General features: G+C 45.5%; 3 protein-coding genes, 1 non-coding gene and 1 pseudogene across 4 annotated transcripts; 1 reads left to right on the top strand and 4 right to left on the bottom strand.

Moving 5' to 3' along the window:
- The first annotated feature begins 16,290 nt into the window (after positions 1–16,290).
- LOC106568855 (divergent protein kinase domain 1B) lies at positions 16,291–34,537 on the top strand. Its single transcript, XM_014139593.3, has 7 exons — positions 16,291–17,015; positions 20,737–20,871; positions 24,317–24,424; positions 24,519–24,695; positions 32,475–32,701; positions 32,932–33,073; positions 33,703–34,537. Exons 1-7 carry the CDS (start codon positions 16,947–16,949, stop codon positions 34,144–34,146), a joined length of 1,302 nt encoding a protein of 433 aa, XP_013995068.1. The 5' UTR covers positions 16,291–16,946; the 3' UTR covers positions 34,147–34,537.
- An 8,709-nt stretch (positions 34,538–43,246) lies between these two features.
- Positions 43,247–43,378, bottom strand: LOC123726829 (small nucleolar RNA SNORA17). The gene has a single exon (XR_006758984.1). It is a non-coding gene; the product is annotated as a small nucleolar RNA SNORA17 (small nucleolar RNA).
- A 7,745-nt stretch (positions 43,379–51,123) lies between these two features.
- LOC106568849 (28S ribosomal protein S2, mitochondrial-like) lies at positions 51,124–53,848 on the bottom strand. Its single transcript, XM_014139580.3, has 4 exons — positions 53,711–53,848; positions 53,302–53,415; positions 53,033–53,162; positions 51,124–52,557 (listed from the first exon to the last, which is right to left on the bottom strand). The coding sequence occupies exons 1-4, from the start codon at positions 53,733–53,735 to the stop codon at positions 52,005–52,007; spliced, it is 822 nt and encodes a 273-aa protein (XP_013995055.1). The 5' UTR covers positions 53,736–53,848; the 3' UTR covers positions 51,124–52,004.
- LOC123726790 (uncharacterized) lies at positions 51,724–51,896 on the bottom strand (annotated as a pseudogene).
- Positions 53,849–54,001: 153 nt separating the features above from the next.
- Positions 54,002–63,283, bottom strand: LOC106568827 (uncharacterized). Its single transcript, XM_014139532.3, has 5 exons — positions 63,084–63,283; positions 57,858–61,628; positions 55,507–55,627; positions 54,662–54,717; positions 54,002–54,446 (listed from the first exon to the last, which is right to left on the bottom strand). Exons 2-5 carry the CDS (start codon positions 61,586–61,588, stop codon positions 54,422–54,424), a joined length of 3,933 nt encoding a protein of 1,310 aa, XP_013995007.3. The 5' UTR covers positions 61,589–61,628; positions 63,084–63,283; the 3' UTR covers positions 54,002–54,421.
- Positions 63,284–63,288: the final 5 nt, after the last annotated feature.

The raw sequence follows: 63,288 nt of genomic DNA, 5'->3' as shown, positions 1-63,288 counted from the left end.
GTCCTGCAGCGGACCAGCTACCACCAGCCTGAGGAGAGACACATGAAACGAGGGGTTAATACGATAATAAGAGGGGAGCTGTAACCTGTAACACACCTCGTTTATTCTCCTCAGGACTTTAAATGGCCCCACAAACCGCGGACCCAGTTTCCGGCAGGGCAGGCGGAGGGGCAGGTTCCGGGTTGAGAGCCAGACTCTCTCCCCCGGGGTAAACACGGGGGTCTCACTGCGGCGACGGTCTGCGCTCTCCTTCTGTCGTCCCCTGGCCCGTTCAAGGGATTCCTGAACGGCGTTCCAGGTCTCCCTAGAGCGCTGGACCCAGTCCTCTACTGCAGGGGCCTCCGTCTGGCTCTGATGCCAGGGCACCAGGACCGGCTGGTAACCCAACACACACTGAAAAGGCAATAGGTTGACAGAGGAGTGGCGGAGAGAGTTCTGGGCCATCTCGGCCCATGGCACGAACCTTGCCCACTCCACTGGCCGGTCCCGGCAGTAGGACCGCAGAAACCTGCCCACATCCTGATTAATCCTCTCTACCTGCCCATTACTCTCGGGGTGAAAACCTGAGGTCAAACTGACCGAAACCCCCAGTCGCTCCATAAACGCCCGCCACACCCGGGACGTGAACTGGGGACCTCTATCAGAGACGATGTCCTAAGGCACCCAGTAGTGCCGGAAGACGTGGGTGAATAGAGCCTCCGCGGTCTGCAGGGCCGTAGGAAGACCGGGTAAAGGGAGCAGACGGCAGGACTTAGAGAACCGATCCACAACGACCAGGATCGTGGTGTTCCCCTGAGACAGCGGGAGGTCGGTGAGGAAATCCACCGACAGGTGGGACCATGGTCACTGTGGAACGGGGAGGGGCTGTAATTTCCCTCTAGGCAGGTGCCTAGGAGCCTTACACTGGGCGCACACCGAACAAGAGGAGACATAGCGCCTCACATCCTTCACCAAGGTGGGCCACCAGTATTTCCCACTAAGACCCGCACCGTCCGCTCAATCCCTGGGTGACCCGAGGAGGGTAGCGTGTGCACCCACCGGATCAACCAATCGCGGACACAGAGCGGGATGTACTTACGACCCACGGGACCTTGAGGGGGAGTAGGTTCCGCCTGTAACGCCCGCTCAATGTCCGCATCCACCTCCCAGACCACCGGTGCCACCAGGCAGGAGGCTGGAAGTATGGGTGTGGGATCGGTGGACCGTTCCTCAGTGTCATGGAGACGAGACAGTGCATCAGCCTTAGTGTTCCGGGAACCTGGGATGTACAAGATCGTAAACTGAAATCTCGTAAAGAACATCGCCCAGCTTTCTTGACGAGGATTCAGTCTCCTCGCCGCCCGGATGTACTCCAGATTACGGTGGTCGGTCCAGATGAGAAAAGGGTGTCGCGCCTCCTCAAGCCAATGTCTCCACACCTTCAGGGCTCTTACCACAGCCAGCAACTCCCTGTCCCCCACATCATAGTTACGCTCCGCCGGACTCAGCTTCTTAGAGAAGAAAGCACAGGGGCGAAGCTTCGGGGGCGCGCCCGAGCGCTGTGATAGCACGGCTCCCACCCCAGCCTCGGACGCGTCCACCTCCACTATGAATGGCAAAGAGGGATCCGGATGCGCCAGCACTGGAGCATCGGTAAACAGAGCCTTCAGCTGACTAAAAGCCCCATCCGCCTCCGCCGACCACCGCAACCGCACCGGGCCCCCCTTCATCAGTGAGGTAATGGGAGCCGCCACCTGCCCAAAGCCCCGGATAAACCTCCCCGGATAAACCTAGTAATTGGCAAACCCCAAGAACTGCTGCACCTCCTTCACCGTGGTGGGAGTTGGCCAATTACGCACGGCCGAAATGCGGTCACATTCCATCACCACCCCGGATGTGGAAATGCGATACCCTAGGAAAGAGACGGCTTGTTTGGAGAATTCGCATTTCTCAGCCTTGACGTATAGGTCATGCTCCAACAGTCGCCCAAGCACTTTACGCACCAGAGAAACATGCGCGGCGCGTGTGGTGGAGTAGATCAGAATGTCGTCGATGTACACCACGACACCCTGACCTAGCAGGTCCCAGAGAATCTCGTCCACAAAGGATTGGAAGACGGCGGGAGCATTTTCTAACCCATACGGCATGACGAGGTACTCATAATGGCCAGATGTGGTACTAAATGCATTTTTCCACTCGTCCCCCTCTCGGATACGCACCAAATTGTACGCGCTCCTGAGATCCAGTTTCGTGAAGAAGCGCGCCCCATGAAATGACTCCACCGCCGGGGCGATGAGAGGTAGCGGGTAACTGAACCCCACCGTGATGGAATTTAGACCTCTATAGTCAATGCACGGGCACAACCCCCCCCCCCCACCTTCTTCTTCACAAAAAAGAAGCTCGAGGAGACGGGTGATTTGGATGGCTGAATGTATCCCTGCCTCAAGGACTCAGTGACGTATGTCTCCATAGCCACTGTCTCCTCCTAAGACAGGGGATACACGTGACTCCGGGGAAGTGCAGCATTCACCTGGAGGTTTATCGCACAGTCTCCTCGTCGATGAGGTGGTAATTGAGTCGCCTTCGTTTTACTGAAGGCGATAGCCAAATCGGCATACTCTGAGGGAATGTGCATGGTAGAGACTTGGTCTGGACTCTCCACTGTAGTCGCACTGATGGAAACCCCTATGCATCTGCCCGAGCACTCCTTCGACCACTCCTTAAGAGCCCTCTGTCTCCACGAAATCTTAGGGTTGTGAGTGGCTAGCCAGGGGATCCCTAGCACCACCGGAAATGCCGAGGAATCAATGAGAAAGAGACGGATACTCTCCTCATGACCCCCCCGCATTACCATGACCAGTGGCACAGTGACCTCCCTGACCAGCCCTGATCCTAGTGGTCGACTGTCTAAGGCGTGCACGGGGAAGGGTTGGTCTAACTGAACCAGGGGAATCCCTAACTTACTGGCGACCCCATGGTCCATAAAACTCCCCGCCGCGCCTGAATCGACTAGCTCCTTAAGCCGGGAGTGAGGGGAAAATTCAGGGAAGGAAACTAACACATACATATGACTGACAGGGGGCTCTGGGTGAGGCTGGTGCTGACTCACCTGAGATGTCGAAGGAGTGCTCTGCCTGCCCTCTGGACTCCCGGGCGAGCTCCTCCAGCACCGGTCGGCAGTGTGCCCTCTGCAACCACAGTGGGTGCAGGAGAGGGCTCCCCCTCCAGTCTTCCTGGCTGCAGACGCCCCTATCTCCATAGGCGTGGGAGCAGGAGCGCTGGGAGGTGGAATGAACAGGGCCTGGTTCGGACGCCCGCGGGCGGCCAGCAGGTTGTCCAGTTGGATGGACAGATCAATCAGCTGGTCCAGGGTGATGGTGGTGTCCCGACAAGCTAACTCCCGGCGGACGTACTCCCTCAGACTACAACGGTAGTGATCTATCAGGGCCCTCTCATTCCACCCCGCTCCAGCCACCAAGGTCCGGAACTCTAAGGCAAAGTCCTGCGCGCTCCTCGTCTACTGTCACAAGTGAAACAATCGCTCACCCGTAGCTTTACCCTCCGGGGGATGGTCGAACACTGCACGGAAACGGCGGGTGAACTCCGGGGAGTGGTCCCTGGCTGAGTCCGGACTGTCCCAAACGGCGTTGGCCCATGCCAGGGCTCTACCCGTGAGACACGAGACGAGGACGCTGACACTCTCCTCTCCCAAGGGAGGGGGACGGACGGTCGCCAGGTATACCGTGCGGACCTCTGAGACTATCACAGAGCAGGTGCATTTATACGGAGACTTGATTACACACAGGTGGATTCTATTTATCATCATTAGTCATTTAGGTCAACATTGGATCATTCAGAGATCCTCACTAAACTTCTGGAGAGAGTTTGCTGCACTGAAAGTAAAGGGGCTGAATAATTTTGCACGCCCAATTTTTCAGTTTTTTATTTGTTAAAAAAGTTTGAAATATCCAATACATTTCGTTCCACTTCATGATTGTGTCCCACTTGTTGTTGATTCTTCACAAAAAATTACAGTTTTATATCTTTATGTTTGAAGCCTGAAATGTGGCAAAAGGTCGAAAAGTTCAAGGGGGCCGAATACTTTCGCAAGGCACTGTAACTCCAGCTGGAGTAGGAAGCCCTTACACCCAGCGGCCGTCCCATCGTACTCCCTCGGTGGCGCGAATTTAACCGCACTGGTACTGGGTGCTGTCGGCGCTGGTGGAGGTGCAGGCTGTTGAGCAGCCACGTTAGATGGGGTGGGAGCGCTTCTGTCCAAGCTCTCCTGGCGCGCCAACACCTAGTCCATGGCGTTGCCCAGACGATGGAGGATGGCGGAGTGTTGGGCAACCCTCTCCTCCATGGACGGAGTTGGCGCTGAGGCTCCTGCTGACTCCATCAGTTGGTGCGTGATTCTGTCAGTATGCTCAAGGAAGCAGGAGGGTTGAAGTCAGGCGCAGGAGACACAAGTCCGTGAACACATTTTTAATAAATAATCCACACTTGCCAAAAACAGGTAGGGTAGGGCAGGGCAAAGTAAAACAAATACCCATAAACAGCCCGAACACAGCGTAGGGACGCAGCCCAAAACACGCTGCCACAAAACCCACAGGCAGAGGGAAAAAACACCTGTTCCCCAGATGTACAGCCTGACGAAAATAATCACGCACAAAAACAAATCTACACAGAAAGACTAAATAACCCCCCCCCACTAATGAACTAATACTAAACAGGTGCAAACCTAAACTAGACCTGACCAACAGAAAATAAACAGAGGATCGGTGGCAGCTAGTAGGCCAGCGACGACGACCGCCGAGCGCCACCCGGGCGAGGAGGGGCGCCACCTTCCTTCGATGTTGTGACAAATGCCTGACATTTACATGACAGAGACTATAGTGAAAGAGAAGGAAAGGGGATACCTAGCCAGTTGTAGAACTGAATGCATTCAACTAAAATGTGTCTTCCGCATTTAACCCAAACCCTCTGAATCAGAGAGATGTGGGGGGCTGCTTTAATCAACATTCACGTGCAGGGGTCTGCCTTAATCAACATCTTCGTCAGCTCAGGGATTTGATCAAGTAACCTTTCGGTTACTATACCAACGCACCTAGCCGCCAGGCTACCTGAGAAATGGGCAGTATCTAGTAGCCTCTCAGGTATTACCATGTGTCACCCTAGAGATCCTTAGTCATACAACTATAGTAGCTAAGGGAACAATGTAACTACACTGCATTGTCACTTAAAATGTACTGTATCTGTGATCTAAATTGATAGTTGGGTCATTTTTTATTTAGCCTTTATTTAACTAGGCAAGTCAGTTAAGAACAAATTCTTATTTACAATGACGGCCTACCCCGGCCAAACCCGGACAAATTGTGCGCCACCCTATGGGACTCCCAATCACGGCTGGATGTGACACAGCCTGGATTCAAACCAGGGAATGTAGTGACACCTCTTGCACTGAGATGCAGTGCCTTAGACCGCTGCGCCACTCAGGAGCCTCGGGAGTCATGGGGTGGGGGCTTTCCGATGAATTGCATCTGGGGTTGTCGGACCGAATCGGTCTTATTTAAAAGGACCTTATCACTGTCTCTCTCACAGTACACAACCATGCACTGACTCGCACAACAATCCTTTTAAAAGACACAATTTTACCATTCACCCTGTTTCCACAAGTTACAGTTGTAATATTTCCTGTCAGTGACAAGGCAAGTAAACGTACATAACTAAAACCACTTGAGTGAGTGAGTGAGTGGTGTTGTATTGTGCTTCTGTGTGTTTGACTTACAGGAGCCCTCGGACTAACAAGCCATCCTTCACCGATGTGACTCAGGTGTTTGGGCCTGTCAGAAAGAATGATGACTCGACCCTAGTTTGAAAATGATTTATTCACCAATCCTGCATCCTCTAGAATAGTAGTAGAAGTTAATTTACTTGCTTACATGCCTTCAGAATGAGGTTCTTATTCTCAACAGCCCCTTTACCCCACTTTGCCTTCTCATTATCGAAACAGATAAATAGCAAAAATTTGAAAAAAGTCTGATTGAATTTTATGATTTTATAATTTAATTTTAAATATTTTTACTTTCAGTTTTGTTTAACTCAGTCCTTTTCATTGAGGGAGCAAAGTAAAAAAAATGATACATTTATTTGTTCATTACTTTTTGGGAAATTGTGGTAAAATGCATAATATCTGATCAAAAAACATAAAAATAATGATGAAACAGATAATTGAAGATCCTAATCTCAGTGATCCAAGAGGATATTTTGTGAAAAATGACAGTTGAAAAATGTTTGGTTAAATGAGAATGACCCATATCTTCTTTCACTGCCAGCCGTCATAGGGTATAAAAGCCCACAACTGTCTGGCCCTAGTGTTTATTTACAGCGAGTGCATCAGGCTGTGGTGGTGCGTGCAGTTAGACACACAATGGAGCATTAGGACATATCTCAATTATACATGAAGACAGTGGGCCATTAGGACACATCTCAATTATACATGAAGACAGTGGGTGATTAGGACACATCTCAATTATACATGAAGACAGTGTGCCATTATCACATCTCAATTATACATGAAGACAGTGGGCCATTGGCCATTAGGACACATTTCAATTATAAACGAAGACAGTGGACCATTGGCCATTTGGACACATCTCAATTTTACATGAAGACAGTGGGCCATTGGCCATTAGGACACATTTAAATTATAAACGAAGACAGTGGACCATTGGCCATTTGGACACATCTCAATTTTACATGAAGACAGTCGACCATGGGTTATTAGGACACATCTCAATCAACCTGTCTGGGCTAGGGGGCAGTATTTTCACGGCCGGATGAAAAACGTACCCAATTTAAACAGGTTACTACTCTGGCCCAGAAACTAGAATATGCATATTATTAGTATATTTGGATAGAAAACACTCTGAAGTTCCTAAAACTGTTTGAATGGTGTCTGTGAGTATAACAGAACTCATATGGCAGGCAAAAACCTAAGAAAAATCCAAGCAGGAAGTGAAAAGTCTGAGAATAGTAGTTCTTCTTTTGATTCTCTATCGAAGCTACAGTGTCTGTGGGGTGACGTTGCACTTCCTAAGGCTTCCATTGGCTGTCTAAAGCCTTCAGAAATACCATGCTAATACACTACCAAGCAATGCAAAAAGATGTGGAATTAACCCCATAACAGGTGTGTGTCTTTTTGGATGAAGAATTGATCAAGAATAACAATAGGCTTGATCAAATCCTCTTCCCTATTACGGCATCATATAATGCACAGTCATATGCAAATCCATAAAACTCCGTCAATAAAAACATTGAAAACCTTAACATGACTTCTTGCAATGTCATTATTTTCCTCACCATCCATCAATGGTTGAATTGTGTTCTTTTTCTTTGTACATGCACCGAGCTTCCAATTGGCTGGAGCCAAGCAACAGGCTAAATTAAAAAAATTAAAAACAACATTATTCTTAATGACAAATATAATCTAATAAACAAATGTTTGCATAATGAAAGACAAGAAAACTGTCTCCAATAATGTATTTAGCTATGTATAAAACTTTGATATTGTCAGTAAGGTCATTGAGACTAACAATAGACAATAGTTATTGTGGGAGGTTTAGGGATAAATATAGTGAAGGATCATGAATGTTAAAGATTTGTTCACAGTGGGTATTGTCTGTGTTGTGCAAAGTATTTTTATTCTCAGTCCACAGAATGGAAAACCTATCATTGAACCATGATAACGTGAGTTACCAATGATATACACTATTAGTTTCTGGGAAATACATCCTTGTTTCTATCGCTACTTGCATATTTATTTTGACCCCATTCCTGAAAGCTCACCCTTCCAGGAACACATATGTTTGTTCCCCCACAATATACTGTATGTATCCATATTGCCCATTAGTTTCTAGGGGATAGACCATATGTTCTCAAGAGAAAATAGGCAAAATAATGAAAAATAATCGAATCCACAATTACATAATATGCAATGAACTACTGACTTTTTCATTTGTAAATCATTATTATAACCCAAATGAAACCTTTGGTTTATATAGCCCTGGGGTGAATGAAAAAAGTTGTATATGTATTAGGTTGTTAAAATCTTAGATTACATGTAAAAAACTACTTATCGCTGAACTAAATCAAAATATGTATTTGTATTATAACCTCTGAAGAACGTGTCTAGAACTCACAAGTATTATTAAAAATGTGTAAGAAATTACCCTCAACAATATGGAAATACTCTTGAATTACAACCCTATTCATAAACGTGTACAAATCTCAGGGGATGCTGATGGGGGTATAAAGACCAGCGGTAATTTAGCCTACATGTTGGGGATGAGTTCCAATAAATGGACGTATGTGAGTGATAAATTATTCCCATTCCCTGCGGATATACATGCAGGGTTTTACAACATATTTGTGTATACCGACATCATATCCTATCAAAGGGTAGGAGACAGTTATGTGCCCCTCCTGAGAACAGTTCATATAGAGGGAAGGACGGTTATGTACTCACTGTTAACTATGACAAGCCTCACTATGTACCTGTAAGCAAGAAATATATTGAAAACATTCTGGTTGAGCTTAAAACGGATCAGAACAAAAATATCGAATTTACTTATGGTAAAACGATTGTAAAACTGCACTTTAGACCCACCAAAACCTCTCTACATATCTAATATATTATTAGTATTATGTATATATTTTTTATAAACATAATACAAATAAATTACAATGGTTATGGAACACAACCAACATCTCGACCCTAACTGATATGTCTCATACTATGTTGATCAAGTGGGTAATGGGTTACCCGGCTATCACGGATCCCCGACTATGTACGGTTCGGGGATAGGAGGTATATTTCGTAACCTCTTTAGGATGATTTTACCGTTTATGAAGAGAGGCCTCAGCATAGCCAAACCACATTTAAAATCCGCTGCAAAAAATATTGTAAGTGAGGTTGTAGCCAATGCAATGACCAGGTAGGACTTCATCAGATGCCGAGCATCAAGAAGGGTCGGGGCTTATGCTGTTGTCTCGAAGGACTATATGTGTAAAAGCTCGGGCAATTTCAGGATGTTCGCTACCGGCAAATAGCATATCGTCCAAAACCAGCAGATTGTTTTTATGAGGAGGTAAAAGTTCATCATCAGACAGGGATGCGGGTATTCCTTCAACAAACTTGATTTTTATTTTCTTCAACAGCTCATCTGTCACAATCTTCTTAATCAGATGATAAAGAAAAATCATTGTCGGACCAAAACGCAGCGGGGTTATGTGCACTCATCTTCTTTTATTAAATTGGCAAAGAAGGAAAACCAAAATAAACACGTCCACAAAACACAATGACGAATAACAGGCCGGTAAGGCATTAAGGCTATACCTAGCACAATCTCCCACAAACTACCAACACAAACACATACCTATATATAGGACTCTCAATCAGAGGCAACTAGGAAACACCTGCCTCCAATTGAGAGTCAAACACCCAATGACCTAAACAAAGAAATACTAATACTAGAATGAACATAGAAATACAAAACATAACATAGCCCAAAAACCCGGAAATAATAAATCAAACACCCTTCTAAACAACCAACCACCCCGAACCACATAAAACAAATACCCCCTGCCAAGTCCTGACCAAACAACAATACAAATAACCCAAGATGTTACAACATCTTGGTGCCATGATGGATCGCGTTGTCCAGACCATGGAGCGCTGGGAGAGACAGGAAGTCTCTCCAGTGCCTCGACCAGCACAACCGGGGTTATCTCCATCCGTTCCATCCGGAGAGAGTTCCAGTGGGATGCGCCTCTCCCTTCCCAGGGAGTATGATGGAAGGGCAGCACAGTGCCAGGGATTCTTGTTACAACTGGAGCTCTACCTGGCCACTGTGCACCCAGCTCCCTCAGGATGGGAGAGAGTGGCCACCCTCGTCTCCTGTCTCACAGGAAGAGCGCTGGAGTGGGCAAACGCCGTGTGGAGAGAAGAAGACACGGCCCCAGACCACTTCGAGGAGTTCACCCGTCGCTTCAGGGCCGTCTTCGACCATCCACCTGAGGGCAGAGCGGCGGGGGAGAGGCTCTTCCATTTGAGACAGGGGACGAGGAGCGCCCAGGACTTCGCCCTAGAATTCCGGACCTTGGCCTCCGGAGCAGGCTGGAACGACAGGGCCCTCATCGACCACTATCGATGCAGCCTACGAGAGGACGTCCGGCGTGAGCTGGCCTGCAGGGATGCCACCATTTCCTTCGACCAACTGGTGGATTTGTCCATCCAGTTGGATAACCTGCTGGTCACCCGTGGACGTCCAGAGGGGGCTCTGTCGGTTCCATCGTCCAGCACCCCACTCCGGGGCCCATGGAGTTAGGAGGGGCTGCTCATAGGGAGACTGGAGGAGGAGCCATCACGTGCACTATCTGTGGCCACAGAGAACACACTGCCGGTCGGTGCCGTGTTGGTTCCTCTAGGAGTCGAGGCAACAGGCAGGGCACTCTGGTGTCACCCCAGGTGAGTTTGCACCACACTCATCCAGAGTCCTATGTTGATCAACTGTTTGTGCCTGTTTGTTTCCCTGAGTTTTCCCCACATTCCCAGCATAAGGCGCTCGTCGATTCAGGCGCAGCTGGGAATTTTATCGACAGAGCATTAGCCATTAGGTTAGGGATCCCTATTTTTCCTATAGTTAGACCCGGTACACGCTCTAGATAGTCGACCATTAGGGCCGGGCTAATCAAGGAGGCCACCATCTCCTTGGCCATGGTTATGCAGAGGAATCATGAGGAGAGTATCAGTCCCTTTCTCATTGACTCTCCTGCGTTTCCTGTGATACTAGGCCTTCCTTGGTTGGCTCTGCATAACCCCACTATTTCCTGGAAACAGAGGGCTCTCACAGGGTAGTCACGAGAGTGCTCAGGGAGGTGTTTAGGGGTTTCCGTTGGTGCTACCACGTGGAAAGTCCAGACCAGGTCTCCACCATGCACATCCCCCCAGAATATGCCGATTTGGCTCTCGCCTTCTGTAAAAAGAAGGCGACTACATTACCACCTCATCGACGGGGGGATTGTGCGATAAATCTCCTGGCAGACGCTGCGCTTCCCAGGAGTCACGTGTATCCCCTGTCGCAAGCGGAGATGGTGGCTATGGATACATATGTCTCTGAATCCCTACGTCAGGGGTACATTTGGCCCTCTACTTCACCCGCCTCCTCGAGTTTATTTTTTGTAAAGAAGAAGGATGGAGGTTTACACCCGTGCATTGACTATAGAGGTCTCAATCAAATCACGGTGAGGTACAGTTACCCGCTACCTCTTATCGCCATGGCGATTGAGTCAATGCATGGGGCGCGCTTCTTCACGAAACTGGATCTCAGGAGTACGTATAACCTGGTGCGTATCCGGGAGGGAGACGAGTGGAAGACAGCGTTCAGTACCATCACAGGGCATTATGAGTACCTCGTCATGCCGTACGGGTTGATGAATGCTCCATCAGTTTTCCAATCCTTGGTAGACGAGATTTTCAGGGACCTGCACTGGCAGGGTGTAGTGGTGTATATCGATGACATTCTGATTTACTCCGCTACACGCTCCGAGCATGTGTCCTTGGTGCGTAAGGTGCTTGGACGACTGTTGGAGCATGACCAGTATGTCAAGGCTGAGAAATGCCTGTTCTTTCAGCAGGCTGTCTCCTTCCTAGGGAATTGCATTTCCACATCAGGGGTGGAGATGGAGAGTGACCACATTGCAGCCGTGCGCAATTGGCCGACTCCCACCACGGTAAAGGAGGTGCAGCGATTTTTAGGGTTTGCCAATTACTACCGGAGATTTATCCGGGGTTTTGGCCAGGTTGCTGCACCCATTACCTCGCTGCTGAAGGGGGGTCCTGTAAGGTTGCGGTGGCCGGCTGAAGCGGACAGGGCTTTTGGGCAACTAAGAGCTCTGTTTACTTCGGCTCCAGTGCTGGCCCACCCGGATCCCCCTTTGGCATTCATAGTGGAGGTGGACGCGTCCGAGGCTGGGATAGGAGCCGTGCTCTCACAGCGCTCGGGCACGCCACCGAAACTCCGCCCCTGTGCTTTCTTCTCTAAGATGCTCAGCCCAGTGGAGCGTAACTATGATGTGGGGGACCGGGAGTTGTTGGCTGTGGTTAAAGCCTTGAAAGCGTGGAGACATTGGCTTGAGGGGGCTAAACAAACTTTTCTCATCTGGACTGACCACCGCAACCTGGAGTACATCCGGGAAGCGAGGAGACTGAATCCTCGTCAGGCAAGGTGGGCCATGTTCTTTACCCATTTTATGTTTACCCTATCCTACAGACCAGGTTCCCAGAATAAGAAGGCAGACGCACTGTCCCAGCTGTATGACACAGAGGAGCGGCTCATGGATCAGACTCCCATACTCTCGGCCTCCTGCCTGGTAGCGCCGGTTGTGTGGGATCTGGATGCGGACATTGAGCAGGCGTTGCGTACAGAACCTGCTCCCCTCCAGTGTCCCGTTGGGCGTGTGTACGTTCCGTCTGCTGTCCATGACCAGTTGATCTCTTCGGCCCACACGTCTCCCTCCTCTGGTCATCCGGGGATTGGTTGGACGGTGCGCTGTCTGATGGGGAAGTACTGGTGGCCCACTTTGGCTAAGGATGTGAGGGTTTATGTCTCCTCCTGCTCGGTGTGTGGCCAGTGTAAGGCTCTGAGACACCTGCCCAGAGGGAAGTTACATCCCTTACCTGTTCCACAACGACCTTGGTCACATCTGTCAGTGGATTTCCTAACGGATCTTCCTCCCTCACAGGGAAATACTACGATCCTGGTCGTTGTGGATCGTTTTTCTAAGTCCTGTCTTCTCCTCCCTCTGCCTGGTCTCCCTACGGCCCTACAGACTGCGGAGGCCCTGTTTACACACCTCTTCCGGCACTACGGGGTGCCTGAGGATATTGTGTCAGATCGGGGTCCACAGTTCACGTCAAGAGTTTGGAAGGCGTTCATGGAACGTCTGGGGGTCTCGATTAGCCTTACCTCAGGTTTTCACCCCGAGATTAACGGGCAGGTAGAGAGAGTTAACCAGGATGTGGGCAGGTTTCTGTGGTCCTATTGCCAGGACCGGCTGGGGGAGTGGGCAGCGTTTGTGCCCTGGGCCGAAATGGCACAGAACTCGCTTCGCCACTCCTCCACTAACCTCTCCCCCTTTCAGTGCGTATTGGGGTACCAGCCGGTTCTGGCACCATGGCATCAGGCTCAGACCGAGACTCCTGCCGTGGACGACTGGTTTAGGCGCGCGGAGGAGACATGGGAGGCCACCCGTGTCCATCTCCAGCGAGGACCGTCACCGCAGTGAGACCCCAGTGTTCACACCGGGGGACCGGGTCTGGCTCTCGACCCATAACCTGCCCCTCCGCCTGCCCTGCCGGAAGCTGGGTCTGCGGTTTGTGGGGCCATTAAAGTCCTGAGGAGGGTGAACGAGGTATGTTATAGATTACAGCTTCCCTCTGATTATCGTATTAACCCCTCGTTCCATGTGTCTCTCCTTAGGCCGGTGGTGGCTGGTCCGCTCCAGGAATCTGAGGTGCGGGAGGTCACTCCGCCCCCTTTGGACGTCGAGGGGGCCCCGGCATACATTGTTCTGTGCCTCGTCCTCCGGGTCGTCCTCGAGGCCGGTGTCGGCGCGCTGCTGCACCAGAACAAGCAGTATGGCTGGTGTCATTGTCATACTGGAGGGTCATGTCAGGATGAGCCTGCAGGAAGGGTACTTCGTTCATTCCATCCTGGATTCGAGGCGTCGGGTGGGGGGCCTTCAGTACCTCGTGGAGTGGGAGGGGTACGGGCCGGAGGAGAGGTGCTGGGTTCCGGTTGCAGATGTTTTGGATCCTGAACTGCTGCAGGAGTTTCACCGTCGCCGGCCGGATCGCCCAGCCTATTTTGGTGGTTCACAATATCGGCCGCACGGATGTGGAACATGAGTGTAGGAAGCCTGCCATGCCCAACCAGGTGCAGTCAGTGGAGGACCTGTACCCGGCCGAAGACTACATACAACCTTCTGTCCCAAGAGCCCACAGAGGAGGATCTTCAGTGGCTAAGGGCCAGCGATTATGGAGCAGGGGTTAGGGCCAAGCGTTTTACTATGTCACTGCTAAAAAAGGGTCCTCAGATCACAGGGGTTGTTGTCTGTAAATTGGGGCACAGATAGCAAAGCGAAGGGCATCAAGGCATTCAAAATGGCTACAAGGATGGATGTGCAGGAGTCAGGGCTTTGAGTCACGGGGTCTGGGATCCTTGGTGCCTCACCAGATGGTTTTGTGGGCACCACAGCAGTGGTGGAGGTCAAGTGTCCTTATGGGGCAAGGGACCTTACCATTGAAGAGGCAATGACGACCTCTGAGACTCGACCTCTGAGGCTCCTCCTATCAGTACATGTTTTCAGGGAAGCCAATGGTCCAAAGATATTCCACATAGTTCATACACACACACTGGGCTCCCAGAATAGGTTATATTACATACAAGTTTTGCTCATATCAGACAACTAAAGTAATGTAGTTAAATTTATCATGGGCACAGTGGCAATTTATATCTGTGATGTTCAAATTACTTCTTACCCCCTGTCTTTTACTTGCTGAAGGTCCCAGTCATCCCGGCCTGTACCTGACATTGTTAAAAAACAAGTGAGCAATGAATAAAGATAATACACAAACAATAGGCTCGTAGAATAGGTTATGACATTCACGTTTTGGTCAAAGCAGCCAACTAAAGTAATGTAATTAACGTAAGTTCAATCACAAAGGCTGGTCTGAGTGCATATCTTCACAGTTTCATTCAGCAGTACAACACAAATCAAAGCAAATTGTATTTGTCACATGCGCCAAATACAACCTTACAGTGAAATGCTGGCTTACAAGCTCTTAACCAACAATGCTTTAAGAAGTTAAGACCTTTTTTTTTTAAGTGTTCGGTAATTTAAAAAAAATAAAAGTAACAAATAATTAAACAGCAGCAGTAAATAACAAGTCAGGCTATATACAGGGGGTACCAGTACAGAGTCAGTGTGCGGGGGCACCAGTTAGTCGAGGTAATATGTCCATGTAGGTAGAGTTGAAGTGACTATGCATAGATTATAAACAAAGAGTAGCAGCAGCGTAAAAGAGGGGTCTGGGTAGCCCTTTGATTAGCTGTTCAGGAGTCTTATGGCTTGGGGGTAGAAGCTGTTAAGAAGCCTTTTGGACCTCGACTTGGCGTTCCGGTACCTCTTGCCGTGCGGTAGCAGAGAGAACAGTCTATGACCACGGTGGCTGGAGTCTGACAATTTTTAGGGCCTTCCTCTGAAACCGCTTGATATAGAGGTCCTGGATGGCAGGAAGCTTGGCCCAAGTGATGTATCAGTGATGTTTCCAATGTATAGTCTATTACAGTGTATTGCATTGGGGGCTATGGAGGGTGGAGAATGAAGGGGGTGGAGTTTTGGAGGGGGTGGAGAATGAAGTGCTGCTGGATATGTACTACACAGTCCACCTCCAAAACTACAAATATTAGGTTAGTAGAGACCCTACTGAGTATTTTCCACACCACTTTAGCTGAGACAGGTAGAACAAGTTTCTAAAAACATATGTATTTTTTCTCTTAAATTACTTATTGCCTTTTCTTGTTGGCACAATACAAGTGGCAATTGATAAAAATGCAATATCTTTTGAATGAGTTATCCACATTTCAATGTTTTGAAATACGGGCTTTTATTTTAAAGGTTTCCTTATTACTATACGAACATGACATTGTCATTTGTCCTGCTGGCAGAATACTGGTGGCTTGAGACCTGCAACTTGCCCTTTTAAAATAGCACTCTCATGAGTCACTGCAAAACTGGCTGTTAAAGGCGCTACATGGTCAATCAGGAGTCTGCATTGGCCGTGTTGGTGCTGACATCTTCAGGACAGGAATACCGGTTTACTTAACGGAGGAATAAACACACATGTTCATCATTGGTGTTTCAACCAGAACGGGGAAAATGCACTTTATTTATTTTCGCACATGCGCAGTCATACATCTCTCATAGGGCATGACTGTACCAGTGTAAGAACACAATTCAACAACATATTAGTCCACATGCCAACAGGCCGTGAAGCATTTGTGGTGATATGGCCTCCGCAGAGGTCAGGTCAGGGCAGCGCTGAGCAGCGCTGTTGTGAAGGAAGTTGTCAAGGAAGTGAGTTTCTGTTTATACAGGACCTCCCGCCCTCACCTACCGTCAACCAATCATGTCAATGCGGAGCAAATACGGAGTCCTCCCCATTGTTACAACATTTGAGAGGCGTACGGCGATGTGGTACAGAGCTCAATTTGGCATCTGCGTTCCTCCTCCGGATGCTCCGTGATTGCGTCACACCATCCATTTAGTGGCTCCGACAAAAAAATTTGGTCAGGCATAAATTGGCTCTTGCTGTTACGAGAGTTCGTTCGTAGAGTTAGAAGGGGTAGAATAGTAGCGTAATCAATAATGTATTTTTTTAAACGGAGGAGTCGGACAGGATTTTTCAGTCAACATTAATAGCCTAACCGATGGCGCCTAGGCAACTGAAAACGTGCTCAGAATGTCAGTGTGCATGTTGTAAAGGGATTATAGCTACACTTTGTATTTTTCCCCAAGGACGGCTGAAAGCTTAGGATAGGCTATGATTCTCTGCAAAACGAATGCCGTTGTTTGTGTTTAAAATTGGATTATGAAACGATGCCCACTTTCTCGCTGACCTGGACTGTTTAGATTTTGTCTTTTATTTTCATAAAGGATCTTTGCTCCACATGCAAATCTCGAACGATAAATGCGCACAATACTGAATGCCATAAGGGTGAACAGGTGACGTCAGTTTAGTGTGCTCAGACTGGAGATGCTGGTCCCATGGATGTGACTCGACGGGAATACGGTTCAGTGATTTGCCGTTCCAGCCCGAGCGCGTTCTACTAACGGAATCGCTTATGATGCCCAGAGGTTTACGGAGGCTCGTGCACCTGGTGCTGTTTTGCCCTATGTCGAAGGGGCTGCAGGTGGGACCACTAGCTGAGATTTGGCTGCGTTTTTGTGCCCTATATGCCATCAGATCGTTACAAATAAGAGTATTCTCTCTCTCTATTTGTCAATAAATTGCTAAACCATAGACCTCTAATTAGGTAATAACACAATAAACCATTGTATTGATTTTATTTTGTCTGCACAAAGTTGACACCAGGCTATTTGCCTTGTGGACACTGGGGTGCTATTGAATATCAATGTTAGAAAGATCTGAGTGATATACATCCGTGGTATTCATTTCTTGAAAACACAAGCCTTTCAGTTTTGGCTGTAGTGAAGGCCCTGAAACTGAATAATGGCTTGGCAAGTTGCATGAAATCGAGACAATATATTACCCCCAGAGTATGGGTTCTGCACGTACTTATGTATTAAAAGGGATTATTCATATTCATTTGCAACCTGGTCTCAGAGCATTGCATATTATTCTATACGTACACTGAACAAAATATAAACATGTAAAGTGTTGGTCCCATGTTTCATAAGCTGAAATGAAAGATCCCAGAAATGTTCCATATGCACAAAAAGCTTATTTTTCTCAACGTTTGTGCACAAATGTGTTTACATCCCTGTTAGTGAGCATTTCTCCTTTGCCAAGAGCATCCATCCACCTGACAGGTGTGGCATATCAAGAAGCTGATTAAACAGCATGACCGTTACACCTTGTGCTGGGAAAAATGTGCAGTTTTGTCACACAACACAATGCCACAGGTGTCTCAAGTTTTGAGGTAGCGTGCAATTGGCATGCTGACTGCAGGAATGTCGACCAGAGCTGTTGCCAGAGAATTGCATGTTCATTTCTATACCATAGTCCGCCTTCAACATCATTTTAGAAAATTTGGCAGAACGTTCAACCGGCCTCACAACCGCAGACCGTGTGTATGGCATTGTGTGGGTTAGCAGTTTGCTGACGTCAATGTTGTGTACAGAGTTCCCCATGGTGGCGGTGGGGTTATGGTATAGGTAGGCATAAGCTACAGACAACGAACACAATTGCATTTTATTGATGGCAATTTGAATGCACAGAGATACCATGACAAGATCCTGAGGCCCATTGTCTTGCCATTCATCGGCTGCCATCACCTCATGTTTCAGTATAATAATGCACGGCCCAATGTTGCAAGGATCTGTATGTACACTCTTCTTGGAAGCTGAAAATGTCCCAGTTCTTCCATGGCCTGCATACTCACAAGACATGTCACCCATTCAGCAGGTTTGGCATGCTCTGGATCGACATGTATGACAGACAGCGTGTTCTATTTCCTGCCAATATCTAGCAACTTCGCACAGTCATTGAAGAGGAGTAGGACAACATTCCACAGGCCAGAATCAACAGACTGATCAACTCTATGCGAAGGAGGTGTGTCGCGCTGCATGAGGCAAATGGTGATCACACCAGATACTGACTGGTATTCTGATCCATGCCCATACTGTTTTTTAAAGCTATCTGTGAACAACAGATGCATATCTGGGCCTAATTAATTAATTTAAATTGACTGATTTCCTTATATGAACTGTAACTCAGTAAAATCTTTTAAATTGTTGCATGTTGCGTTTGTATTTTTGTTCAGTATAAATCCTAGACGCTCCATTTAGTATGATATATTATGTTTGGTATGGTTACATAAGACAGATGGTTACTTAACCCTTTTATCTTACCCTTCCCCTAACCTTAACCCTTTTATCTAACTCCTAAACTTAACCCTAACCCCTGGGTAACGTTAGCCACCTAGCTAGAATTTGTAACATATCTTACATTTTGCAAATTTGTAACAAATTGTACATTTTTCAAATTCATAAAATATTGTACGTTTTTCAAATTCGTAACATATAATACAAATTGTAATTCGTAATATATCATATGAAATGGGTGATGGACATCCACAAATTAATACATGCCATACGAAACTTAACATAACATACTAAATTGAGTTTCTCAGGTTTGCGTAGAGCATAATACAAAATGCTCTGAGACCAGGTTGCCATTTTGTGACAACCAAACCTTATACTCGATGAACGTTTGAGGAGTAAAAGAAAGGTGCCAGGAATGGCAAGACTGCATATTTCTTTGCACATTAGACAGTTCAACAAGAGGGCATCTGTTAAAAATTTTACTTTGTAGATGCCCCTCTCTGATATGGCACAACAGCCAACAGTAAAGTGTCAAACCTGCTCTCACTCCCCCTCGCTGGCACTGGAGGGCGCCAGGCTGCCGATCATTACGCACACCTGTCACCATTGTTACGCACATCTGCGCTTCTCTGGACTCACCTGGACTCCATTACTTTGTTGATTGCCCCTCCTATATCTGTCTGTTCCTCGGTTTGATCCCTGTGTCAGCATTATTGTTGTTATGTTTCCCCTGTTCAGACGCTGTACTTGTTTGTTTCATGTCAGATATTTATTAAATATCCACTCCCTGTACTTGCTTCTCGTCTCCCAGCGTCTGTCTTTACAGAATGCTGACACCCATATTGGAAGCATCAGGGAGTTTCTTTTTTGTTTTTTTTGTTTTGATTGGTGACCTCGGGTCCGAGTGCCGTTGCCGACGGAACCGGGGATGCCTTAGCTGGCTCATCAGACTTCCAGGCCTTAGATGGCTCGAGAGGTTTTCTTGCCTCGGTTGGCTCGGCAGGCTCCTGCCTCAGCTGACTCGTCAGGCTCCTGCCCCACGCCTCAGCCGACTCGTCAGGCTCCTGCCCCTCAGCTGGCTCATCCGGCTCCCGCCCCTCAGCCGGCTCGTCAGGCTCCCGCCCCTCAGCCGGCTTGTCAGGCTCCCGCCCTTCACCTGTCTCGTCAGGCTCCCACGTCTCAGCAGGATCATCAGGCTTTCATGCACGCCTCAGCCGGCTCGTCCGGCTCCCACGGACGAGCCGTCAGGGTCCCACACACGCCTCAGCCGGCTCGTCAGGCTCCCAAGCACGCCTCAGCCGGCTCGTCAGGATCCCACGCCTCAGCAGGATCGTCAGGCTCCCACGCCTCATCCGGCTCGTCAGGCTCCCCCGCCTCAGCCAACTCGTCAGGCTTCCATGCCTCAGCCGGCTCCCATGTCTTGGCCGGCCCGTCAGACTCACCCAGGTGGGATGCTGGGTGGCGCCCCTAGAGGGGGTGGGGTACTGTCACACCTGCTCCCGCTCCTCCTGCCTGGCGCTTGAGGGCGCCAGGCTGCCCATCATTACGCACACCTGTCACCATCGTTACGCGCACCTGCGCTTCTTTGGACTCACCTGGAATCCATTACTTTGTTGATTTTTCCCTCCTATATCTGTCTGTTCCTCGGTTTGATCTCCATGTCAGCATTATTGTTGTTGTTTCCCCTGTTCAGACGCTGTCCTTGTTTGTTTCATGTTAGTTATTTATTAAATGTTCACTCCCTGTACTTGCTTCTCATCTTCCAGCGTCTGTCCTTACATAAATAGAGGTTCCAATGGGTCATTGAGTTAGAGCATGCTGCTGGCCAAATCAGGGTTGTGTGTTTCTTCCCCGCAATGGCCATGCTGATAGTTCTGTATTTCGCCTTGGATAAAAATGTCTTCTACAAGACCATATTATAATGATTGCTTAGATTTCTCAGTGTCTTTCTGGTCTAAAACCCCTCTCTTCCTCAGTATGTGTGTCTTGTTTGGGATAAAGCAGAAGACACATTTCTGTAGGACTGTGGACTTTGGTCAATGTGTAATCTTCTCCTGTCCTGTGTAGAGTCGTCTCCCGGCGTTAAAGGTGAAGTACCTGCTGCTGGCCTGGCTGGGGATCCTGGTAGCCAGCTGGGTCCTCTACATGCAGTATTCCTCCTACTCAGAGCTCTGCCGAGGACACGTCTGCCACATGGTCATCGTAAGTATGAAACCGTGTGAACACCCTGACACCTCCTACGAAGGAAGGAGAAAGAGAGAGCGTGGGAGTAAGGGATTGGAAGGAAATATAAAGGGACTGGGAGGGAGGGGGCAGGTGTGGGCAAGCTGTGGGTGGAAGATAGAACACTAAGGTCTGGAAATGGACAGATGGAAAGAGTGAATGAGAAAAAGGGTAATCTGTATTTTGTGTCAGTGACTGCTGAGTGCAGGATGGTTTCTCTTATAATACAGTAGCAAATTTGGACCAGGAAAAAGTAATTAACAGAATACCTGATAAGAGTAACACTGGATGAGAAATCAGTGATGTAACAGAGTTTCTGCATCCAAAATGGCATCTTATTTCCTCAGGCTCTGTCCAAAAGTTGTGCACTGAATAGGGAATAGGGTACCATTTAATGATAACCAGGCCACAGGAGAAGTGACTCTACTCTAGTTTCCTTAAGCATTGTGATAAACAGTGATGAGAAGTACAGTGGGGGAAAAAAGTATTTGATCCCCTGCTGATTTTGTACGTTTGCCCACTGATAAAGAAAGGATCAGTCTATAATTTTAATGGTAGGTTTATTTGAACAGTGAGAGACAGAATAACAACAAAAATATCCAGAAAAAAAGGCATGTCAAAAATCTTATAAATTGATTTGCATTTTAATGAGGCAAATAAGTATTTGACCCCCTCTCAATCAGAAAGATTTCTGGCTCCCAGGTGTCTTTTATACAGGTAACGAGCTGAGATTAGGAGCACACTCTTAAAGGGAGTGCTCCTAACCGCAGCTTGTTACCTGTAAAAAAGACACCTGTCCACAGAAGCAATCAATCAATCAGATTCCAAACTCTCCACCATGGCCAAGACCAAAGAGCTCTCCAAGGATGTCAGGGACAAGATTGTAGACCTACACAAGGCTGGAATGGGCTACAAGACCCTCGCCAAGCAGCTTGGTGAGAAGGTGACAACAGTTGGTGCGATTATTCGCAAATGGAAGAAACACAAAAGAACTGTCAATATCCCTCGGCCTGGGGCTCCATGCAAGATCTCACCTCGTGGAGTTGCAATGATCATGAGAACGGTGAGGAATCAGCCCAGAACTACACGGGAGGATCTTGTCAATGATCTCAAGGCAGCTAGGACCATAGTCACCAAGAAAACAATTGGTAACACACTACGCCGTGAAGGACTGAAATCCTGCAGCCCGCAAGGTCCCCCTGCTCAAGAATACATATACATGCCCGTCTGAAGTTTGCCAATGAACATCTGAATGATTCAGAGGACAACTGGTGAAAGTGTTGTGGTCAGATGAGACCAAAATGGAGCTCTTTGGCATCAACTCAACTCACCGTGTTTGTAGGAGGAGGAATGCTGCCTATGACCCCAAGAAAACCATCTCCACCGTCAAACATGGAGGTGGAAACATGCTTTGGGGGTGTTTTTCTGCTAAGGGGACAGGACAACTTCACCGCATCAAAGGGACGATGGACGGGGCCATGTACCGTCAAATCTTGGGTGAGAACATCCTTCCCTCAGCCAGGGCATTGAAAATGGGTCGTGGATGGGTATTCCAGCATGACAATGACCCAAAACACATGGCCAAGGCAAAAAAGGAGTGGCTCAAGAAGAAGCACATTAAGGTCCTGGAGTGGCCTAGCCAGTCTCCAGACCTTAATCCCATAGAAAATCTGTGGAGGGAGCTGAAGGTTCGAGTTGCCAAACGTCAGCCTCGAAACCTTAATGACTTGGGGAAGATCTGCAAAGAGGAGTGGTACAAAATCCCTCCTGAGATGTGTGCAAACCTGGTGGCCAACTACAAGAAACGTCTGACCTCTGTGATTGCCAACAAGGGTTTTGCCACCAAGTACTAAGTCATATTTTGCAGAGGGGTCAAATACTTATTTCCATCATTAAAATGCAAATCATTTTATAACATTTTTGACATGCGTTTTTCTGGATTTTTTTGTTGTTATTCTATCTCTCACTGTTCAAATAAACCTACCATTAAAATTATAGACTGATCATTTCTTTGTAAGTGGGCAAACGTACAAAATCAGCAGGCGATCAAATACTTTTTCCCCCACTGTAACCAATCATTCCCAGATCAACAACGTCAGCACAGTCATTTCCCTCGTCACATATTTTACATTTCAGGTTGAATATAAGCAGCAAGGGCGAGATCCCTGTGAAATATTACATATATACTCTGAAGTGGGAGTGTTTGTTGTTCAGCAGTCAGCACATACATATTCAGGAGTAAAGGATCAAGAGAGAGAGGGGAAGGGTAAAGATGAATGGCCAGACTGAGGTGGTCCTGTTTTGGTGTCTTTATCTATGTATAGTGAAATTGTGATGAATAAGGCAGTACTATCGTGCCCTACTCTTCCTTGTGCTGTGAGAGGGAGAGGCAGGCTGTCTGTCTCAGGACATACAAGACAGGGAAAACAGTGTCTGGAAAGGGGGAACATGGAGAGAGGAGATAGATGGACGGCGAGTGTGTGTGTGTGTGAGAGAGAGAGGGAGTGAGTGTAAAAGAGAGAAGGAAGGAATGAGCGAAGAGTGTTGTCATTGTTGTGTGTGTGTGTCCCCCTAGGCTAATTTGCACATTAGTACGACATTAAGGACGACTGGGCCTTTAATTGGTTGGCTCGCAACCAAAGTGGCCAAAATGAAGTCATATTACCATAGCAACTGTTATACTGTGGAGAAGGAGGTCACAGCCTATAGTCTTTATTTGTCAATTTTGTTTTGGAAGAGTGAAACTGTTTGGGTGGATCTCATCTTACTGTGGCACTAGCTACTGGAGCAGTGGATTTAGCTACAGGCTGGCGTGTTGCCTGGATGTTTTGCCTGTATGTTTTGCCTGGATGTTTTGCCTGGATGTTTTGCCTGGATGTTTCCTAAGCAAGATAATCTCACACCCACACATGCTAATTTATGCAATGACTTTACTTCTCCTTTCTGCTTCTGCAAACAGTCTTTTCCAGATATTTTTTGGGGTTGGGGTATATCGTTACACGGTGCCAACAATGGTGCCCAGCTCTGGGTGGACTAAATATAACCGATACATGTGTATGAACACGTAAGCCATCTCACAGGGGGTGAAAATAAGTTGACATCTGTGTGGAAACTGGAAAATCCTCACCGTTGTTATCTACAGTATAAAAAAAAGCTATGGTTTGCATGCAGGTGGGTATCTCCACCTGGGATTTAGACCATAGTACATATGAAGGAGAGATGGTAATGGCTAGAAGAGATACAATTATTCACCTTTGACAATTTGACAAAAACTGTATTTTTTTTAGCTAACCTGTTTCCTAACCTTTACCTATTTCACCTAATCTGCTTTGTAAGTTCTCATAACCTGCTATATTGTAGGATCCTTGGATCCTCTTCCTGTTGATAATGTGATGATGTATTTTCTGTTTCCTGTCTGTCTCAGTGTGACCACTACAGGAGAGGCATTATCTCAGGGTCGTCCTGCAAGGCCCTGTGTGAGGAGAGGAGCCTGACCCTGCAGCGATGCATGTCCACCTCCTCCACACACCAAGTAGGTAACACATACACACACATCAGGTAATACCCACGCACACACACTCTATTTACTCTGTCTCTATGTAATGTGTATTTACCTGTGGTTCTAGGTGTACAGTGGTCTGTGGAAGGACAGGCCTGTGGTGATAAAGTGTGGTCTGGAAGAGCCTCTGAAGGGGGACGGTGCTCCTGACTCTGTACTGAGACAGGAAATGACCCTGTTCGACAAGCCCACCCGCGGGACCTCCATGGATGAGTTCAGAGAGATGTTACTCAGCTTTCTCAAGGTCTGGTTGCCCATTTCACTTCCTGTCAGTCCTCACAGTTAGATTAGATAGAAGAGCTTTCCACAATAGACATGTTGGTTGTTTAGCAACACAACCCAGGCGTGCGTTACTATGGGGCAAAACAGACAGGGTTGGCTAAGATAGAAGCTATATTTAGTCTCCAATGTTTTTTGAAAACTTAAATACATTTGTACAATGAGCACTTGTCTTTCAATTAAATCGTTACAGTTGTTGGTTAGCTAGCTAGTGAATTTGAACCATATTAGCATTGACATGAAATCAGTCAAAACATAGTATCAATAACGAGCCACTTATGATTCCCCACATGGCAGTTTCTTGTCATTCTTGCTAGCAATCTGGCCATCCAGAATCACAACAGGATGACATCTGCCCCATGGAAGCGCACATCGTTTTCGTGACGTTGTCAGCTAACCATCTATAGGGAACTGGTGTTTTTTGGTGATATCAGGCAGTACAGGCACATTTGAAATGCAATTTAACTCAACCCCTCAATCAGAGAGGAGGGAGATAGAGATAGAGGATAGAGTGTGTGATGGAAGGAGGCGGTAGGGGGAGGGAGGGAGAGGCAGAGAGAGGTTAGGGGTTGAAGCCCCATGCCAAATATAACCCTACACGTCATTGTCAGTACAATGGCTACACTCTCAGCCGTATAGAGATGGGCTGAGAGTGGGGAAGGGAATAAGTTATATGGAAGAAATCTAGCACATTTCAATCATTCCACACAGTCTTGTTTTTATTATGGTGTGTACGACTAACTGAACTGAAAAGTGAACTGTTTCAGTTTGTCTATTTTTTTTCTTCTTTAAATAGCATTATATACACTCAGTGGCCAGTTTATTAGGTACACCACCCCATTCATGAAAATGGTTTGCTCCTCCAGACAGTAGCTATGTTTCCATTAACTTGTCCAGTGATTTTTCTTTTCTCGACCTGTAGAACATTTGAATAGAAAATAGATGTGACAGTTGCCTGTTAGGTTGCATTTCCATTGAACTATCTTGAGTCGATTTAAAAACAGCTGGATGTAATGAATTCACACCTAAACACTTTTTCAGAAAACCCAGTGTCTAATAAAAATGTAGTGGTTGAAGTGTTACCATTATCCATTCAGGCAAATTGCGCATTAATAAATTGCTGACATTTGTATGCCCTCCCATCTATCTGTTTCATGTCTCGGGTATTCTGCGAAAGCCAGCATGCAATAATTGACTAATATTTGCCACATTCTAATAATTCCTATGTTCCTAACATATCGGCTGCCTAGGCTAGTCTGTGCCATGGTGAAATTTGCACTCCTGTAGAGCTGAAATAATTGGATGGTGAAACTTGCCAGCCAACCAGGAAAGCAAGGTGAGCAGTGGAAATGTGTTCTCTGGAGTGATGAATCACGCTTCGCCATCTGGCAGTCCGACGGACAAATCTGGATTTGGTGGATGCCAGGAGAACGCTAACTGCCCCAATGCATAGTGCCAACTGTAAAGTTTGGTGGAGGTGGAATAATTTTCTGGGGCTGTTTTTCATGGTTCGGCCTAGGCCCCTTAGTTCCAGTGAAGGGAAATCTTAACACAACACCATACAATGGCATTCTAGAGGATTCTGTGCTTCCATCTTTGCGGCAAAAGTTTGGGGAAGGCCCTTTCCTGTTTCAGCATGACAATGCACTCATGCACAAAGTGAGGCCCATACAGAAATAGTTTGTCGAGGTCGGTGTGGAAGAACTTGACTAGCCTGCACAGAGCCCTGACCTCAACCCCATCGAACACCTTTGGGATGAATTGGAACGCCGACTGCGAGCCAGGCCTAATCGCCCAACATCAGTGCCCGACCTCACTAATTCTCATGTGGCTGAATGGAAGCAAGCCCCCGAATGGAAGCAAGCCCCCGTAGCAATGTTCCAACATCTAGTGGAAGGCCTTCCCAGAAGAGTGGAGGCTGTTATAGCAGCAAATGGGGGACAAACTCCATATTAATGCCCATGATTTTGGAATTAGATGTTCGACAAGCAGGTGTCCATATATTTTTGATCATGCAGCCATATCTAGAAAAACTAATTCCAAAGAGTGGACCTAAAATTGTGTATGAACAATAATTCCTATGTCGAAGATGTGAAAAATATTTGTTGGTCTAATGTGTCTAATGAGGAACATTCGGTTGCTGCATTTATGAAACTGCTTCTTCCGGTTACTGATAGGCATGCGCCCGTCAAGAAACTGACTGTTAGAACTGCGAAATCCCCATGGATAGATGATGAATTGAAAACCGTATGGCTGAGAGGGATGAGGCAAAGGGAAAAGTCTGACTAACAAAGCAGACTGGTAAACATACAGTAAATTGAGAAATCACATAACTAAACTAAACAAAAAGAAGAAACTATACTATGGAACAAAGATAGATAATAAAGTACTTTGAATGAAATTTTTTCCAAAAAAGCAAACCTATCCTTCATTGAGGCAGATGGCTTGTTCATGACAAAATCCTTTATTGCCAACCACTTTAATAACTTTTTTGTTGACAAGATTAGCAAACTTAGGTATGACATGCAAACAACAAGTATTTAATACTGAACCTTCATATTCATGCATAATGGACCAAATAATGAAAGACAAGCACTGTAGTTTTGAGTTACACCAAGGTAAATTGCTGAGGTTGGTAGCAGAGTACATTGTGACTCCTGTTTGCCACATCTTCAATTTAAGCCTGGAAGAAGGTGTGTGCCCTCAAACATGGAGGGAGGAAAAAGTCATTCCGCTACCCAAGAATAGCAGAGCACCCTTTAATGGTTCAAACAGCTGACCAATCAGCCTGTTACAAGTGCTTAGCAAACTTTGGGGAGAAATTGTGTTTTATCAAATACAAAGTTTATTTTACAGAAAACAAATGAAAAAGCATGAGCTGGCACACACCCAGAGAATATTATTTAGTGTAGAGGTGCTGATTAACGGTTAATAAACTGTAAGCTATAAAAACAAAGTGTCACACAACCTATATACTGTACAGTTGAAGTTGGAAGTTTACATGCACCTTAGCCAAATACATTTAAACTCAGTTTTTCACAATTCCTGACTTTTTTTCCTAGTAAAAATCCCCTGTCTTAGGTCAGTTAGGATCACCACTTTATTTTAAGTATGTGAAATGTCAGAATAATAGTAGATTGATTTATTTCAGCTTTTATTTATTTCATCACATTCCCAGTGGGTCAGAAGTTTACATACACTCATTAGTATTTGCTAGCATTGCCTTTAAATTGTTTAACTTGGGTCAAACGTTTCGGGTAGCCTCCCACAAGCTTCACACAATAAGTTGGGAGAATTTTGGCCCATTCTTCATGACAGAGCTGGTGTAACTGAGTCAGGTTTGTAGGCCTCCTTGATCGCACATGCTTTTTCAGTTCTGCCCACAAATTTTCTATAGGATTGAGGTCAGGGCTTTGTGATGGCCACTCCAATACCTTGACTTTGTTGTCCTTAAGCCATTTTGCCACAACTTTGGAAGTGTGCTTGGGGTCATTGTCCATTTGGAAGACCCATTTGCGACCAAGCTTTAACTTCCTGACTGATGTCTTGAGATGTTGCTTCAATATATCCACATAATTTTCCTCCTCATGATGTCATCTATTTTGTGAAGAGCACCAGTCCCTCCTGCAGCAAAGCACCCCCACAACATGATGCTGCCACTCCCGTGCTTCACGGTTGAGATGGTGTTCTTTGGCTCCCCTTTTTCCTCCAAACATAACAATGGTCATTATGGCCAAACAGTTCTATTTTTATTTCATCAGGCCAGAGGACATTTCTCCAAAAAGTACGATCTTTGTCCCCATGTGCAGTTGCAAACCGTAGTCTGGGCTTTTTATGGCGGTTTTGGAGCAGTGGCTTCTTCCTTGCAGAGAGCCCATTCAGGTTATGTCGATATAGGACTCGTTTTACTGTGGATATAGATACTTTTGTACCTGTTTCCTCCAGCATCATCACAAGGTCCTTTGCTGTTGTTCTGGGATTGATTTGCACATTTTGCACCAAAATACATTCATTTCTAGGACACAGAACACGTCTCCTTCCTGAGCGGTATGATGGCTGCGTGGTCCCATGGTGTTTATACTTGCGTACTATTGTTTGTACAGATGAACGTGGTACCTTCAGGTTGTTGGAAATTGCTCCCAAGGATGAACCAGACTTGTGGAGGTCTACAATTTTTTTTCTGAGGTCTTGGCGGATTTCTTTTGATTTTCCCATGATGTCAAGCAAGGAGGCACTGAGAAGGTAGTCCATGAAATACATCCACAGGTACACCTCCAATTGACTCAAATTATGTCAATTAGCCTATCAGAAGCTTCTGTAGCCATGACATAATTTTCTGGAATTTTCCAAGCTGTTTAAAGGCACGGTCAACTTAGGGTATGTAAACTTCTGACCCACTGGAATTGTGATACAGTGAATTATAAGTGAAATAATCTGTCTGTAAATAATTGTTGGAAAAATGACTTGTGTCATGCACAAAGCAGATGTCCTAACCGACTTGCCAAAACTATAGTTTGTTAACAAGAAATTTGTGGAGTGGTTGAAAAGTTTTAATGACTCCTACCTAAGTGTATGTAAACTACCGACTTCAACTACATATATATACACACACACACACACACACAGACACACACACACACACACACACACACACACACACACACACACACACACACACACACACACACACACACACACACACACACACACACACACACACACACACACACACACACACACACACGAGTGTGCGACTGTTTTTATAGCTTATAGAAAACAAATTCACGACAGACTTTCAGTGAGCTTATAGGGACGCTACAGTAGGGCAGCCGGCTAGGGCCATTATTGTTTTCTGTTTTTACAAATGACCTTCCACTGACCTTGAATAAAGCCTGTGTGTCAATGTACGCTGATGACTCAACAGTATACATGTCGGCTGCAGCAGTAAAATAAATAACTCAGACGCTTCAGTTTTAGAATGGGTGACTAGCAATAGGCCTGTGCTAAATATCTCAAACTAAAAGCATAATTTTTTGTACAAATCACGCACGCAACTCTAAACCTTGTTTAGATCTATTATTGAATAATGTGGCTATTGAGCAAGTTAAGGAGACAAAACTGCTGGGTGTAACCCTAGATAGTAAGCTGTCGTGATCAAAACATATACACTGTAGTGAGGCGCGTACTGGTGGCAGAGAAGTCAGGCGCAGGAGAGCGTAAACTGATTTACAACGGTGTCGTTTAATAAACATAAATCACCGTCAACAGAACAATACATGAAATGGGTTAAACAAAACCCGGTAATAACCATCATACCGTGCACAAGCACTACAAGAAACAATTACGGACAAGGACATGGGGGGGAACAGAGGGTTAAATACACAACATGTAATTGATGGAATTGGAACCAGGTGTAATGGAAGACAAGACAAAACCAATGGAAAATGAAAAGTGGATCGGCGAAGGCTAGAAGACCGGTGACGTCGACCGCCGAACGCCGCCCGAACAAGGAGAGGGACCAACTTCGGCGGAAGTTGTGACATACACTCAATGGTTGCTAAAATGAGAAGAAGTCTGTCCATGATAGGTTGTTGCTCTGCCTTCTTGACATCTCAGACAACCAGACAGATCCTACAGGCCCTAGTTTATTTTGCAGCTGGACTACTGCCCAGCTGTGTGGTAATGTGCGGCAAATAAATGTTTTTTATATATCTTGTAGTTTAATTTGCACTGTACTATGTATGATATCTAGATATTGTGTGTATGTACTGATATGTAGGCTGTGTGTGACGTTTTAAATGTACAGTGCATTCGGAAAGTTCAGACCCCTTCCCTTTTTCCACATTTTGTTGCTTTACAGCATTATTCTAAAGTGGATCAAATTACCCCATAATGATAAAGCAAAAACAGGTTTTAAATTATTTTTGCAAATGTATTAAAAATAAAAACATAAATAGCTTATTTACATATGTATTCAGACCCTTTGCTATAAGACTCAAAATTGAGCTCAGATGCATCCTGTTTCCATTGATCATCCTTGAGATGTTTATAGAACTTGATTGGAGTCCACCTGTGGTAAATTCAATTGATTGGACATGATTTGGAAAGGCACACACCTGTCTATATAAGGGCCCACAGTTGACAGTGCATGTCAGAACAAAAACCAAGCCATGAGGTTGAAGGAATTGTCCATAGAGCGATGAGACAGGATTGTGTTCAGGCACAGATCTGGGAAGGGTACCAAAACAATTCTGCAGCATTAATGGTCCCCAAGAACACAGTGGCCTCCATCATTCTTAAATGAAAGAAGTTTGGAACCACCAAGAACCCAAATAGTCACTCTAACAGAGCAACAGAGTTTCTCTGTGGAGATGGGAGAACCTTCCAGAAGGACAACCACCTCTGCAGCACTCCACCAATCAGGCCTTTATGATAGAGTGGCCAGACGGAAGCCAGTCTTTAGTAAAAAGCACAACAGTCCGCTTGGAGTTTGCCAAAAGGTGCCTTTTGGCAAACTCCAAGCGGACTGTTGTGCTTTTTACTAAAGACTCTCTCAGACCATGAGAAACTAGATTCTCTGGTCTGATGAAATCAAGACTGAATTATTTTGCCTGAATGCCAAGCATCACATCTGGAGGAAACTTGGCACCATCCCTACGATGAAGTATGGGGGTGGTAGTATCATGCTGTGAGGATGTTTTGCAGCAGCAGGGACTGGGAGACCAGGGAAATATGAACGGAAAAAGGGCAGTGAGATCCTTGATGAAACATTTCTCTAGAGCACTCAGAGACTCAGACGGGGGACAGGACAACGACCCTAAGCACACAGCCAAGACAATGCAGGAGTGGCTTCGGGACAAGTCTCTGAATGTCCTTGAGTGGCCCAGCCAAAGCCCGGACTTGAACCTAACCAAACATCTCTGGAGAGACCTGAAAATAGCTGTGCAGCAACGCTCCCCATCAAACCGGACAGAGCTTGAGAAGATCTGCAGAGAAGAATGGGAGAAACTCCACAAATACAGATGTGCCAAGTTTGTAGCGTCATACCCAAGAAGAATCGAGGCTATAATCGCTGCCAAAGGGGCTTCAGCAAAATACTGAGTAAAGGGTCTGAATACTTGTGAATAAATGTGATATCAGTTTTTCTTTTTATATACATTTGCAAAAATTCCTAAAAACCTGTTTTTGCTTTGTCATTGTGGGGTATTTTGTGTAGGTTGATGAGATAAAAAACACATTTTTATACATTTTAAAATAAGGCTGTAACAAAATGTGGAAAAGGTCAAGGGGTCTGAATACTTTCCGAATGCACTGCATTTCAGTCCTTGACTAATAATGTTCTGTATTATGTCATGTTTTATGTGGAACCCAGGATAATGGGGATCCTAATACCAAATCCCAACGGACCTGTGACCAACAGATACATATCTGTATTTCCAGTCATGTGAAATCGATATATTAGGGCCGAATATTTTTTTTTCAATTGACTTATTTCCGTATATGAACTGTAACTCAGTAAATCTTTGAAATTGTTGCATGTTGCATTTATATTTCAGTGTAGATGGGTACCTAATAATCTGTCCACGAAGTGTATATTTAAACAGTTCTTCTAGTCTTAGCTGGCTGATATTTACGCCGTTGCTTAAGTGTACAAGAACTGTAACATTCGCTTGCAAGGTTTGAACATCGCGGTCACCTGTACATATCAGTTCCTCACTTCGTCTTCTTTCTGTCCTCCCTGCAGTCTAACCTGGGAGAGCAGCCGTCTCTCACCACCTTGGTGGGTCGTGTCATCACCCTGGCCGATGTCAACAAGGACCGCAAGGTGTCCCTGGCGGAAGCCAAGTCTGTGTGGGCTCTCCTCCAGATCAACGAGTTCCTTCTGATGGTAGCCCTGCAGGAGAAAGAGCATACCCTCAAGCTGCTGGGCTTTTGCGGGGACCTGTACGTGACTGAGCGCGTGGGCCACAGGTGATGATCACTTTGGAAATAAGGGTTTTAATTAAAGAATGACTGTACTGGCTGATTTTAATTGGTTTTGTCCTAATTTTCAAGAAATGCCACTGCAAACATTTGTGTCTTGAATGTGTGGTTTGATTTGGTGTTCATTGGTTTCAAATTATATACTCTGGGATTAATTGCACATCTTGTTCGTGTATGTATTTTTTTTACCCAGAAATAATATTACATTCAATCGACAGCTCCCTCTATAGGTTGGAGGTCCCCAGCTACCTGCAGGCATTAGTCCCGGAGGCCCTGAGCTCCAGCCTGAACCAGTGGCTGGCCCCGGCATGGCCCCGGAGGGCCCGCATCACCATCGGCCTGCTGGAGTTCATAGAGGAGGTAAAGATAAGATTATGGGAGGAGCCATAGAGATAGAGTACTCATCTTTGTATCTGTGCCATTATAGCGTCTGTGACAGCATGGGCAGCGCCATTGAGGCCATCTCCATTTTAAAGTAGTCAATTTTCTTCACGATTGGCTGATCCCTCCTGATGACCTGGTTGAACATGACTCCAAAAGGGTCACCAGGAGGGATCAGCCAATGAAATTGGAAGTTTCCCCCTAGTTGGCTACATTAAAATGGTGGAAGCCCAATGGTACTGCCCATGCTAATATGACCTTTTGGCCACAGGTTGCGGCTCTGTGAATACATAAAACATATCAAGCTTAGACAGAGGACAGACAATTTTATAATCATTGGGAATAGAAAGTGTAGATGTCTGATTTATAATGATCTATACACTACACATCTGTATCCCATCAATGCCTTCCCTGTGGCTCAGTTGGTAGAGCATGGTGTTTGCAACGCCAGCATGGTGTGTGCAACGCCAGGGTTGTGGGTTTGATTCCCACGGGGAGCCAGCACAAAAAATGCACGAAATGGAATGTATGCATTCACTACTGTAAGTCGCTCTGGATAAGAGCGTCTGCTAAATGACTCAAATGTAATGTAAATGAAATTACAACAGGTGTTCCACGGGGCCTACGGCAGCTTCCTGATGTGTGATGCCAGCCCGCGCCACGTGGGGTACAACTTCCGGTATGACTGCAAGATGGCAGACCTGCGCAGCGTGGCATCCGAGATGGCGGTCCGCAGTTTCCTGCGGGGACGTCGCTGCGAGACCAATGCTGACTGCACCTTCGGGCGTGACTGCACTGCCACCTGCGATCGGCTGGTGAAGCAATGTAACACAGAGGTGGTCCAGCCCAACCTGGCCAAGGTGTGTGTGATGCTACAGGACTATCTGGTGTCCGGGGCACCCCAGGACCTCCGCATAGACCTGGAGAAGCAGCTCCGTACCTGTGTGACGCTCAGTGGCCTGGCTAGCCAGATGGAGGTGCACCACTCGCTGGTCCTCAACAACCTCAAGACCCTGCTGTGGAAGACCATCTCCAACACACAGTACTCCTGAGGACCACAGAAGAGCTGCTGGGAGCCATATGTAGGCCTGGGTTGTATTCATTTGACACCAAATAAAGGAAAATGGATTGAAACAAATGGACAACCCGAAGTTGTCCAGTAAGAACTGCAAATGTATTAACTGTTAAAATAATTTGCTACGGTATGCCCTAATGACCAGGAAAAAACAACAACACCAGGACCTACCCATAGGAGTGAGGCAGGTCCAAACTCTACCCTATTATTTACCCTAGAGGAACTTCCCCTCCTACCCTACTTTTTTGGGGCCGTTACAAGACATGCCAAAAGCTTGAGTAAAACAGACAAGTAAATCACTGACTGAAAGTGAAAATGAATGAAAATCAAATGGATTATGATTTAAAAGTAAAGGCAGTTTATTTTAATGGAAGGATTCTTTATTTTGTGAAGGAGGAAACTGTCTGGTGTATTCTCAGGGCCTTGCCTATGTAATGATAATTAACTGTACAGTATTCTACTTTAAAGAGTAGTTATTAAGTGTATAACTTCTATCAGGGAACGTCAATGTAGAGGTGTAATGCCATGAAAATATGGGAGTGATGTAACAGTATGTGGAAAAACTACTATTTTATCTGTGAGTGAATGGTCCATCAGACAAGGTCAAATGAGATGGAAATATGGAGGGATCACTTGAGCTTTTGTGATAGATCATAACCAATTGTTAAGGTCTGGGTGTAGCTGGTGCAGAGCAGTCAGGCGCAGGACAGCAGAGATGAGTAATAAAAGTAACTTTACTCAAAATGACCAAATACATGTAGTAATACCAAGCCCACACAAAAGGACCGAAATACATAAAACAAACACACAAAAAAACATGGGGAAAACAGAGGGTTAAGTAATGAACATGTAATTGGGGAATTGAAACCAGATGTGTAAAACAAAGACAAAACAAATGGAAAATGAAAAGTGGATCAGCAATGACTAGAAGGCTGGTGATGTCGACCGCCGAACGCCGCCCGAACAAGGAGAGGGACCGACTTCGGCGGAAGTCGTGACACCAATCTATATGACTCAGACGAAAAAAAAGAATACAGCACTCCAAACTATGGCAATTTTATAGACTAAAAAAATAGAAGTCTCAGTATTTTATGAATTATACAACAGGTTGGTCTAATCCTGAATGCTGATTGGTTAAAACTGCATTCCAGCCAGTATCTATTCCACAATGTACCACCAGCTAAATTATTACATTAAAATGACTATTTACTGTTCCATCTGATTGCGCAATCCACTGTCTCATCAGCCCAGCCAGGATGTTTATAAATTTGATCCACTACAAAAAGGCATCTAGACATTTAGTTAACAGCGGAGACTTGTTTAAACCTTGCTGTCTGTCTGACATGCCAGGCGATATCGCACCTCATTAGCTCATTGCTATGATGCATCCAAATAAACAATAAACATGATGCATCCAAACAAATGTCACAAAACAGCTTAAACAAATGCAGCTATTCAGGCTGCACTGTTTGACGTGACTAAGTTAGCCGAAGTTGGCTAGCTAGCAAGCAAGGGATAAGAACGTTGCCAGCCAGCATGGCAGTGGAACATTAAGTATGAACGACTGATACAGAACAAAAAATTGAACGACTGGGGCACGTCTCTGATTTGAATATGTTGGTAAACCGTTGTATAAAAGTGATAATGCACTCAAAGCCGGTGTGGAGGATATTGGCACGGTTTGCCCGGCCCTTGACTTAGTCTTGGGCCTAACACCCGTGCCAATATATACTCCAAACACTGGCTTCTCTGGCATTATCACTTATTAAGGGGAAACAAGCTGTCTTTTACCATTGTGTAGTTCGCCCCGCCAGTATTTCACAATTCACATTCCAACCAACCATGTTCTCACCTCAATTTTCATCCATCTTACCATGGCACCAATATATTCATTTTACAGGTGTACTTGTTAAGATAGTCTCCAGTGTCAGTAGATACATTGTAATAGTGACATGTTTCGGCATCTGAAGGGAAACGCTCATAAGAAAATACATTTCAACCAGTGAGATCAGCTTGAGATTTGAATTAGCTTGAAAATTGCATCATGATAAAAGTGATACTCAAAACCAAAATCTGGTCCATTAGGTAATTTTATTCTTCAAATCCAACAGAGTAAATTGGTTCCAAATACTACCTAATTAAATAAAAGGTACACAGTCCAGAGGTTAACATGATCAGATAACACTTATCATCCATCTACCCAAATACAGTGCCTATCAGATTCTACCAACTTTGCACAACTCTTACAGCAACATGCACAGTGTACAAAACATTAGGAATACCTTCCTAATATCGAGTTGTTCCTTAGCCCACTGCAACCCATTTATTTTTATTGTGCTGAAAGTGGAACTCCAAACTCGTCGGCTGCCATACCCCATTCATGTCAAGGTACGACGAGTTGTGCATTCTTTTGGGTCTTTGGGCACCAATGTTGTACTGGTCTGTCAGTTGACTAACTGTTGCCGGTCTGTTGCTCCGCACAATTCAGGTCAGGTCCTTTGTCGTCTTTCGTCAAAGACCCATTTTCGGCCACAGGCCTGCCGTTGGCCGGATGTCCTTTAGGTGGTGGACAATTCTTGAGACGCGGGAAACTTGAGCGAGAAAAACCCAGCAGCATTGCAGTTCTTGACAAACCGATACGCCTGGCCGCTACTACCATACCCTGTTCAAAGGCACTTCAATCTTGCCCATTCACCCTCTGAATGGCACACATACACAATCCATGTGTCTCAAGTATTAAATCTTTTAACCCATCTCCTCACCTTCATTTACACTGATTGAAGTGGATTTAACATGACATCAAGGGATCATAGTTTTCACCTGGTCAGGCCATGTCATGGAAAGAGCAGGTATTCCTGATGTTTTGTACACAGTGCTTGTTGCCGTAAGAGTTGTACAAAGTTGGTAGAATCGTATTCCAAATGATTCAGAACTAATGGTTGCCAAAGGTGCTTCCAAGTACTAAGTCGAGGGTGGAGACTTATCCAAATTATGATATTTCAGTGTTTAATTTGTTACATTTTCTATAACTTTAACGTTAAAGATGTGGAGTAGGTTGTGTAGATCTGTAGGACTATAATAAAATGTAATCCCTTAGATTACATATTAATGTCAAATGTCTGGCAGTCTGGCTGCGCTCCACAGGTAATATTACACTTCACTACATTACAACGGCTTGATTTGTTTGATCTGAGCAATTCTTCTTAGCTAGCTACATAGCCGTCTTTGTATCAAAGATAATTGTGTAGTTTAGAGTAACTGAGTAATTATCGAGGCTAGCTATCTTCGTCCTCCTAACGTAGTCAACACTGCTAGCTGCTAGCTAGCTAGTCATCACTGCTAGCTAGCCAACTTCTACCGACTAGCAGCACCGCAGAAACTATTACATTACAACGTAACGACTTGATTAGTGTGGTGTTAGTGTTAGTTAGCCAGCTACATAGTTGTCTTTGCTGTCTCTGTATCTAAGATAATTGTGTAGTTTGAGTTTGAGTACTATCGAGGTGAGCTAGCCAGCCGCGACGCGGCGCCAGACTTACTCAACACACCTAGTCATCATTAACCCACTGCCAGCTAGCCAACCGTTACCGACTAGCAGCGCTGTAGATACTAATACTTTACAACGGAACGATTTGACTAGTGCAGTGTTACCTAGCTAGCTACTTAGTTGTCTTTGTCATAGCTTGATAATTGTTAGCTAGCCAGCCATCGAGGTTAGCTAGCCAGCTATTTCCGTCCCCCGCGACGCCATTTTTCCTAACCCAGCCAACTATTACCGACGAGCAGCATTGTTGAAACTAAATACACTACAAGGAACGTCTTGATTAGTGTTATGTTAGCTAGCTAGCTACAAAGTTGCTTTGTATCATGACAAGGTGTAGTACTGAAACTACCGAGGTTACCTAGCCAGCTACACGTTCAAAGTCAACAACGCAGCCACTGCTAGCTAGCCTACTCCACCAGCCAGCAGTACTGTATCATTTTAGTCAATAAGATTTTTGCAACGTAAGCTTAACTTCCTGAACATTCGAGACGTGTAGTCCACTTGTCATTCCAATCTCATTTGCATTAGCGTAGCCTCTTCTGTAGCTTGTCTACTATGTGTCTGTCTATCCCTGTTCTCTCTCCTCTGCACAGGCCATACAAACGCTCCACACCGCGTGGCCGCTGCCACTCTAACCTGGTGGTCCCAGCGCGCACGACCCACGTGGAGTTCCAGGTCTCCGGCAGCCTCTGGAACTGCCGGTCTGCGGCCAACAAGGCTGAGTTCATCTCAGCCTATGCTACCCTCCAGTCCCTAGACTTCCTGGCGCTGACGGAAACATGGATTACCACAGATAACACTGCTACTCCTACTGCTCTCTCCTCGTCTGACTACGTGTTCTCGCATACCCCTAGAGCATCGAGCCAGCGGGGTGGTGGCACTGGAATCCTCATCTCTCCCAAGTGGACATTCTCTCTTTCTCCCCTGACCCATCTGTCTATCTCCTCATTTGAATTCCATGCTGTCACAGTTACCAGCCCTTTCAAGCTTAACATCCTTATCATTTATCGCCCTCCAGGTTCCCTTGGAGAGTTCATCAATGAGCTTGACGCCTTGATAAGTTCCTTTCCTGAGGATGGCTCACCTCTCACAGTTCTGGGTGACTTTAACCTCCCCACGTCTACCTTCGACTCATTCCTCTCTGCCTCATTCTTTCCACTCCTCTCCTCTTTCGACCTCACCCTCTCACCTTCCCCCCCTACTCACAAGGCAGGCAATACGCTTGACCTCATCTTTACTAGATGCTGTTCTTCCACTAATCTCATTGCAACTCCCCTCCAAGTCTCCGACCACTACCTTGTATCCTTTTCCCTCTCGCTCTCATCCAACACTTCTCACTCTGCCCCTACTCGGATGGTATTGCGCCGTCCCAACCTTCGCTCTCTCTCTCCCGCTACTCTCTCCTCTTCCATCCTATCATCTCTTCCCTCTGCTCATACCTTCTCCAACCTATCTCCTGATTCTGCCTCCTCAACCCTCCTCTCCTCCCTCGCTGCATCCTTTGATTTCCTCTGTCCCCTATCCTCCAGGCCGGCTCGGTCCTCCCCTCCTGCTCCGTGGCTCGACGACTCACTGCGAGCTCACAGAACAGGGCTCCGGGCAGCCGAGCGGAAATGGAGGAAAACTCGCCTCCCTGCGGACCTGGCATCCTTTCACTCCCTCCTCTCTACATTTTCCTCTTCTGTCTCTGCTGCTAAAGCCACTTTCTACCACTCTAAACTCCAAGCATCTGCCTCTAACCCTAGGAAGCTCTTTGCTACCTTCTCCTCCCTCCTGAATCCTCCTCCCCCTCCCCCCCCTCCTCCTCTCTGCGGATGACTTCGTCAACCATTTTGAAAAGAAGGTTGACGACATCCGATCCTCGTTTGCTAAGTCAAACGACACTGCTGGTCCTGCTCACACTGCCCTACCCTGTGCTTTGACCTCTTTCTCCCCTCTCTCTCCAGATGAAATCTCGCGTCTTGTGACGGCCGGCCGCCCAACAACCTGCCCACTTGACCCTATCCCCTCCTCTCTTCTCCAGACCATTTCCGGAGACCTTCTCCCCTACCTCACCTCGCTCATCAACTCATCCTTGACCGCTGGCTACGTCCCTTCCATCTTCAAGAGAGCGAGAGTCGCACCCCTTCTGAAAAAACCTACACTCGATCCCTCCGATGTCAACAACTACAGACCAGTATCCCTTCTTTCCTTTCTCTCCAAAACTCTTGAACGCGCCGTCCTTGGCCAGCTCTCTTGCTATCTCTCTCAGAATGACCTTCTTGATCCTAATCAGTCAGGTTTCAAGACTGGGCATTCAACTGAGACTGCTCTTCTCTGTGTCACGGAGGCTCTCCGCACTGCTAAAGCTAACTCTCTCTCCTCTGCTCTCATCCTTCTAGACCTATCTGCTGCCTTTGATACCGTGAACCATCAGATCCTCCTCTCCACCCTCTCCGAGCTGGGCATCTCCGGCGCCGCCCACGCTTGGATTGCGTCCTACCTGACAGGTCGCTCCTACCAGGTGGCGTGGCGAGAATCTGTCTCCGCACCACGTGCTCTCACCACTGGTGTCCCCCAGGGCTCTGTTCTTGGCCCACTCCTATTCTCGCTATACACCAAGTCACTTGGCTCTGTCATATCCTCACATGGTCTCTCATATCATTGCTATGCAGATGACACACAATTAATCTTCTCCTTTCCCCCATCTGACAACCAGGTGGCGAATCGCATCTCTGCATGTCTGGCAGACATATCAGTGTGGATGACGGATCACCACCTCAAGCTGAACCTCGGCAAGACGGAGCTGCTCTTCCTCCCGGGGAAGGACTGCCCGTTCCATGATCTCGCCATCACGGTTGACAACTCCCTTGTGTCCTCCTCCCAGAGTGCTAAGAGCCTTGGCGTGACCCTGGACAACACCCTGTCGTTCTCCACCAACATCAAGGCGGTGACCCGATCCTGTAGGTTCATGCTCTACAACATTCGCAGAGTACGACCCTGCCTCACACAGGAAGCGGCGCAGGTCCTAATCCAGGCACTTGTCATCTCCCGTCTGGATTATTGCAACTCGCTGTTGGCTGGGCTCCCTGCCTGTGCCATTAAACCCCTACAACTCATCCAGAACGCCGCAGCCCGTCTGGTGTTCAACCTTCCCAAGTTCTCTCACGTCACCCCGCTCCTCCGCTCTCTCCACTGGCTTCCAGTCGAAGCTCGCATCCGCTACAAGACCATGGTGCTTGCCTACGGAGCTGTGAGGGGAACGGCACCTCCGTACCTTCAGGCTCTGATCAGGCCCTACACCCAAACAAGGGCACTCCGTTCATCCACCTCTGGCCTGCTCGCCTCCCTACCTCTGAGGAAGCACAGTTCCCGCTCAGCCCAGTCAAAACTGTTCGCTGCTCTGGCACCCCAATGGTGGAACAAGCTCCCTCACGACGCCAGGACAGCGGAGTCAATCACCACCTTCCGGAGACACCTGAAACCCCACCTCTTCAAGGAATACCTGGGATAGGATAAAGTAATCCTTCTAACCCCCCCTTAAAAGATTTAGATGCACTATTGTAAAGTGGTTGTTCCACTGGATATTATAAGGTGAATGCACCAATTTGTAAGTCGCTCTGGATAAGAGCGTCTGCTAAATGACTTAAATGTAAATGTTAAATGTCTATGGGGGTACCACAGGGTTCAATTCTTGGGCCAACTCTTTTCTCTGTATACATCAATGATGTCGCTCTTGCTGCTGGTGAATCTCTGATCCACCTCTACGCAGACGACACCATTCTGTATACTTCTGGCCCTTCTTTGGACACTGTGTTAACAACCCTCCAGACGAGCTTCAATGGCATACAACTCTCCTTCCGTGGTCTCCAACTGCTCCTAAATACAAGTAAAACTAAATGCATGCTCTTCAAACGATCGCTGCCCGCACCTGCCCGCCTGTCCAGCATCACTTCTCTGGACGGTTCTGACTTAGAATTTGTGGACAACTACAAATACCTAGGTGTCTGGTTAGACTGTAAACTCTCCTTCCAGACTCACATCAATCATCTCCAATCCAAAGGTAAATCTAGAATTGGCTTCCTATTTCGCAACAAAGCATCCTTCACTCATGCTGCCAAACATACCCTCGTAAAACTGACCATCCTACCAATCCTCGACTTCGGCGATGTCATTTACAAAATAGCCTCCAATACCCTACTCAACAAGCTGGATGCAGTCTATCACAGTGCCATCCGTTTTGTCACCAAAGCCCCATATACTACCCGCCACTGCGACCTGTACGCTCTCGTTGGCTGGCCTTCGCTTCATAATCGTCGCCAAACACATTGGCTCCAGGTCATCTACAAGACCCTGCTAGGTAAAGTCCCCCCTTATCTCCACTCACTGATCACCATAGCAGCACCCACCTGTAGCACGCGCTCCAGCAGGTATATCTCTCTGATCACCCCTAAAGCCAACTCCTCCTTTGGTCGTCTCTCCTTCCAGTTCTCTGCTGCCAATGACTGGAACGAACTACAAAAATCTCTGAAACTGGAAACACTTATCTCCCTCACTAGCTTTAAGCACCAGCTATCAGAGCAGCTCCCAGATCACTGCACCTGTACATAGCCCATCTATAATTTAGCCCAAACTACTACCTCTCCCCTTACTGTATTTATTTATTTTGCTCCTTTGCACCATATTATTTATATTTGAACTTTCTTCAAATAACAAATCTACCATTCCAGTGTTTTACTTGCTATACTTTATTTACTTTGCCACCATGGCCTTTTTTGCCTTTACCTCCCTTATCTCACATCATTTGCTCACATTGTATATAGTCTTATTTTTTTCTACTGTATCATTGATTGTATGTTGTTTTACTCCATGTGTAACTCTGTGTTTTTGTATGTTGTCGAACTGCTTTGCTTTATCTTGGCCAGGTCGCAATTGTAAATGAGAACTTGTTCTCAACTTGCCTACCTGGTTAAATAAAGGTGAAATAAATAAAAATAAATAAATAAATAAAAAATGCAGCAAAACACAAAACAGGGCCCTACGCTATAGAAGATGTCACCATAAACAGGCAAGAGTGTGGCCTGCACAATCCTTTCTCTACCATCACCTTGAATCTTCAACTTTGAAACTGGCCACATCTTGGCTTCTTCGTCACATCTGCAATCTGTCAAAGAATCAGGAAATGGGTGAGAAAACGATAGCCAAAAAACCTATCAATCCTCCAAAATGATCAAGAAAAGTAGACCTCAGATCAAAGTGAATCAAAACTCAAAGTCTTGGACTAATGGCAACTACCAGTCAGTAAACAAATTAGCTTTGGCACAACACAAGAAAAGCAGCTGCTGAGGGTGAGGGATCTTAAAGGAAAAGTCCTCCCCAATTTTTGGTGTTTGTTCCATTGTTGACATAAGTAAAAAAGATTTGGACTATGTCACCAATGGACTAAAGCAATAAATACCAAAATAGTTTTTCTTTAACTGGCTCACTCCTGTTCAAACACTTCCTGTACAATAAGAACCTTTTTCAGAGGGTCTAAATGGTTCCTTGGTGGCCAAATGTCAGAGCTATGATCATTTCAAGTACCCACCGTTCTGGGTCCTCAGCATATACATCTATATTTCACTCTCCGCCCCTCATCACACAGGCTCAACACGTACAGTCAGACTGCAACGCCTCGAGGGGCGGATTGCTCAGAGACCAATACACTTAGCCAGTACGTTACCCAGTGAGGAGTGTAATTACCATGGCTTATGGCTTGGTCATCCCCCGCTACGACCACAGTCGCTATGGCTGCACCTCCAGACTGCTCTTCATCTGAAATTAACATCCAAAAGACTATAGGTTAGGTTTGAAGAGCCACAAGGAAACTGATTAAGACTACAAAGTCAAAAGTACATAAAGTACTTAGTCCAAGTACATTGCTGCTAGTTCTACAGCATCCATTTTACACCAAGATTAACCATTCTTGATTAGACTGGTTGGCTGACAATGTCACAAATTACGTACGCGTCGATGTGGCCAGAAGGCTTGCGTTATCATGATTCTGAAAGGTCAGATAGCTATCAACAATGACAAGAGGCTGCGATGTGGGGAATTGTAGGTGACACATCTCAGCTAGTTCTCTTGTTGAGACCATGTCTTGTTTAGAGGCATTTTCACAGATTTCATGTCAATGTTAATATGGCTCAAATTTTCCAGCCAGTCAACAACTATCAATGTATTTGAGACAAGTGCTCATTTTGTATTTGTATTTATTATGGATCAGCTACTCTTCCTGGGGTCCAGCAAAAGTAAGACAGTTTACACAATCTTAAAAATATTACAATACATTCACAGATTTCACAAGACACTGTGTGCCCTCAGGCCCCTACTCCACCACTACCACATATCTACAGTACTAAATCCATGTGTATGTATAGTGCGTATGTTATCGTGTGTGTGTGTGTGTGTGTGTGTGTGTGTGTGTGTGTGTGTGTGTGTGTGTGTGTGTGTGTGTGTGTGTGTGTGTGTGTGTGTGTGTGTGTGTGTGTGCCAATGTTTGTGTTGCTTCACAGTCCCCGCTGTTCCATAAGGTGTTTTTTAATCTGCTTTTTAAATACAATTTTACTGCTTGCTTCAGTTACTTGATGTGGAATAGAGTTCCATTGTGCAGATGTATTTATGTTTTCAATAAACATTGAGACGAAAGTTCAAATGTTGTCAATCATCTAAGCCAAACCCATGTGTTTTGCCCCATAGTTGACACACATCGGTTGTTGCTAAACAACCAGTCTATAGGGTAGACATACCCTGCCATTCTGGTGAGGGTCAGGGTCTATCTGGCCCAGTTCCGTACCCGCTGAACAGGGCAGTAGAGCCATCATGTGTCAGTTTGTCTGCCCGGTCATTGCACAACCGTGGCATTGGCACCACAGTTACATCTGAAGGGAGGAAATAACCCAGAGACTATTAGTCTTACCAGTTCCAGAAGAAACAGTTAGAACCCATGAACTGTTATTACAGGCCGCAGACAGACCATTCAAAACAGCCTTGTGAGCATGCATTTGTATGTGGCTGTGCAGGTCTCAGATAATGTGGTAGAGGTTGTCCATCACAAGTTCAGCACGGTGCATGATTTGTCATCACAGACCTATATATTTCATGCAGACTGAATTAAGGCCACATGTTGCTTACCATTAGGTGTGCACACCATTCTTTCAGGGAGGAACGACAGGCCTCACTGTTATTTTCATGTTTCATCAGCTTGGCCAGTGGACCCAATTGATCATGGTGGTAACCAATGTTCCTCATTGGACGCTTCCCAGCCGAGGGGCTAGAGAATTTTTTTTTTTTGAGATATGACAGACATGAATACCAGTAATTATTTACCCTCAACATTTTATATACACTGACCAAAAATAAAAACGCAACAATTAGGATTTTAGTGAGTTAGTTCTTATAAGGAAATCAGTAAATTGAAATAAATTAATTAGGGCCTAACCTATATATTTCACATGACTGAGAATACAAATGTATCAGATTGATCACAGATAGTGTCATTAAAAGTTGGGGCGTGGATCAGAAAACCAGTCAGTATCTTTTGTGACCATTTGCCTGATGCAGCGTGACATCTTAGCATGGAGTTGATCAGCCTGTTGATTGTGGCCTGTGCAATGTTCTCCCACTCTTCAATTCTTTTGTGAAGTTACTGGGTATTGGCGGGAACTGGAACGCACTGTCGTACACATTGATCAAGAGCATCCCAAACATGCTCAATGGGTGACATGTATGGTGAGTATGCAGGCCATGGAAGACCTGGGACATTTTCAGCTTCCAGGAATTGTGTACAGGTCCTTGCGACATGGGGCTGTGCATTATCATGCTGAAACATGAGGTGATGGCGGGGGACGAATGGCACGACAATGGGCCTCAGGATCTCAAGATATCTGTGCATTCAAATTGCCATCGATAAAATTAATTTGGATGTTGTCCATAGCTTATGCCGGCCCAAACCACACCGTGCCCACACAACACCATACACCTTGTCTGCCATCTACCCGTTTGTCACGCCCTGACCTTAGAGATCCTTTTATGTCTCTATTTTGGTTGGTCAGGGCGTGAGTTGGGGTGGGCATTCTATGTCCTTTTTTCTATGTTTGGTATTTCTTTGTTTCGGCCGGGTATGGCTCTCAATCAGGGACAGCTGTATATCGTTGTTGCTGATTGGGAGCCATACTTAGGCAGCCTGTTTTCCTTTGGGTTTTGTGGGTGGTTAATTTCTGTTTAGTGTTTTGTTAGACCTGACAGAACTGTTTGTCTGTCATTTTCTTGTTTTGTTCAAAGTGTCTCGATTACAATTAAATATGAGCACTCAACACGCTGCGCCTTGGTCTACTCCTTCAGACAGCCGTTACACCGGTACAGTTGAAACCGGGATTCATCCGTGAAGAGCACACTTCTCCAGCGTGCCAGTGGCCATCGAAGGTGAACATTTGCCCACGGCGCCAAATTGCAGTCAGGTCAAGACCCTGGTGAGGTTGATGAGCAAGCAGATGAGCTTCCCGAGACGGTTTCTGACAGTTTGTGCAGAAATTCTTTGGTTGTGCAAACCCAGTTTCATCAGCTGTCCAAGTGGCTGGTCTCAGACGATCCTGCAGGTGATGTGGAGGTCCTGGGCTGGCTTAGTTACATTTAATCTGCGGTTGTGAGGCCGGTTGGAGGTACTGCCAAATTCTCCAAAACGACATTTGCCTTATGGCAGAGAAATTAACATTCAGTTCTCTGGCAACAGCTCTCATGGACATTCCTGCAGTCAGCATGCCAATTGTATGCTCACTCAACTTAAGACATCTGTGGCATTAAGTTGTGACGAAACTGTACATTTTAGAGTAGTCTTGTCCCCAGCACAAGGTGCACCTGTAATGATTGTGCGGTTTAATCAGCTTCTTGATGCCACACTTGTCAGGTGGATGGATTATCTTGGCATAGGAGAAATGCTCACTAACAGGGATGTAAACAAATTTGGCAAATGAGAGGAATAAGCTTTGTGCGTGTAGAACATTTCTGGGATCTTTTATTTCAGTTCATGAAACCAACACATTGCATTTATATTTGTTGGCAATTTGAATGCACAGAGAAACCGAGACAATATTATCGCAAGGCCCATTGTCGCAAGGTTCTGTACACAATTCCTGGAAGCTGAAAATGTCTCATTTCTTCCATGACTTGCATACTCAGACATAGCCTTCCCTGTGGCTCAGTTGGTCGAGCATGGTGTGTGCAACGCCAGGGTTGTGGGTTCGAATCCCACGGGGGGCCAGTACAACAACAAAAAAAAAATGCATGAAATGTATGTATTCACTACTGTAAGTTGCTCTGGATAAGAGCGTCTGCTAAATGACTAAAATGTAAATGATATCACCCATTGTGCATGTTTGGGATGCTCTGGATTAACATGACAGAGTTCCAATTTCAGCCACTACACAGCCATTGAAGAGTGGGACAACATTCCACAGGCGGATCAACTCCACGCTAAGGAAAGTTGTCAGGCTGCATGAGGCCAATTGTGGTCACACCAGATACTGACTTGTTTTCTTAGGCTGCATCACATCCGGCCGTGATTGGGAGTCCCATAGGGTGGTGCACAATTGGCCCAGCGTCATCTGGGATTGGCCGGGGTAGTCCGTCATTGTAAATAAGAATTTGTTCTTAACTGACTTGCCTAGTTAAATAAAGGTAAAATAAAAAATACATTCTTATCCACGCCCCTACTTTTTTAAAAGGTATCCGTGACCAAATACATACCTTACAGTGAAATGTTTACTGACAAGCCCTTAACCAACAATGTGGTTTTAAGAAACTACCCCCCCAAAAATAAGAGATAAGAATAACAAATGATTAAAAACAAGCAGTAAATAACAATAGCTGTTATGTATACAGGGGGTACCGGTACAGAGTCAATGTGCGGGGGAATTGGTGTTGAGATAATTGAGGTAATATGTGCATGTAGGTAGAGTTATTAAAGTGACTATGCATAGATAATAACAGAGAGTAGCAGCAGCATTCCAGCTGTTCAGGAGTCTTATTGTTTGAGGGTAGAAGCTATTTAGGAGCCTCTTGGACCTAGACTTGGCACTCCGGTACTGCTTGACGTGCATTAGCAGAGAGAACAGTCTATGACTAAGGTGGCTGGAGTCTTTGACCATTTTTAGGGCCTTCCTCTAACACCGCCTGGTATAGAGGTCCTGGATTGCAGGAAGCTTGGCCCTGGCGATGTACTGGGCCGTGCGCACTACCCTCTGTAGTGCCTTGCGGTCGGGGGCCGAGCAGTTGCCATACCAGGCAGTGATGCAACCCGTCAGGATGCTCTCGATGGTGCAGCTGTAAAACCTTTTGAAGATCTGAGGACCCATGCCAAATCTTTTCAGTCTCTTGAGCGGGAATAGGTTTTGTTCACGACTTTCTTGGTGTGCTTGGACCATGTTAGTTTGCTGGTGATGTGGATGCCAAGGAACTTGAAGCTCCACTACAGCCCCGTCGATGAGAATGGGGGTGTGCTCGGTCCTCCTTTTCCTGTAGTCCACAATCATCTCCTTTGTCTTGATCACGGTGAGGGAGATTATGCTTGCACCACACGGCCAGGTCTCTGACCTCCTCCCTATAGGCTGTCTCATCGTTGTCGGTGATCAGTACCACTGTTGTGTCATCAGCAAACTTAATGATGGTGTTGGAGTCGTGCCTGGCCGGATGTGTTTAGTCCCAGGGTCCTTAGCTTACTGATGAGCTTTGAGGGCACTATGGTGTTGAACGCTGAGCTGTAGTCAATGAATAGCATTCTCACATAGGTGTTCCTTTTGTCCAGGTGTGAAAGGGCAGTGTGTAGTGCAATAGAGATTGCATCATCTGTGGATCTGTTGGTGCAGTATGCAAATTGGAGTGGGTATAGGGTTTCTGGGATAATGGTGTTTATGTGAGACATGACCAGCCTTTCAAAGCATTTCATGGCTACAGACGTTGGTGCTACGTGTAGGTATTCATTTAGGCAGGTTACCTGTTCTTGGGCACAAGGACTATGGTGGTCTGCTTGAAATATGTAGGTATTACAGACTGTGCCAGGGAGAGGTTGAAAATGTAATTGAAGACACTTGCCAGCTGGTCAGCGCATGCTCTGAATACGCTTCCTGGTAATATGTCTGGCCCTGGGGCCTTGTGAATGTTACAAGCAAGAACTCACACAGGAACTACCAGTGACACACTCAATTCGGAAGTGGTGTGATGAAGCGGATGCTAAACTGTTTTGCTTGCACAGACTGGAATATGTTCTGGGATTTATCCGATGACATTGAGGAGTTTACCACATCAGGCACCGGCTTCATTAATAAGCACATCGACCAAGTCGTCCCCACAGTGACCATATGTATATATTCCAACAAGAAGCCATGGAATACAGGCAACATCCGCACTGAGCTAAAGGCTATAGAGTTGCTGCTTTCAAGGAGCGGGACACGAATCCAGACACTTATAAGAAATCCCGCTACGCACTCAAACGAACCATCAAACAGGCAAAGCGTCATTACAGGACTAAGATCAAATCCTACTACACTGGCTCTGATGTGGCAGGGCTTGCAAACTATCACGGATTACGAAGGGAAACCCAGCCACGAGCTGCCCTATGACACAAACCAAACAACTGTGTGATCACGCTGGCCGTAGCCGATGTAAAACCTTTAAACAGGGTAATTTCTTCAGGATCGGTGGGTCCCCTGTGGGACGGTTAAGCTAACGTAGGTTAATGCGATTAGCATGCGGTTGTAAGTAACAAGAACATTTCCCAGGACATAGACATATCTGGTACTGGCAGAAAGCTTAAATTATTGTTAATCTAACTGCACTGTCCAATTTACAGTAGCTATTACAGTGAAAGAATACCATGCTATTGTTTGAGGAGAGTGCACAGTTTTGAACATAAAGTTATTAATAAACAAATTAGGCATATTTGGGCAGTCTTGATACAACATTTTGAACAGAAATGCAATTGTTCATTGGATCAGTCTAAAACTTTGCACATACACTGCTGCCATCTAGTGGCCAAGATATATATGGCACCTTGGCTGGAATAATACATTATGGCCTTTCTCTTGCATTTCAAAGACGATGGTACCAAAAAAAACACAAATAAAACAGTTTTTTCTTTGTATTATCTTTTACCAGATCTAATGTCTTATATTCTCCTACATTCCTTTCACATTTCCACAAACGTCAGTGTTTCCTTTCAAATGATACCAAGAATATGCATATCCTTGCTTCAGGGCCTGAGCTTCAGGCAGTTAGATTTGGGTATGTCATTTTAGGCGAAAATTGAAAAAAAAGGGCGGATCCTTACTTAAGCAGGAATCAGGAGTATAGAGTTATGGTCAGATTTGCCAAATGGACAGCGAGGGAGAGCTTTGTATGCGTGTATGGAGTAAAGATGATCTAGTTTTTTCCCACTAGTTGTACAGGTGACATGCTGGTAGAAATGAGGTAAAACGGATTTCAGTTTTCCTGCATTAAAATCATTGCCAACTAGGAGCACTGCCATTGGATGAGCATTTTCTTGTTGGCTTATGGCCCTATACAGATCGTTGAGTGCGGTCTTAGTGCCAGCATCGGTTTGTGGTGGTAAGTATACAGCTACGAAAAATATTGATGAAAACTCTCTTGGTAAATAGTATGGTCTACAGCTTATCATGAGGTATTCTAACTCAGGCGAGCAGAACCTCGAGATTGTGCACCAGCTGTTGTTAACAGAGACACACACCCCTGCTCGAGTTTACGAGACACTGACGTTCTGTCCTGCCGATGTATAGAAAAAACAGCTAGATTCATATTAACCATGTCCTTGTTCAGCCACGACTCCACGAAGCATAGGATATTACAATTCTTCAGGTCCCGTTGATAGGACATTCTCAAACGGAACCTGTCTCATTTGTTCTCCAGTGATTGTACATTCGCCAATAGAACGGGGGTAGAGGTAGTTTCATCAGGCTGCCCCCACGTCAGCCTCTATATCTGTCTTTTCCTCTTCCGAGTGTCGGGGATTAGGACCTGGTCCCGGGTGAGCAGCATGTCTTGAGCGGCTGAGTCATTGAAGTATAATTCTTCACCCAAATCGTGGTGTGATCACCGTTTTGATGTCCAGAAGCTCTTTTCGGTCATATGAAACGATGGCAGAAACATAATGTACAAAAAAAAAAAAGTTAAGATCAGTGGAAAATAGTATAATTAGTCAGGAACCCATAAAACAGCCACTATACATGCCAGCGCCATTTTGTATTTTATTGCTACACTGATAAGGATTTTAGATGAATTCAGTCATTGTTTTTTCATGACTGGGTACACTAAGATTTTAGCCCAGTACAATTCAAGGAAATAGTTGGAATGTAGAAAAAGCACATGAGGAGACCACACATATTTAGTGAAAAGAAAGTTTACTTGAGAAATAGTATGAGTGCATTCATGTCATTTGATACAGAAATAGCTTCTTTTTTAAAATTTTATTTGACCAGACAATGTCAAGCTGAATGTTAGAAATAATCTGGAAACATGATCAGTTTGATGGAGCAAACATTGCAATTACATACTTTGTAAACCACAGTTTCTCCACAGATAAATCTAGACAAATAGCAACAACACTGTACAAATGCACCAAATATGTTGCTGAAAAATGGTGCTTCATATAGCATTTTAGCAGTACACTCCTTGGCCATGTTTGAATATATACATATTTTTTTTTACCGTTATTTAACTAGGCAAGTCAGTTAAGAACAAATTCTTATTTACAATGACGGGCCTAGGAACAGTGGGTTAACTGCCTAGTTCAGGGTCAGAACGACAGATTTTTACCTTGTCAGCACGGGGATTTGATCAAGCAACCTTTCGGTTACTGGCCCAACACGAACCACAAGGCTATCTGCCGCACCTAAATGCATGCTTTACCCACCCTTCCTTGGCATAAATCCCTAATCTGACATGAACATAATATTTATATAGTTCTTAATTCCATTATTTTACTTTGAGATGTGTGTTTTGCTGTGAACTGTTAGATACTACCGCACTGTTGGAGCTAGGAACACATGCATTTCGATACACCCGACAAATAACAATTTGTTATGTTAGTGTAAACAATGAAGTGGAACACTTGCTTTCAAATACTACACTTGATCTTAGCCAAAAGGCAGAGATTTCACCTATCCTATCATTTCAGATCAGGGTTAACTTCAAGGGAGTAAAATTGAAGAATGCATTTTCAAAGAACTCAAAAAGGGGCCCTTCATTAATTCCACCAGTGCCTCTCACGGGGAGCCCGGTGTGAGGCCCGCTGGCGATAGACCCTGGAGCAGCTCTATCTGCCTCCTCTTGTCCTTGGCCCTGTTGATGGTCATCTTGAAGAGGCGGCAGTACAGCTCCATTGCGGCTGGTGTGTCATCGTTCCCAGGGACTGGGTATGTCACCAGGCTGGGGTTGCAGTTAGAGTCCACCACCCCCACCGTGGGTATATTCATCTTGGCCGCATCGCGGACCCCCACATGCTGCTGGAAGACGTTGTTGAGCGTTGAGAGAAAGACAATGAGGTCAGGCAGCCTGACCCCCGGGCCGTACTGGATTGGGGCATTGGTGAGCAGACCACCCTGCCAGTAGCGTGTGTGGGCATATTCTCCGCAGTCCCCTGCCGTGCTCTCCACCAGGTGGCCGAACTGTCGGCGGCGGGAGACGAAGAGGATGACGCCACCGCGGTAGGCGATGTGGGCGGTGAAGTTCAGGGCGCTCTGGAGGTGCTCCATTGTCTGGTCCAGGTCGATGATGTCCTGGTCCAGACGACTGCCGAACAGATAGGGCTCCATCAGCCTAGTAGATAGGGATGAAGGGAGAGAGAATCAAGATCAATGTTTGTGTGACAATGTGCTCCTGTTCATACCTACAGTATGCTGTCTGTCTCTGTATATGAAATCTGCAAGGCATGTTTTGGGATGGCAGGTAGCCTAGCGGTTAGAGCGTTGGGCCAGGAACCGAAAGGTTGCTGGATCGAATCCCTGAGCTGACAAGTTAAAAATCAGTCGTTCTGCCCCAGAACAAGGCAGTTAACCCACTGTTGCCTGGTAGGCAGTCATTGTAAAATAAGAATTTGTTCTTAACTGACTTGCCTAGTTAAATAAAAGGTTAATACATTTTAAAAAAATGTTTTAATGTTGCCCTATGAAGATAATCCAGCTGGTTTTACTTTACGCTGATGCAAGAGTAAAGTAAATATGGTAGATAAGGTCAATACGAACCACAATGAGAACATAATTGTCAGATGAACTATGAAAATCAGCCATCCAACCTGTGTCTGCAGCCTTTCTTGTGTCCAAGGTGCACTCTGGCATCGAATAGATCTTTCAAGGAGAAGAGTTCTGACAAGCGAAAGAAATCTGGCGTTTCAAGAGGCAAGTTCTGGATCTTGTCAGTGGCCGCTATTAAAAAAAAAAGAATAATCGAGAAGTGGTTAGTTCTTTGTGATTGTAGAGAAGCTTTATGAATTCGTGTTAAATATCCATAGCATTAACTACTGTAAGATACCAAACTGTACGTGTCACTGACAACTCTGCCTACCCGTGCTGTCCGTTCGCAAAGGGAGTGTTTTGACTGCGGTAGCAGTTGCATAGAGAGGTCCACTACAGGAGTATCCGGCTGCAACAATCCGGGGCTGGCGGAACCCGCATAAACCTACAAGAAACCCACCAGCATAGTCAGTTAGCTAGCAGTCAGACGATAAAGACAGCAGCTAGTTTATAACATATAAAACATTACATTGTAACGTTGACCATCCAACTTGATTTGGATGTGTGATGCTACTGCTAGCTAACGTTAGCAATGGTTGTGCAATTGAATTGTCGGACAATTAAAAACGAGGATAGGTTGTACAGTCTTGCAAGGTAGCAAAAGAGATGCTAAATATATTTCATGTCATAATCATAACCAAAATATATGAATTGACTGTATAATGTAAATAAAAATGTACCTTTGGTAAGAACTCCAGCTGCCATGCTTGCTCGTGTTGTCCCCTCCCACTGAAGGTCAAAGAAACATGCGACTGGTAGTTGAAGTCCATTGGATGTGTCGTACGCACTAGATCACGTGTCAATCATTTCCATTGGACCACAACGCCCAGGAGCACGCATGTAGTTGAATGCTCATTCAAAAACTTTATTGAATTGTAATAGCACAGTTACTGAACCATACTGTATACTCTTGTAGTCTACATAATTCATTGTCAAATTCTAGCCAAATACTGTAACATCAACATTTTTTGGGATATGTTGATTTTCAGAACTGTGTTTTTTCCCCCCAATAAATTATATTTGAACATTAATATGAATGTGATGTAGAAGTCAATCTATAAAATGTATTGAAATTGAAAACGTTCTTCAACAACTGTCAATTTGAATATTGAGAAACCATAGCCTAAAAAAAAAAAATGTATCCAAATATGAAACAAATATAAATAATTAAAACATTGTTGAGCAATAACAAATGCAATTTCAACATAACCAACATAATTCAGAATCAAACAATTCACATACAACAGACAAACCCTCTTCACCAACAATAACAGTACACATCCGCATGACTAAGTTGCTTTGGATATAAGCATTTGCTAAATGGCATATACTCATTTAAATGTTTGATAATAAATCTTGAAAGATCTTCCTGTAAAAAAAACATCTGTGCTTTACTTCCCAGTTGATTTATTTTTCCTGCAAAGAAAAACAATTCATTACACTCAATGAACCCTCCTTATTTTCTAATTTAACCATGTCTGTGCCTAATCCTTTATTTATCTATGTGTTGTAAGTCGCTCTGGATAAGAGCGTCTGCTAAATGACTTAAATGTAATGTAAATGTAATGTAATGTTGTACTATTGTGTTATCAAGTAGGTTAAATATGACAAGATTTGCCTACAAAATGTACCTGGATAGAGGTAGAAATTGGAGCTTTCTCTTCACAGGTTTCTCAAACTTGGTCTTCTGAAAAAGAGCCCAGAAAGAATCGATTGTTAACAAACCAAGCCAACAAACCCCAATTCATCACAAACCTATTCCAGACAGATTGGAACACACTGTAAAGCCCCTTGCACACTGCCCATTACAATGCTTAATAAACTCAAACAAAAACATAGGGGCACACCCAGTACTTAATTTGTAAATCGGGAGGTGCCGGAACAAAATGTGAGCGGGAGAGAGGGGTGCCTGAGGTACTGGAACACATAAGAAAAAAGAATTACCTTAATAATAAAGCATTGCATGCATATCATTGTATTTGCGTAGTAGCATAGAGCAGGAGAGTAGAGGCACTTACACATTGGGAAAATGTTTGTTCTGTGAGAGATACAGGTGTGCTACTCACACAGCCATGGCCACGCATTGGTCTCAAACATAGGTTACAATGTTACGCAAACTATTAGTCTGGGTTGGCCCAACCCGAATCAACTCTTAGAATATCAGGCCCAGGCTGAAAATCTACTTTTTCACATTACGTTTTTTTGGGTGGGTTGGGGCAGGACAATAAACAAAGAGGTAACTCAAATTAACTTTGATCTCTTTCATTTGAATTTTTATATTGTAAAAAATGACAATTATTTTTCATGCCATGAGAGGTACCGGATCCGGCCAAACAGCTCCCAGAACAAAACAGAGAGGTGCTGGCTCAAATTAAGCACTAGGCACACCTATCCATCTCTGTTTTTAGTTGGTGTTTGATTGACATTGTATGGGCAGTGTGCAACGTGCTTAATTGGCCGCTGTACGTCACCGTACCTTTGGCTGATTTACAGCAACAGCTTTACACATCCATCTGAACCTCTTGCTCCTTTCCTCTGTGTTCAATGCTATGTAAGGGCTGAGGGTGATACCAGGGTCAATGGAGCTGGACAGAGACCTGGGGCAAGGCAGAGTAGGGGAGGAAACATCAGTGCATGTTTATGTAGTCAGACAGATCTACACATCACCTTGCATTATGAATGACTACTCATTATGGTCGCATTCCCCTGCTCAGACGTTGAATGCATCAACCAACCGTTGCGTGCCACGTCATCGACTGTGCCGTCATACACCAGATAGCTATAACATGTGGTTCACATGCTGTAAAATACCTATCCAGGCATTGTAAGATCTGGCATGCGTCAGCTAAGCCTGGACAGAGGAACACGCCCTATAATTTGGGGTCGGCAATCAGCGACTGAGCAAAATTGATGTCGAACACAGACTCCTATCCTCACTCTGCTTATGAACTAGACATTATGAACATCATGATAACCATGAAGCCAGTAGGATCATATCACTCTCAACAGTAGAGAAATGTAAATGGTGTGGCCGGCTGGCCGCAGACCAGACTTTTACATGCTGTTACCAGAGGGAGATGTTGAGAGATCAAGGAGAGAGAAGCCATGTATAGTGGCCCAAGGTACTGCTGAACCCCTCACTGCTGAGTCATTCTGATTTGGTAATATGATGAGGTCAGAGGACACGAAGGCCTTTAACATTAGCTAAATGAGTCATATACAGGGATAATATAGCAAGAGGTAGACAGTTGTTTAACAGAAATGCACATTTCTCCAGTGGCAAGTGTCCTTCTGAAGAGTAGCAGCTGATAAGAACACCTTGAAGAGCTGTGATGTATGTACGGCCCATCTTTGTTGAGGAATATCAAGGTGTTTATAATATTGTTGAGGATACATTTGAATTGAATTAGATAAGAGATGCATCACTATTGATGAAATTCACTCTTTATTACACGGTTGCACTTTAAAAGATACAGTCAAAGTTGTTTTTTCCTTTGACGGGCGAAAAAGGAGAAAGTTTAATTTTTGCTAAATATTTAGGAAAACTGGCGATGCACAGCATGTTCAGTACAATTCTTTTTTCCCCCTCCTTTTTTCCATAAACTAAATAAATAATATTTTCACATAACAAAATTCAAGAAAACTACTAGAACATCAAACAAAAAAACAACCAAACTGCAAGTCAAGAAATACAAAGATCCTTGATGATTTGTGTGCTTTTGACAGTTTGTCAGAGGGAAATCAACTATTGATATGGGCAATGTGCCTTTGATTGTAGAGGAAAATTTCTTCATGTTTCAAAACGTATTTGTATATTTTCAGCGACAGAACAGAGCAAATATACAAAAACCACATGTAAAAACAGCATTTGAGACTGGGGTTAGTTGCTTTTGCTATTTGAACCACTGCTGACAGAACCCTTGAAAGAGAACAAACATAAATATATGCCTCCTTTATGACAAGGTTTAAACTGGCTTGTCATGAGAATACAATATGATACTTTTTTGTTTAAATGTGTTAATGCCACTAAAAAAAGAGGAAGACTATATTAGAATGCAAAGGGAAGATTTTGGCCAATGGACAAATTACAAGGAGGGTAAGGGAACAAACACGCACACAAACATATTAGTTGAATACAGTCTGACGTATTTGCATGATAAAAATAAGTCCCTTCAGTCAGTCATCCATAGAGCTTCAAAACACTAACTCACTGCTCCCTGTAAAATGACGTCTTCAATTGTTCATTTTTGACCCAATATGTTATTGTACCAATTACTCATATAGTATATTTGGGTGGTTAGGCCTATATCTTTGGCCTGATAACTTTAAGAGGGCTTTGATAGGGTTTTCATATGTTGTATCTTTACAAAAACAGTCAGTGAAACATTGGTGAGACAAAAATAACCATCTTATTTCCTGTAAGAAACAACCAGACACAGCTGTGCATTGGGTGGTACTAACATTCATGCACTCTGCTTGTTGTTTCAGGGCAGTGGCTGATATTGCTTTTAAGGGTTTCAATGATAAGAATTTAAAATAATAATCTAAGAGCACAAATTAAAAAAGGAACATTTTAGTCTTAAATTCTCAATGACATTGCGTTACAGTATTTAAATAGATGTATAAAATGTACAAACATATAAAAAGAGGCTTTGTGTGTGTATTAACAACAAACAATCCATTGGAACCTACGAACTAACAAATGTACTTGAATTGACATGACATCCACCAGGAAGGAGGGCTCACTCAATAGGCTAACTAACATAAAACAAAGGTTATGTGATGCTGCTATGTGACCTAACAAACAAGGAAAAAGCCTGCACTTACAAAGTGGGAAAGCCCTGCTGCTCTGGGCTCGACCTCTCATCTGACTCGCTGACGTCGGTCTCATCTACACACTCCTCTCCTCGTCTTCCTATCTGCTCTTCTCCTCTCTCCTCTGTCTTCCTGCACTCCCTTTCTCTCTCACTCTCTCCTCCTGGCAAGTCTCTCCTGCTTTCCTCCTTTCCCTCACTCACTTTCACCTCCCTGCTTCTGACCTGAACGTGGTTGGTCTTGTTCGTGGACAGTTCAACAAACATTGTCTTGTCCTTGGCCACGTGTACCACGCTGCTCTCTGACAGCCCCGGGGTCAGGGTTGGGGATTGACCCCAGCGGCTGCCTGACTCATGACCCTGAAGGAAGTACCTCCCTGATGGTCCTGTCTCCGTAGGTCTCCTGGTCAGGCTGGGGAACGGGGAGCTGAAGACGGCAGTCGACGTAGATGTGGTCTCTGAGGAGGGGCGGTGGAATGGAACCAGTGGTGATCTGATGCTGCTCCCAGTCCGTACAGCAGCAGGACGGGTGGAGACAGGTGTATCCGGTGCAGGCTCAATATTCCTCCTACGCGGATAGATACTGGCTGGTACTACACACTGATACGCTGGAGTGGTGGCCGTCTTCTCACCGAAACTAGGTGAGCTGTACTGGAATGGGTTCCTGTTATGGATCTTCTCTTTTGTCTCAGTGGTGAGGATCACTTGGCTCTTACACCACTGCTCCGAGTCAGTCCTGGGCAAGGGGTAGCTGGTGCTGGGAAATGACCTGTAGCTGTGACACCTTGCCATCTCAGAGTTGGCACTCTGGTGGGTATCACCGCTTCCTGAATCTGAACTAGAGCTCCTCCTCTTCTCTGATCTGGCAGCCCCAGACACAGCGCCATTGGCAGGCTCCAGCACTGGAGGATAGGAGCTGGGGGTGAGGGCTGAGACGAGGCACGACCCACTGGCTGTTTCTGGGGTGTGGTTTCCTGGCACTGGCTGGATAGGGGGGGTGTTTGGAAAGATTTCTCTGTCCGGAACTCCTCTCTGCTCACAACTGCTCTGACGAGGCAGGTCAGGGAATTGAGTAGCGTCTATCCTTGGAATTTCAGCCAGCTGATTTTCCAATTTGATGCATTTCTCCGTGAGAGGGACTGTAGTTTTGCCCTTGCCATTCCTGATCTCCTCTCTATCATCTGTTTTCACCCTGGTAGTAGAAACCTTGGCCTTTTCTGCCAGGAACTTTCTGATCTCCTGTTCGATGCTGTCGTCGCTGTCCACTGAACTGCTCTCTTCCTTGATCTGAATCACAACTGGGTTAGTCTCTCTTGACAGGCCTTCCACATCCCTGTTCCCTTGAGATCGGTCCATCCCATCTGTCTGGTTGAGGGGCTCTTTCTTCTCATTGCTCTGTGGATACTGTGACACATGCTTACTAAATGTGCCTTTTTTTCTGTTGTTGTTACTACTCTGGGCAGTAGTAGTAGTGACTTTAAGGCTCGTTTTCAAAAGGCTGGTAGTCTTGGGCACATGGTCCATACCCAGCTTCTTTAACTCTGTTTTTCTAGACAAAGGCTCCTCATCCTCAAGGCCCTTCCTTGACTTCAACTTCACATCTCTAGTCTTCTTTTTCAACTTCTTCTTAGTCTTGAGCAAGTCTTTTATTGCAGTGTCCAGGTCTTCGTCACTGTCCAGTGAGCTACTCTTGTCTCCACTCTTAGGTTCCCCCCTCCTCTCTGAGCCCCTCACTGATTTCAGTGGGGCTTTTTTCAGGGAGGAAACAGATGACCTTGAGTCATACTTGGTCAAATGCTTTGGGAGTGCCTCTTCTTTCATTTTGAGATCACTTTCTCCTTCCTTGGAACCCCTCCTGCTGCCACCTTCCTCTTTGCGCTTTCTTTTCTGCGTCACAGACAGCCTCAGTGTTTTCTTCTGGGCCGGATTCAGTTTGGTGTTTTTCTCTGGTTCTGTTATTGTGTTGGTTCCACCTGGACTTGTAGTACCAACATCTGAGCCGGGCCCAGGTGGCAGTTTGTGCATTTGGGCTTTCTTCTCAAGAAACTTCCGGATTTCCTGTTCGATCCCATCCTCACTATCAATGGAGCTCTCATCATCACTTGTATTATTATTATTATCATCATCATGGCAGTTTGTGGAGATGAGAAGAGAAGTGGTGGCGGTGGACTCCGTGGAGCTACTGTTAATATTGATATGGCCTGCTGATGCTACGTTAGGGTTAAAGGCCCCTGGCATTTTAATGACAGCTTTAGAAATGTCCAGAATGGCCTCAGCACACAACAGCTCAGCTGTGGTGGTGGTGGTGTTCACCTTCAGAGTGGCTGGGAATGGGGTGGTGTACTGCTCTTGCTCCCTCTCTCGCAGCGGCTCCACTTTAGTCGACAGGAGGAGGCCATTCCCTTTGGGGCTGCTAGCTGCTAATCTCTTGGTGATAAGAGAGAGTGAGGAACCAGGAGTTTGAGAAGGTAGAGATGATTTTAAATCCCTAGTCTCAGGTTTCTTCTTTTTTGACAGTTTGTGTTTTTTCATGGCCGCTGCCTGAGTGCTTGTGCTCTCTGGACAGTGCAGGGGAGCCACTGCTTTACCCACTTGCTTTTGTTTGGGTAGAAATAGAGAGATCTTCGGTACACCCTTCTCTTTCTGCTTCTCCAGCTGGTAGTGGCGGATGGCCTCCTCTATTCCGTCATCACTGCTGCTGGAGTCGGACTCCTCTTTGAGGACGAGAAGGGGTTTGGAGGACTGTCTGCCTCCTTCATGTCTCTCTTTCTTCTCCTGCTGGTAGCGTTGAATAGCCTCCTCAATACCGTCATCACTACTGCTGCTGCTGTCACTGTCAGACAAGTGTTCCTCCAACTTCACTGCTTTCAGTACAGGACTCTTCCGTTTGTCAGAGAGAGGGTTGGAATTAGAGGGGCCTCTCTTCTGTTCCGAAGAAGATCGTTTTTTTATCACCGCTGCGTTACTTATTGTGTCCAGTTTCTTAAAGGGATTCTCTTTACAGGTGGGTATCTTACTTTTCAAACATTTTTTCATGGGTAGTGCTGTGTTGTGCGTCTCTGTTTTGACACTTCTCGGAACCTGGTTGCTGGCAGTTAAAACCTTATTGCTGTCGGAATGTTGTTTAGTAGGTTCTGGAAAGGTTGGAGCAGCCTCCCTCCGGGGAATCTTGGGTGGCTGTAAAATATTAGTGGCTGGTTCTGGTTCAGCCTTGCGTTTGTGGTCATCCTTTTCCTTCAGGTACTCCTGAATGGCCTCCTCGATGCCTCTATCTACAGAGTCATCGCCGTCAGAACTCTCCGAATCAACATTATAGGAAACTTCTGGCAGTGCCAGCAAGTTATCAGTGTGAGTGAGAGGAAGAGGGCCTCTGAATTTGGGCTTGGGTCCCATAACCACAGGAGGCCCCCTCCGGACCTTGAAGCCTTGGCCTTGGGAGCCCCGGGCTCCAGCCTCCTGTACCGGTTGCCCTGATAGCACTTGGTTCCCCTCTGTCTCGTCGCCCATGTTGAGTGAGGACTGGGTGCTCCTTAGGCTCTCTATGATCATCTGGACCTTCTCTGAGATGGGTGTTCCAGTGGTGGACAAGTCGCTGTCAGAGTCATTGAAGCACAGGGGCAGACCGCTAAAGCCTCTGGGCAGACCACCGCACGATGACCTCCATTCTGTGTGCAAAGCCGCGACTGGAGGCAAGTTCAAGTACATTCTAGTGTGGTGCTGGGGTGGGTGTGGGGGCTGGAGCATGGGATCACAGCTGCCTCAGACCACACTCACATCTTTACATCTGAAACAAAAAAGGAAACAAGAGAGAGTCAAAATACAGCTTTTGTATTCATATCATACATTATTTTTTATTATCATTGTTCAGATTTTCACTGTAGGCACAAAGGATGAGAGGGCACAAAGTATGTGAGGGGGGTGGTCTGGAGGGGGGCTCATCCCCCGTCCGTAAGTTGGAGAATTTTGGGATGTTTCAGGTGTTTGAAAAATGCGTGCCCATAGGGGGCAATGCCTCATATTGGTCTTGTATTTCTGATTATGCACCTAGAAAGGAATAGAAAACCTTTGAAAAGTACATGACATTACTGCTGAAATGGTCCTTTACTGAGTATCATGATAATTACAATGCTTTAATTTAACCTCTATTTATACAGGGAATCCCAATTGAGACCAGGGTATAGGTACAGGGTATAGCTACAGCAATGCAGTAAGGGCATTGGCCTAAATTGTTTTTTAAAAAAAGACAAAAATCTGCCAGAATATGAACGTTTTATTAATTTAACACTCAACAAAATTAGGGTAATCTACAAATAGACTACGTCATGCACGAATGTACTGCATCAAACTAGCAGGTGTAAGGGGCGGTCATGTGTAGCGCGATACTCAAACCCGCCATTCTATATCAACCAAGTAGAGTGATAAACAACGTTGCCGACATCCCAGGCTGCAGTAGTCAGATGAGAAAGAAGGGAGGGCTAAAAGCCCAGAGAAGACCAAGCCTAGGCTACTGTTTAATCAAATAATGACCACAAAAACTCAGATATCATTTGGTCACGAATACAACGTGGACAGATGAGTCAATGTAACTTACTGTATAGCCAGTTAAAATAGACGACAATCCATGTCCAAACGCGATTTGCCGTCATCATACATAATAGCCGAGAACGACTTTTAACACTGAATCCAAAAATAATTTGTTACCATCCATACAAACATTTAACTTTACCTGTGGTAACAGTAACATCGTCTGCATATGGCTATAGCTGATAAATAGGAACGTTTGCTTTCCAACAAAATCGTATGTTGAGGACATTGTCTCCGAAGCTCAATGCCTTGGCTGTCGCAACGCCACCCCCGGCAGGCCCGTATCCCTCTAGTGGCTCGGGCTGCACTTATGCCCGGTGTGTGTCACTAGGAGACACCGCAGAGCAACCATGTTCCTCCGCTACTTGGCCACTGCTCCATCAAACCCTCTCTTTACGTTGTCCTATTCTCAAAGGACACCGGTAATTCGACAACATTTTTCTCACTAATAACGATATTAATAGAAAGGTATAGGCGGAATAGGGGATATCCCACTGAACCTATTCGGTGTATTGAGAAATAAGATAGTGGCGGGCCTGCTGTAGAACAGGCATTTTTCTGCGAAGAAAACATTTGTATTGTGCACCTCGACAATCTCTAAATATTCATACACACGGCACAAGACATATCGGCACATCTACTTAGTTCAATTTACCTGGTTATGGTTGAATTACTCGTAGGGCCTACACGTTAACTTAATTTCCCTGGTAATTCTTCAGATTTTAACATCCACACACAGAACAGACACGCGCAAACAGTGCACGATGTCGAGCACCCCTTCGTCTCCACCTCCGCTTGACAGGAAACGCGGTATTAAATTGCATTGAATTCTGTCAGGGCGAAATTAGCGTTTGAATCAG

The sequence above is a fragment of the Salmo salar genome, chromosome 01 (genome assembly GCF_965601325.2).
Source record: "Salmo salar chromosome 01, fSalSal1, whole genome shotgun sequence".
Lineage (NCBI taxonomy): Eukaryota > Metazoa > Chordata > Actinopteri > Salmoniformes > Salmonidae > Salmo > Salmo salar.
This window is presented reverse-complemented; position numbering and strand designations above follow the sequence as displayed.

Coding starts and splice junctions, on each gene's coding strand:
- LOC106568855 (XM_014139593.3), top strand. CDS start 16,947: ATGATGCCCAGAGGTTTACGGAGGCTCGTGCACCTGGTGCTGTTTTGC. Junction 20,872..24,316: donor ACGTCTGCCACATGGTCATC/GTAAGTATGAAA, acceptor TGTCTGTCTCAG/TGTGACCACTACAGGAGAGG. Junction 33,074..33,702: donor TGCTGGAGTTCATAGAGGAG/GTAAAGATAAGA, acceptor AAATTACAACAG/GTGTTCCACGGGGCCTACGG.
- LOC106568849 (XM_014139580.3), bottom strand. CDS start 53,735: ATGGCAGCTGGAGTTCTTACCAAAG. Junction 53,163..53,301: donor TTTGCGAACGGACAGCACGG/GTAGGCAGAGTT, acceptor TTTTTTTAATAG/CGGCCACTGACAAGATCCAG. Junction 52,558..53,032: donor AAGAAAGGCTGCAGACACAG/GTTGGATGGCTG, acceptor CCTATCTACTAG/GCTGATGGAGCCCTATCTGT.
- LOC106568827 (XM_014139532.3), bottom strand. CDS start 61,588: ATGCTCCAGCCCCCACACCCACCCCAGCACCACACTAGAATGTACTTG. Junction 54,718..55,506: donor TTGCTGTAAATCAGCCAAAG/GTACGGTGACGT, acceptor GCTCTTTTTCAG/AAGACCAAGTTTGAGAAACC. Junction 54,447..54,661: donor CAATTTCTACCTCTATCCAG/GTACATTTTGTA, acceptor TTTTCTTTGCAG/GAAAAATAAATCAACTGGGA.